Source organism: Bos grunniens, chromosome 24, assembly GCF_055505025.1.
Source record: "Bos grunniens cultivar Pamir isolate PY7600 chromosome 24, Bosgru_T2T1.0, whole genome shotgun sequence".
Classification (NCBI taxonomy): domain Eukaryota; kingdom Metazoa; phylum Chordata; class Mammalia; order Artiodactyla; family Bovidae; genus Bos; species Bos grunniens.
The window spans coordinates 14,246,225-14,318,313 of NC_141188.1; the positions used below are offsets into that span (position 1 = coordinate 14,246,225).

The window sequence follows — 72,089 nt, forward strand, 5'->3', positions numbered from 1 at the left end:
CGTTTTCCCAATTTTTCCCCCATCTGTTTGCCATGAAGTGGTGCCAGGCTCCTCTGTCCATTGGTATTCTCCAGGCAAGCATACTGGAGTGGCTTGCCATTTTCTTCTCTAGGGGTCTTCCCAACCCAGAAATCAAACTCAGGTCTCCGGCATTGCAGGTAGATTCTTTACCAACTGAGCTATGAGGGAAGCCCTGAAGTGATGAAACCAGATGCCATAATCTTAGTTTTTGAGTGCTGAGTTTTAAGACAGGTTTTTTCACTCTCCTCTTTCACCTTTATCAAGAGGATCTTACTCTTCTTTGCTTTCTGTGATTATTGTGATATTACCTGCATTTCTGAGGTTGTTGATATTTGTCCTGACAATCTTGATTCTAGCTTGTGATTCATCCAGCCTAGCATTTTGAATGATGTACTCTACATATAAGTTAAATAAACTTTTTTCAGAATTTTCCATAGTTTGTTGTCATCCACACAGGTAAATGCTCTTATGTAGTCAATGAAACAGAAGTAGATTTTTAAAAAAAGAATTCCCTTGATTTTTCTATGTTTAAACAAATATTGGTAATTTGATCTACAGCCCCTCTGCCTTTTCTAAATTCAGCTTGTATATCTGGAATTTCTCAGTTTATGTATTGTTGAAGCCTAGCTTGAAGCATATTGAGCATTACCTTGCTAACATGACCAGAATACTGGAGTGGGTAGCCTTTCCCTTCTCCAGGGGATCTTTTCAATCCAGGGATTGAACCCAGGTCTCCTGCATTGCAGGCGGATTCTTTACCAGCTGAGCCACAATAGCATAATCATATTTTAGGGTTTGAAATAGCTCAGCTGGAATTCCATCACCTCCATTTTCTTTGTTCATAATAATGCTTCCTAAGGCTCACTTAACTTCACACTCCAGAATGTCTTGCTTTAGGTAAGTGATCACACCATTGTGATTACCTGGGTCATTAAGACCTCTTTTTGTGTCATTAAGACCTTTTTTGTGTGTGTGTAGTTCTTCTGTGTGTTCTTGCCACCTCTTTTTAATTTATTCTGCTTCTGTTAGGTCCTTGCCATTTCTGTCCTTTATTGTGCCTATTTTTTCATGAAATGTTCCCTTGATATCTCCAATTTCTTAAAAATCTCTCTGCTGCTGCTGCTAAGTCGCTTCAGTGTTGTCCGACTCTGTGCGACCCCAAAGACGGCAGCCCATCAGGCTCCCCCGTCCCTGGGATTCTCCAGGCAAGAACACTGGAGTGGGTTGCCATTTCCTTCTCCAATGCATGAAAGTGAAAAGTGAAAGTGAAGTCGCTCAGTCGTGTGCGACTCTTAGCGATCCCATGGACTACAGCCCACCAGGCTCCTCCGTCCATGGGATTTTCCAGGCAAGAGTACTGGAGTGGGGTGCCATTGCATTCTCGCTAGTCTTTATCATTCTATTGCTTTCCTCTGTTCCTTTGCATTGTTCTTCACAAGGCTTTCTTATCTCTCCTTGCTGTTCTCTGGAATGCTGCATTCAGTTGGCTGTATCTTTCCTTTCCTCCTTTACCTTTTGCTTCCCTTGTTTACTTAGCTATTTGTAAGGTCTCCTCAGAAAACTGCTTTGCCTTCTTGCATTTTTTTTTTTTTTTTTTCCTTTTGGGATGGTTTTGGTCACTGCCTCCTGTACGATGTTATGAACCTCTGTCCATAGTTCTTTAGGCACTCTTTCTGAGATCTAATCCCTTGAGTCTATTCATCATCAGCACTGCATAATCATAAGGGATTTGATTTAGGCCATACCTGAAAGGTCTTGTGGTTTTCCCCACTTCAATATAAGTCTGAATTTTGTAGTAAGGAGCTCATGATCTGAGCCAGAGATTCAAGCTCATTACATGTTTTGTGCATTTTATTTCTATCATTATTACATTATTAGAACAGTTCCACCTGATTAGATTCCATAGCTGGGGGACCCATACTGTAAGGTTAAAAAAAATTGCAATAAGACAATAATGAGGATGTAAAGACATATTTCATCATTAATCTTTTATTTTGAACATTTGTATTGCTATACTTGACTTTTGAGAGTGGAAATGGTGCTTCATCTAGAATGGGTTCAGTAACATGGAGATTACAGCTATTTTTCCTGGGGTAGTGAATTGTTTCTTAGTATAGAAAAATTGGAAGGAAGTTTAAAGTTCACGAAGTGCTAAATTTCCCCAATTCTTACCTTTCCAATCAGATGCTAGGTAATGGTTCCAGCTCTGGAAATTTACCCTAAATGCATTATATATATAAAATAAAGCTTCAAAGTTACTATAAAATTCCTAGAATTGCCAGGTGAAATCCCTGACTTTTATCTGTTAATTTGTTTGGTAATACAATGGGAAAAACATTCAAAATTCATATTAATTTTATGTAGAAGTTCAAAATTTTTATATTTTCACATATATTTTCTTTTTATAATCTTTTTTCAGAGCCAATTCCTAGTACTGTCAGTTATCATACTAATCACCTATTTTTGTAATATCTGTACCTGGATAAGTAAATAGGTCAGAGTTGGTGTGTTACCATAAATCCAAAGTAACACTGCAAATCTTTCACTCTGAGATAGAACTAAACTGACTGGATAGTTGAAAAGTTAAAGTTTAAAAGAAAACTCAGTTTTTTGGAAAACAATTTAAATCATAGGTGCATAATAAGTTATACACAGTCTATCTCTAATTTATTTACTTTTCTCCTTTAAGTCCAATTGCCAGTTAGTTTCCTTCCTTATATGCATCTACTTGAATATCTACCCTAATTTGTTTGTGTATATATCCTTGAAAATACAATTGCCATGTAAAATATGCAGCAATGTTAAGTGCACAAACACACAGAGTTTTAGGTAAGCTTTTATTTATTGATTTATTTGACATAAAGCATATAAAGACTTAAACATAAGACATGACACCATAAAACTTCTAGAAGAGATCATAGGCAAAACATTCTCTGACACAAAATCTGTACCAATATTTTCTTAGGTCAGTCTCCATGGCAAATATATATATAAACAAAAATAAAGAATGAAACCTACAAACTTACAAGCTTTTACCCATCAAAGGACACCACAAATAAAATAAAAGGCAACATACAGAATGGAAGAAAATATTTGTAAATGATGTGACTGACAAGGGCTTAATTTACAAAACATACAAACAATTCATAGAACACAACAGCAGCAAACAACCCAATTGAAAAATCAGCATCAGAACAAGTAGATATTTCTCCAAAGGAAAAAATATAAATGGCAAGCAGGCACAGGAAAAGATGCTCAACATAACTAATTATTAGAAAAAAGCAAATCAAAACTATGGTGAAGTACAACCTCACAGAGGTCAGAATGGCCATCATTAAAATGTCAACAAATAACAAATGCTAGAGAGAAAGTGGAGAAAAGGAAACACTCTTACACTGTTTTTGGGAATGTAAGTTGGGTACAGTCAGTGTGGAAAAGAGTATGAAGTTTTCTCAGAAAACTAAAAGGATAATAGCATATGATTCAGCAACTTCACTGCTGGGCATATATCCAGACAAGGCTAATTCAAAAAGATACATGAACCCTCATTTTCATAGAATAACTATTCACAAGAGCCAAAATAGGGAAACAACCTAAATGTTCATCAATAGATAAATAGATAAAGAAAATATGGTACATATATTCAATGGGATACTACTCAGTCATAAAAAAGAACAAAATAATGTAAGTTGTAGCAACATGGATACAATTAATAATGATCATACTAATTGAAGTGAGTCAGAAAGAGAAAAACAAATACTATATGATATCACTTATATTTGGACTCTAAAACATGACACAAATAAACCAATGAAACAAAAATAGACACATGAATATAGAAAACAAACTTCTGTTGCAAGGCAGAAAGATAGCATGGGAGGGTGGTATTGGAAGATGCAATCTAGGATGTATAGAATGGATAAACAATAAGATCCTTTCTACTGTATAGCACAGAAAACTATATTCAATATCCCATGATAAGTCATAGTGAAAAATAATATATATATAACAAAATACGTGTGTATATATATATATATATATGTATAACTGAATCACCACAGCAGAAATTAACACATTATAAATCAACTGCATGGCAAATAGATGGGGAAACAGTGGAAACAGTGGCTGACTTTATTTTGGGGGGCTCCAAAATCACTGCAGATGGTGACTGCAGCCATGAAATTAAAAGACGCTTACTCCTTGGAAGGAAAGATATGACCAACCTAGACAGCATATTAAAAAGCAGAGACATAACTTTGTCAACAAAGGTCCATCTAGTTAAGGCTATGGTTTTTCCAGTAGTCATGTATGGATGTGAGAGTTGGACTATAAAGAAAGCTGAGTGCTGAAGAATTTATGCTTTTGAACTGTGGTGTTGAAGAAGACTCTTGAGAGTCCCTTAGACTGCAAGGAGATCCAACCAGTCCATCCTAAAGGAGATCAGCCCTGGGTGTTCATCACTAAGACTGATGCTGAAGCTGAAACTCCAATACTTTGGCCACCTGATGCAAAGAGCTGACTCATTTGAAAAGACCCTGGTGCTGGGAAAGATTGAAGGCAGGAAGAAAAGGGGACGACAGAGGATGAGATGGTTGAATGGCATCACTGACTCAATGGACATGGGTTTGGGTGTACTCCAGTTGTTGGTGATGGACAGGGAGGCCTGGCATGCTGCAGTTCATGGCATCGGAAAGAGTCAGACATGACTGAGTGACTGAACTGAACTGAAATCAACTACAATACAATAATAAAAAAAGAATACAGATCTGCTGTGTTCCAACTCTTTATTGCTTCCTACATAGATAATCACCATATGACTTTTGTTAACATCGGTTACCTTTTATCTTTTTAAATTGCATAGGTAGATGCTATAGAATTTACACTTTTGTATCTGGTTTCCTTCATTCAACATAAGGTTTACAAGATTTGTCTTTGCTACATGTAGCATGACTCTTGGTCACCTTCATTTCTATATAATATTCTAGTGTATGTGCCTGTACAAAGAAATAGAGACAACTAATAGAATAGGAAAGACTAGAGATCTATTTAAGAAAATTAGAGATACCAAGGGAACATTTCAATCGAAGATGGGCACAATGAAGGACAGAAATGGTATGGACCTAACAGAAACAGAGGTATTAGGAAGAGGTGGCAAGAATAAGCAGAACTATTAAAAAAAAAATGATCCAGATTACCACGATGGTGTGATCACTCACCTAGAGCCAGACAACCTGGTGTGCGAAGTCAAGTGGGCCTTAGCAAGCATCACTAAAAACAAAGATAGTAGAGGTGATAGAATTTCAGCTCATCTATTTCAAATCCTAAAAGATGATACTGTGAAAGTGCTGCACGCAATATGCCAGCAAATTTGGAAAACTCAGCGGTGGCCATAGGACTTGGAAAGGTCAGTTTTCATTCCAATCCCAAAGAAAGGCAATGCCAAGGAATGTTCAACCTACTGCACAATTGCACTCATCTCACATGCTCACAAAGTAATGCTCAAAATTCTCCAAGCTAAGCTTCAGCAGTATATGAACTGAGAAATTCCGGATGTTCAAACTGGATTTAGAAAAGGCAGAGGAACAAGAGATCAAATTGCCAACATCCGTTGGATCATCAAAAAAGCAAAAGAATTCCAGGAAACCATCCACTTCTGCTTCACTGACAATGGTAAAGCCTTTGACTGTGTGGATCACAACAAACTGGAAAATTCTTAAAGATATGGGAATACCAGACCACCATACCTGCCTCCTAAGAAATCTGTATGCAGATCAAGAAACAACAGTTAAACTGCACATGGAAATCGACTGGTTCCAAATAGGGAAAGGAGTATGTCAAGGCTGTATATTGTCACCCTGCTTATTTAATTTATATGCAGAGTACATCATGAAAAATGCCAGACTGGATGAAACATAAGCTGGAATCAAGTTTGCTGGGAGAAATATCAATAACCTCAGCTATGCAGATGACACCATCTTTATGGCAGAAAGTGAGGAGGAACTAAAGAGGCTCTTGATGAAAGTGAAAGAGGAAAGTGAAAAAGGTGGCTTAAAGCTCAACATTCAAAAGACTAAGATTGTGACATCCAGTCCCATCACTTCTTGGCAAATAAATGGGGAAACAATTGAAACAGTGAGAATCTTTGTTTTCTGTGCTCCAAAATCACTTCGGATGGTGACCACAGCCATGAAATTAAGACATTTGCTCCTTCAAAGGAAAGCTATGACCAACCTAGACAGCATACTAAAAAGCAGAGACATTGTCAGTAAAAGGGCTGTCTTGTCAAAGCTATGGTTTTTCCAGTAGTCATGTATGGAGAGTTGGACCAGAAAGAAGGTTGAGTGTTGAAGGATTGATGTTTTTGAATTGTATTGTTGGAGAAGACTCTTGAGAGTCCTTTGTACTGAAGTGACATCAAACCAATCAATCCTAAAAGTAATCAGTCCTGAATATTGGTTGGAAGGACTGATGCTGAAGCTGAAACTCCAATATTTTGGCCACCTGATGGGAGGAGCTGACTCATTAAAAAATACCCTGATGCTGGGAAAGATTGAAGGCAGGAGGAGCAGGGGATGACAGAGAATGAGATGGTTGGATGGCATTACTAAATCAGTGGATATGAGTTTGAGCAAACTCTGGGAGATGGTGAAGGACAAAGAAGCCTGTTGTGCTATAGTCCATGAGGTCACAATGAGTTGGACATGACTGAGGAAATAAACAACAACAAATGTGTTTGTCTGCTTAGTTACTCAGTCATGTCCAACTGTTAGAAACCCTACTGAACTGTAGCCCACTAGGCTCCTCTCTCCATGGGATTTCCCAGGCAAGAATACTGGAGTCAGTTGTCATTTCCTTCTCCAAGGATTCTTTCCAGTCCAGGGATTGAACCCATGGCTCCTGTGTCTCTTCCATTGCATGCAGACACTTTACCTGCTGAGTATTGAGGGAGCCCATTTATTCTAATTTATAAATTATTCAATTCAGTATTACAGGAAAAGAGAGTCATTTCCAGTTTTTGGCTACTGAAAATAATGTTGCTAATGAATATTCTGGGATTTGTGTGTAATAATTTCATTTTAGAATTTAACAAGGGGTGGAATAGCAGGGACATAGTACATTTCTATGTTCTGCTTTAATAAATATTGTCAAACAGTTTTCCAATATATTTGTAACAATATAAAAGCCAAGAAACAGTGAATACATTTCTTGCCCCACATCCTTATCAATATTTTGTATCAACTTCCCCTACCGTTTTAGGCCTTTTGGTGGGTATGTAGTACTATCCCTTCTTCTTGTTTTTCAGTTGCTAAGTTGTGTCTGACTCTTTGGGACCCCTGTACTGCAGCATATCAGGGTCCTCTGTTTTCTATCTCCCAGAGTTTTCTCAAATTCATGTCCACTGGGACGGTGATGTTATCTCATCATCTCATCCTCTGCCACTCTCTTCTCTTTTTGCCTTCAATCCTTCCCAGCATCAAGGTCTTTTCCAGTAAGTCAGCTCTTCCAATCAGGTGGCCAAAGTACTGGAGCTTCAAGTTCGGCAACAGTCCTTCTAGTTAATATTCAGGGTTGATTTCCTTTAGGATTGATTGGTTTGATCTCCTTGTAATCCAAGGGTCTCTCAAGAGTTTTTCCTCTATTCCTTGTGGGAGATTTTAATTTTTTACATATGGCAATCTTAGTCCCGTGGCCACTAATCAAACTAGTGTCCCCTGCAGTGGAAACATGGAGTCTTACCAGTGTATTGCCAGAGAATTTCTTTGTATTTCTTTTTTTCTTTTTCTCTGATGACTGCTGCTACAGCAAAACTCTTTCCGTTGATAATTAGCCATTAAGATGTATCTTTTTTAGTGACATGCTTATAAGTGGGCTGATGTCCATTTTCAATTGGAATGTTTGTTTTTTAAAAATTGATATTTCTTTACAAATTTCTGGATGTAATTCCTATATCAGAAATATATATTGCAAATATATTCTCTAAATCCTGGTCCATGGCTTGTCTTTTTTGCTCTGTTGTTTCATTTGTAATATTTATGTTTCTCTCCTTTATTTCCTGTCAATATTGCCAGAAATTATCAATAAGATTAATCTTAAATTATTTTTTGTTTGTTAATTCTCTTTATGTACTGTTTTAAAATGGTATTAATTTTCTATCATTTTCCTTCTCAACATTTCTTACATAGAATTTTTTTCTTTTCTGTTTTTCACAATGAATAGTTAAATTATTGTTTTCCAGAAGACTTTCTACTTTAGCACATGCCTTTAAGAACACATACTCCCTTAGCATATTTTAAGCAATTCCACAAACTTTATTATGACATGTTGTCATTATCACTCAATTCACTTTTTTTTTTTTTTTTTCCTAACTTCTACTGAGGTTTCTTCCATGACTCATGGGTTATTTACATGTGTGTTTTGCTTAGTCTTCAAATAACAGGAGGCTTTCTAGATAGTTTACTGTACTTTTTACTGCTTAATATCTCTGTGATTTAAGATTTAAGAACAAACTGAGTTATTTCAATCCTTTGAGGTGTTTTGAAATTTATTTAATGGCTACCTCATGATCAATTTTGCTAAATGTTCCATATTTTAAAAATTACTAGGTATTTTGAACTAGCTCAAATTTATTAATTTGTTTAGATATTGTGCATCTGTGCTGATTTTTATATTTCTTTCAGTTATGAAAAAGTTTTGAAAAAAATTTCCTCTGTATGTGGATTTGTCTATTTCTCACATTGTTTCACCAACTTTGGCTTTATAGATTTTTGAAACTGTACTAATGAGCATGTAGAAATGTAGAAGCTTCATATCTTCCTAGTATAGTTATAAATTTATAATTTTTAAATATCCTGTATTATCTTCCAAATACCTTTTTGTTGGACTTAAAAATCTACTTATCTGAAATAGATAAGTAGAAAAATAAATACCTACCATTTTTCTGTATATTGTCACCCTGCTTATTTAGCTCACATGCACAGTACATTATGTGAAATGCAGAGTTGAATGAAGCGCAAGCTGGAATCAAGATTACTGGGAGAAATAGCAATAACCTCAGATATGTAGATTACACCACCTTTAAGCAGAAAGTGAAGAGGAACTGAAGAGCCTCTTGATGAAAGAGAAAGAGGAGAGTAAAAAAAAAAAAAACTGGCTTAAAACTCAACATTCAAAAAACTAAGTTTGGGAGACTAAGATGGCAGAAGGATAGGTGGATATGGAATACATCTCTCTCCATGGATACATCAGGAATATACCTTCAGACACAGAAATTCATGCAGAACACCAGCTGAAAGCATACAGGAGTGCCTGGTCAGTGGAAAAGAATATACAGAGTCATGCAAAACCCCATAGGATGAAGGAACTAGGGGGCAAAACCAGAGTGTTACTAGGACTGGACCTGCCCTCACTGGGTGGAAAAACTGATGCAGCGGTCCTATCCCGACAGCGGGGCAATTGTCTGAGTCAGAGGAAAAACATTTAAGGCTGAGAGTGAAACAGCTGATCTGTGGCAACCTAAATGGAACCGAGAATCAGACAGTCCTTGCTGCAGCCATATGTACCCTGGACAGTGACACAAGTCCCCTAGAAGGCACAGTGGCTGGGAGCAGGAGTTTGGGATTGTGGAGCAATTTCAGGGCAAGGGCTGCTGTTGACTGTGGAGAGATGGACAGAGGGGATGTGAGGGAGGAGACTGTGGTGGGAAATGCCTGTGGAGGAAAGCTAGGCAGCCAAGGAAGCAAGGTGATGCTGCTGAGTCATGTGTAGGGGGTGGAGCCATCACCATTGCCTCTCTCTCCCCACATACCAGCATCAGCAGCTGAACAACAGAGAGGCTGGCCCATCAAGTGCCTGACACACTGAACCACATCACCCACCCAGGGTGACCCTTTAAATGACTGATGGACCAATCTACAGAGTAGGAACCTAGCCAGGGTGCCCCTTTAAGTGCCTGACACACCAGTCTACAGAGTAGGACCCCACCCAGGGTGACCCTTTAAGTGACTAACACGCCAATCTAGAGAGTAGGACCCCAGTCAGGGGGGCCCGTCTATGTGCCTGACATGCCAAACAACAGATAAGGACCCCAGGCAATGGAACCCTCTAAGTGCCTGTAACCAGCAGAGCTATGGAGAAAGACTAGCCAAAGGGGCCTTCTGATGGCCAGCTACCAGGGACTCAAAAAAATACTCTGATAGGGCCATAACTCCTATGGCTGAGGCAGTCCATATCCCTGCACACTTGGCACCACCAGAGTCCCTGAAACCCAAGCAGCTGCACCACCTTTATGCTCAATCCTCACTGGGGCAGAGCTGCCATAGCAAAAAAAAACACAAAAAAACAGTTTTGTATCTATGTGTGCGGGGTCGCTTCAGTCATATTCAACTCTTTGCTACCCTATGGATGGTGGCCTGCCAGGTTTCTCTGTCAGGGGGTTCTCTAGGCAAGAATACTGGAGTGTATTGGGCAATACTGGTTGCCATACCATTCTACAGCACTGTATTTCCTGCTTTCCTAGCCACCAACTCTCCTGAGTACCTAGTGGTGCCAGAACCCCTGCGACCCAAGCAGCTACACCACCTCCACACTTGGCCCTCCCTGAGGCAGACCCAAGTCCTCCCAGGCAGCCTCAGGAGCAAACCCGAGTGGATGACCCACATGCAGAGGTGGAAATAAAACCACAATTGAAGCCCAGAGGCACTATGGCCAAGGAAGAAGACCCAAAACTTTCCCACTAGCTATACAAGCTGCAGATTAAATCCACACAGTCAACTTGGCAGATTCTGTGTCTGCAAAATATATAAAAGAACATTGAAAGCTCCCACAAAAGAAAACACGATAGTTCTGATAGCTGTGGACATTGGAGGCAATAACACACAGGAGTAGGACCAGATTAGAATATGAGCTGCCGCCACAGCAAGTCCAGAGACCAGCACAGTGTTGGAGGGCATCCTAGGGAGGTGTGGTGGACTATGACTCCCAGTGAGGGAAAGGACCCTGACAGCATTGACTCAAGATAAACATTTATTATTCTTATGTTTTAATTTGTTCTGTATTTTCTTTTGGATTTTTTCATTTTTTAAAAATTTTCCTTCCTCCACCCTATTGTAGTTGTCACTTTTATTGGCACTATGAAATCTAATTAAGCTTTTGAGTTTCTTTTTTTAAATCACAATTTGTATTGTTATAAACCTGTGCCCTACATTGGGCTTTTGCAGTTCTGTGGTTTTCCTTTTTTTATTTTCTCATTTTTAATTTTTTAAACCTATTATTATTTTTTCTCCATTTATTCATTTATTTGATTTTCCTACTGTTCTTTTCCCTTGCAGTTAATTTTTAATGTATATAAATCTTCTTTATCTAACTCTGTTTAACTTTGCCTTTCTATTTTTGCTTTCTTTTCTTTCTTTCCTTTCCTGTCAACTTATTTGTTAGTTTTGTTTTCATTACTTTATTCCCCACTTGGCATCTTACTTTAGTTTTGCTTTCCAGTTTGTGCTTTAGTTAGTCTTGTTCTTAACTGGTAGATGTTATTTTTGGTTTCCTTTGCTCACCAGATCAATCCATTGTACTTTATTTTTGTTGGACTGTTTTGATTTTGCTTATGGATGTCTATGTATACGGATATATTTCATTATTTTAATTATTATTTGCCTAATTTTGTAACTGCCATTTGTCTGGAGTTCATCTTTGGTGTCTCGTTTTTGGGTATGTGTTTAATCTCACTTAGTGCCGTAACAAACCACCTGTGGAATCTTCATTCCTGACCAGAGATCAAGCCCTGAGCCTTTGGAGAGAGAGCACTGACTCAAAGAGCCCAGACTACCAGAGAACTAACCCTAGGGAGTATCAAACAGTGAGAGCTCCCAAAAGGAAACCACTTGAATACAAGACTCATCATCGCCCAACCACCAGTAGCACCCTGTGCAGGATGCTGCATCCAAACAACAAAAAAAAACAAAAATACAAACCCAATCATCAACAGACAGGATTACCACCTCACTCAGCCCTGCCCATCAGAGGAAAAATAAAACAAAACTCAGCAAAAATCTCACCCTATACGAAGCTTACATAAACCAGTGGACCAGACATAGGAGGGCAGAAAACAAAAGGAATAAAGAATTCAACCTTAAAGCCTGGGAAAAGGAGGTCTCAAACACAGTAAGTTAAAAAAAAAAATGGAAAGGCAGAGAAATACTACACAAATGAAGGAATAATCTAGAAACACAGAAGTCCACATAAATGAAGTGGAAATAGGCAAACTACCTGAAAAAGAATTCAGAATAATGATAGTAAAGATCAAAACCCTTGAAAACAAAATGTAAGAATCAATTACAAATAGAAGAATTAAAGAATAAACACACAGAGACAACATAATTACTGAATCTAAAAATAGTCTAGAATGAATCAATAGCAGAATATCTGAAGCAGAAGAATGAATTAGTGAGCTGGAAGATAACATGGTGGAAATAACTTCTGAAGAGCAGAATAAAGTAAAAAGAATGAAAAGAACTGAGGATAGTCTCAGAGACCTCTGGGACAGTATCAAACACATCAACTTTTGAAGTATAGGGGTCCCAGAAGAAAAAGAAAAAGAAAGCGTATGAGAAACATTTTGAAGAAATTATAGTTGAAAATTTCCCCAACATGGAAAAGGAAATAGTCAATCAAGTTCAAGAGGTGCAAAGAGTCCCATACAGGATAAACCCAAGGAGAAACACGCCAATACACATGCTAGTCAAAAATGACAAGGATTAAACTCAAAGAAAGGATATTAAAAGCAGCAGGGAAAAGCAACAAGTAACATACAAGGGAAACCCCATACATTTAACAACTGATCTTTCAGCAGAAATTCTTCAGGCCAGAAGGGAATGGCAGGATATATTTAAAGTACTGAAAGAGAAAAATCTACAACCAAGATTACTCTACCTGGCAAGGATCTCATTCAAAATTGATGGAGAAATCAAAAGCTTTTCAGACAAGCGAAAGTTAAGAGAATTTGGTACCACCAAACCAGCTTTACAACAAACGTTAAAGGGATTTATATAGTCAGGAAATACAAGAGAAGGAAAAAGGTCTACAAAATCAAACCCCAACCAATTAAGAAAATGGCAATATGAACATATATATCAATAATTACTTTAAAAGTAAACGGATTAAATGCTCAACCCAAAAGACACAGACTGGCTGAATGGATATAAAAACAAGACTCATATATATGCTATCTACAAGAAACCCACGTCAGACCTAAAAACACTTGGGCACTTTAGAAGATGGAAAAAAATATATTCCATACAAATTGAAAGCAAGTGAATCCTGGAGTAGCAATCCTCATATCAGACAAGATAGACCTTAAAATAAAGAATATAACAAGAGACAAGGAAGGACGCTACATAATGATCAAAGGATCAATCCAAGAGGAAGACATGACAATTGTAATCATCTATGCACCCAAGATAGCATCCAACCTCAATACATAAGACAAACACTAACAGACACAAAAGGAGAATTTGACAGTAACACAATAATAGTAGGAGACTTTAACACCCCACTCACACCAATGGACAGACCATTGAAGCAGAAAATTAATAAGGAAACACAAGTCTTAAGTGATACATTAGATGAGATGGATCTCATTGATATATTCAGGACATTCCATCCAATGCAGAAGAATACACCTTCTCAAGTGCCCATGGAACATTCTCCAGGATAGACTACATCTTGCATCACAAATCAAACCTCAGTAAGTTGAAGAAAATTGAAATTGTTATCAAGCATCTTTTCCGACTACAATGCTATGAGACTAGATATGAATTACAAGAAAAAAAAAAACTGTAAAAAATACAAACACAAGGAGGTTAAACAATACGTTTCTAAATAACCAACAGGTTACTGAAAAAATCAACAGGGAAATCAAAAAAAAATCTAGAAACAAATGACAATGAAAACATGGCAACTCAAAACCTATGGGATGCAGCAAAAGAAGTTCTAAGAGGGAAGTTTATAGCAATACAATATTACCTCAAGAAACAAGAAAAACAACAAATATACAACATAACTTTATACTTAAAACAACTGGAAAATGAAGAACAAAAAATTCAAAAATTAGCAGAAGGAAAGAAATCATGAAGACCAGAGCAGAAATAAATGAAAAAGAAAAAATTGTAAAGATTAATAAAACTTAAAGCTGGTTCTTTGAGAAGATAAACAAAATTGACAAAACTTTAGCCAGACTCATTAAGAAAATAAGAGAGAAGAATCAAATCTACAAAATTAGAAGTGAAAAAGGAGAGGTTACAAAAGACAATGCAGAAATACAAAGGATTATAAGAGACTATTATGAACAACTTCATGGCAATAAAACAGATAACCTGGAAGAAATGGGCAGATTCTTAGAATAGTTAAGTCTTCCAAGACTGAACCAGGAAGATCTAGAAATAATGAACAACTCAATTATAAGAATTGAAATTGAAGCTGTGATCAAAAATCTCCCCCAAAGCAGAAGTCCAGGCCCAGATGGCTTCGCAGGAGAATTCTATCAAACATTTAGAGAAGAGCTAATGCCTGTCCTTCTAAAACTCTTCCAAAAAACTGCAGATGAAGGAACACTTCCAAACACATTCTATGAGGCCACCATCACCGTGACACCAAAACCAGACAAACACAACAACCAAAAAAATAAAACTACAGGCCAATATAACTGAGGAACATAGATGCAAATATCCTCAACAAAAGTTTAGCAAACAGTATTCAACGACACTTTAAAAAGCTCATACACCATCAAGTTGGGCTTATTCCAAGGATGCAAGGATTCTTCAATATATTCAAATCAATCAATGTGATACACCATATTAACAAATTGAAAGATAAAAACCATATGAGAAACTCAATAGATGCAGAAAAAGCCTTTAAAAAATTCAGCCCCCATTTGTGGTTAAAACTCTTCAAAATATGGGCATAGAAGAAACCTACCTCAAATTGTAAAGCCCATATATGATGAGCCTACAGCAAACATTATTCTCAATGGTGGAGAAAATTAAAGCATTCCCCCCAAGATTAGGAGCAAGACAAGGGGGTCCACTTTCACCACCATTATTCAACATAATTTTCGAAGCCCTAGCTACAGCAATCATGGAAGAAAAATAAATAAAAGGAATCTAGATTGGAAAAGAAGTCAAACTCTCATTGTTTGCAGATGACATGATACTGTACATAGCAAACCATAAAGATAGTATAAGAAAATTACTAGAGCTAATCAGTGAATTTAGCAAAGTTGCAGAATACAAAATCAATACATAGAAATCACTTGCATTTCTACATATCAAAAATGAAAAATCAGAAAGGGAAATTAAGGAATCAATCACATTCACCAAGAAGAAGAATAAAATATCTAGGAATAAACTTATCTAAGGAGACAATAGAACTGTACATAGAAAATTATAAGACACTGATGAAAGAAATAAAAGAGAACATAAACAGATGGAGAGATATTTCATGTTCCTGGGTAGGAAGAATCAATAGTGTGAAAAATGACTATACTACCAAACACAATCTACAGATTCAACGTGATCCCTGTCAAATTACCAATGAAAAATTTCCACAGAACTAGAACAAAAAATTTCACAATTAATATGGAAATATAAAAGACCCTGAATAGCCAAAGCAGCCTTGAAAAAGAAGAATAGAGCTAGAGGAATCAACCTTCCTGACTTCAGATTATACTACAAATCTTCAGTCATCAAGACAGTATTCAGTTCAGTTCAGTTCAGTTCAGTTGCTCAGTCATGTCTGACTCTTTGCGACCCCATGAATCGCAGCACGCCAGGCCTCCCTGTCCATCACCAACTCGTGGAGTTCACTCAGACTCATGTCCATCAAGTCAGTGATGCCATCCAGCCATCTCATCCTCTGTCGTCCCCTTCTCCTCCTGCCCCCAATCCCTCCCAGCATCAGAGTCTTTTCTGATGAGTCAACTCTTCACATAAGGTGGCCAAAGTACTGGAGTTTCAGCTTTAGCATCAGTCCTTCCAAAGAAATCCCAGGGCTGATCTCCTTCAGAATGGACTGGTTGGGTCTCCTTGCAGTCCTAGGGACTCTCAAGAGTCTTCTCCAACACCACAGTTCAAAAGCATCAATTCTTCAGCGCTCTGCTTTCTTCACGGTCCAACTCTCACATCCATGCATGACCACTGGAAAAACCATAGCCTTGACTAGATGGACATTTGTTGGCAAAGTAATGTCTCTGCTTTTCAATATGCTATCTAGGTTGGTCATAACTTTTCTTCCAAGGAGTAAGCATCTTTAATTTCATGGCTGCAGTCACCATCTGCAGTGATTTTGGAGCCCCCCAAAATAAAGTCTGACACTGTTTCCACTGTTTCCCCATTTCCCATGAAGTGATGGGACCAGATGCAATGATCTTAGTTTTCAGAATGTTGAGTTTTAAGCCAACTTTTTAACTCTCCTCTTTCACTTTCATCAAGAGGCTTTTTAGTTCCTCTTCACTTTCTGCCATAAGGGAAAGACAGTATAATACTGCACAAAAACCGAAATACAGACCAACTGAACAAGATAGAAAGCCCAGAAATAAACCCATGCATCTATGGGTACCTTATTTTTGACAAAAGAGGCAAGAATAAAGAATGGAGCAAAGATAGCCTCTTCAATAAAATGCTGCTGGGAAAACTGGACAGCTACATGTAAAAGAATGAAATGAGAACACTTCCTAACACCATACACAAAGATAAACTCAAAATGGATTTAAGACCTACATATAAGATCAGAAACTATAAAACTCTTAGAGGAAAAAATAGGTAGAACACTCGATGACATAAATCAAAGTAAGGTCTCCTATGACCCACCTCCTAGAGTAATGGAAGTAAAAACAAAAGTAAAGAAGTAGGACCTGATTAAGCTTAAAAGCTTTTGCACAGCAAAGGAAACTATAAGCAAGGTGAGAATAGAACCATCAGAATGGGAGAAAATAATAGCAAATGAGACAACTGACAAAGGATCAGTTTCTTAAATATACACACAGCTCATACAAATAAATACCAGAAAGGAAAAAACCCAATCAAAAAGTGGGAAAAAGACCTAAACAGACATTTCTCCAAAGAAGACATAGAGATAACAAACACATGAAAGGATGCTCAACATCAGTCATTATTAGAGAAATGCAAATCAAAACCACAATGAGTTATCACCTCACAGCAGCCAGAATGGCCATCATCAAAAAGTCTACAAACAAATGCTGGAGAGGGTGTGGAAAAAAGGGAACGCTCTTGCACTGTTGGTGAGGACGTAAGTTGATACAGCCGCTATGGAAGACAGTATGGAGATTCCTTAAAAACTAGAAATAAAACCACCATATGACTCAGCAATCCCACTCCTAAGCATATACTCTGAGGAAACCAAAATTGAAAAAGACACATGTATCCCGTTGTTCATTGCAGCACTATTTACAATGGGTAGAACGTGGAACCAATCTAGATGTCCATCAACAGTTGAATGGATAAAGAAATTTTGGTACATATACACAATGGAATATTACTCAGTCATGAAAAAGAAACACACTTGAGTCAGTTCTAATGAGGTGGATGAACCTAGAGCCTATCATACAGAGTGAAGTAAGTCAGAAAGAGAAAGATAAATATCATATATTAACGCATGTATACTGAATCTAGAAAAATGGTACTGAAGAATTTATTTACAGGGCAGCAATGAAGAAACGGACATAGAGAATAGACTTATGGATTTGGGGAGAGAGGAGAGGGTGAGATGTATGGAGAGAGTAACATGGAAACTTATATTACCATATGTAAAATAGAGACCCAATAAGAATTTTCTGTATGTCTCAGGAACCTCAAACAGGGGTTCTGTATCAACCTAGAGGGGTGGGATGGGGAGGGAGATGGGAGGGAGGTTCAAAATGGAGGGGATATATGTATACCTACGGCTGATTCATGTTGAGGTTTGACAGAAAACAACAAAATTCTATAAAGCAATTATACTTCAATTAAAAAATAAATTAATTAAATAAAAAACAAACAAGATCATGGCATCCGGTCCCATCACTTCATGGCAAATAGATAGCGAAACAATGGAAACAGTGACAAACTTTATTTTCTTGAGCTCCCAAATCACTGCAGATGGTGACTGCCGCCATGAAATTGAAATAAGCTTGTTCCTTGGAAAAAAAGCTATGACCAATCTAGACAGCATATTAAAAGCAAAGACATTACTTTGCTGACAAAAATGAAGTCAAGGGAAATGAAAACATTGGTGCCAGGAAGATAATGAATAAACATAAAACTTGTGGAATATTTGGAGGGAGCATTAGTGGAAGGCTTTGGTTTATCTCTTTTGGGAATTGTTGGCATGTAACCAAGGATATGTCAACCTGACTTAAAGGATTTAATTAGAGATAGTGGTATAAAATTTTAAATTAATATGAATGCATGAGTGCTGTTGTCAGAAACTTCGTAGTTAAAAATGAAACTCTCTTAAACAGGAGAGAAGTTGTGGACAGCTCATAGGAGAAGGAAGAATGCAAATCTGAGTATATCATACTGAATCTGCAGTTATGAAGAAGAGGATAGATAAGATGGCATGAAAAGGATAGAGAGTGATGGCTATGGAATAGTGCTGACCAAGCTTGGTAGAAAATACCAAGGAAAATACATAAGATTGTAATTATGATTTTAAAAGTTTCTTCCCAGTTCTAAATGAAGGGCTGTCTATTTCTTCTATAGTCTGTAAGCATCATGAGAGCAAGCTCTTTTCTATCATCTTTACTAGCATAGATTCCCTACCTAGATAAAACTTAAAAGGTATGACATCTTTAAGAAGGATGCATTGAAAGAAAGAAAAGAAGAGAGTTTATAAGATTTTATTTTGGTTTAAGCTAAACAGTTAGAACTGGACATGGAACAACAAACTGGTTCCAAATAGGAAAAGGAGTATGTCAAGGCTGTATATTGTCACCCTGCTTATTTAACTTATATGCAGAGTACATCATGAGAAACGCTGGGCTGGAGGAAGCACAAGCTGGAATCAAATTGCCAGGAGAAATATCAATAACCTCAGATATGCAGATGACACCAGCCTTATGGCAGAAAGTGAAGAGGAACTAAAAAGCCTCTTGATGAAAGAGGAGAGTTAAAAAGTTGGCTTAAAGCTCAACATTCCGAAAACTAAGATCATGGCATCTGGTCCCATCACTTCATGGGAAATAGTTGGGGAAACAGTGGAAACAGTGTCAGACTTTATTTTTTTGGGCTCCAAAATCACTACAGATGGTGACTGCAGTCATGAAATTAAAAGACACTTACTCCTTGGAAGAAAAGTTATGACCAACCTAGATAGCATATTGAAAAGTAGAGACATTACTTTGCCAACAAATGTCCATCTAGTCAAGGCTATGGTTTTTCCTGTGGTCAAGTATGGATGTGAGAGTTGGACTGTGAAGAAGGCTGAGCGCAGAAGAATTGATGCTTTTGAACTGTTGGAGAAGACTCTTGAGAGTCCCTTAACTGCAAGAAGATACAACCAGTCTATCCTAAAGGAGATCAGTCCTGGGTGTTCATTGGAAGGACTGATGCTGAAGCTGAATCTCCAGTACTTTGGCCACCTCATGTGAAGAGTTGACTTATTGGAAAAGACCCTGATGCTGGGAGGGATTGAGGTCAGGAGGAGAAGGGGACGACAGAGGATGAGATGGCTGGATGGCATCACCTACTTGATGGACATGAGTTTGGGTAAACTGCGGGGGTTGGTGATGGACAAGGAGGCCTGGCGTGCTGCGATTCATGGGGTAGCAAAGAGTCGGACATGACTGAGCGACTGAAATGAACTGAACTGAATGAGCTTTTCAATCATGAGCTATCAGAGACCAGTTTAAGTTGGCACATAGTAAGTGCTGAAGAGTTTGAAGAAAAACACATATAGAAATGATTTATTTGAAGGAATTTCTGCAATACTAATTGGGAAAGCATTTGTCTTGTAGGATGCTTAACTTGGGTGTGCTTGGAATACAAACCTATCCTGTTAACATTAGAGCTAGTATTCTTAAGAGAATGATGTGAAACATTAAAATAATTATCCATTATCAATTACTTCATTTTACTCTACCTGCAGACTAGTAAAATGCCTTTGTATTATTAATCTGAGTACTATGAAAAATTACTGAATGCTGACAATCATTGAAACATTTTCACAACCTTTTGAAATTTTCTTTTGCTTAGCAGGAATTTCTAAACACATCTACCAATAATATTTTTAAGGAAAGGAATGGAAAAATATAGACTTATTTATATAATTAATAAACCATACAAAGTTTGTAAATTAATCTAAAATAAAAAAGTAGATAAAGTGAACTAAAAATCTTATAATCATTTAATTATTTATCTTTAAAATCAACTAGATTTCTTAAAACCAAATTGAATTCAAATGTTTTATTCACTGCTTATCAAAGTATATATACATGCATGCTAAATTGCTTTAGTCATGTCCAATTTTTTTTTGACCCTATGAACTGTAGCCTGCCAGGCTCCTCTGTCCATGAGATTTTCCAGGCAAGAACACTGGAGTGGGTTGCTATTTCCTTCTCCAGAGCATCTTCCTGACCCAGGGACCAAACCTGTGTCTCTTATGTCTCCTGCATTGGCAGGCAGATTCTTTACCACTAGAGCCACCTGGGAAGCCCCATATATACATATCCGTATACATATTCATAATCAGAAATAAGGTAGGGTAAACACTGAAGCACTTTATCAGTCAAAGAATCACTCTGAAGTAAACAATGCCACTTGTACAGATAGGTTTGCCTTACTCAGGACAGCGACTTACTTGAGACTGTGTGTTTTGGGTAGCAATTAGGTGGTTACCTAGCAACAGCCCCTCCTTTCAAATCAATGCTGCAAGAATGGTATTGTTTATGTCAGAGAATTGATTACTTGTTTGCTGGATATAAAGAGAACAATGTAATATGGTGGTAGGGTGTGAATCTTAATCATAAGAAACTTACAGGGTTTCCTCTAAATTGGTTCAGCTTCCACTCCTCATCCGATGCTACTGGAAATTTGTTTGAAGAGATTAGATAATGGTTAATATGCTGCTTATCAAATGAAAATGAAGAAAACATCTGATATTTAGTTAATAACATTGATTTTCAGTTTGCTTTTAAAGCAAACAATGAAAGAGTTACTACATTCACAATAGCATTAGCTCTGGGCAAGATGTAATTTTATCACATTGTGTCCTCAGAAATGAGACAACCCAGGGTAGGGTGGGGTTCTGTTTAAAGAGAGCTCTGGGGTCATTTAAGGAGAGTTTGAACAATCTAGACAGGTTTTAGATGGTAGCATTTTACCACCAGAAGGTAAAATTACAGAGATATTAACTTGCGGCCAACATATACATAAAGTACTCATGTTTACAAGTGAGTATAACCATTTGGTATTAATAACTTAGATAGAAAACATATTTTAATAAACCTCATACCATAAATGTATCACAAATAAATGCCACTCTTTCATCTATCTAATGGATATTTATTCATAGGGACAATCTCACCAGTTGCATGCAAAGTCAAGGAAGCAAGTAATCTAAATGAAATGGAACAATAAGGCCAGAAAACACAGACTTTGATAATGGAAAAATTGAATACAGTAAATTAGCTTGTATGTTTTCATAGGAAGAAGATATAAAGTAAAGAAAAAAATCTGTTAGGAGAATGTTAAAATGCCAAGTATGTGGGCGTGAGTAGAAAAGGAAAGAAGAGGGACTTAGGTTTATAAAATTTTCCATGATGCAAAAGTACTGAGCCAATTTCTCCCCAGACACAGTCCTGACGTTCAGAGCCAGCTGCTTGCCAGTACGCAGCAACCTGTCATGTTACAGTAGCTTTCTGAGACTCACCCGATACTCATTCCTCCCCCATCCCACAGCACACTGAATGTCATTTTCTCACTGAGTCCCAGAGCAGAGAAATTCCTTGTGGAGCAATAATTGACAGTTGAAGTTACAGCCTGAGTTCTCTTCTTTGGAAAATTGTTAACATTTGCTTTAAAAAGGCACAGTCTTCAGATTAAAATTAATCAGAATCTAACAACATATTTTCCCAGTTCCTCAACTCTGGGGATATCAGTAGTTTAGAAAAGTAATACGTTTTCCTTTGAAAATAACCGATAATTATTGTTGTCATTTTAGATTGTGATGTTATTCTTGTAGCTATTTTGAATAAACCTGTTAGAAGTCAGGGATTTTAACCAGAAATATCCTTTCCAAAACAATCTCAATACATGCAAAAGTCATAACAGAGTGAGTCTGAATGCAGAAGAGATTATTCCCATATGTTCCTAAGTAATTTAGCTGGTCAAAAGTCAAATATTAAAGGAAGAGAGCTGAGAGAAAGATTGAGCAACAGAATCATCAAAATGTTTAGACTAATAATTTATTAGAAAATAAGTGATAATGATAGGAAAATTTATTCCAAATGAATCAATATGCAGTAAATTTTCTAATACAGGTGTAATATATCAAAAAAAATTTAAATAGCAAGAAAGTATAGATTTTCATTTTATAAGGGATCATTTATGTAGAAATTTATCTCCTTACTCTTCCCTCAAATCGCTTCTGTAAATTATATTATTCTGATAACACAGACATATTTTTTCACTGATCTAGATGATCAGGAGATTTTTACGTTAGGAATTGACATTGATGAGTTTCAGGACTCATCTCTATGTGTCTCTGAGCCCCCACAGAACAGCAAACTAATCTCCAGTAGTCCAACAGTTAAAATAATTGATGAAGTGTGTGTTGAAATCCCGGGAGAGAAGGGAGGAAGAAAGAATGAAGGGGCAGAGGAGTGGCTTGGAGAGAGGAGGGGAGGTGCTGATTTCACCCTGTAGCGTCAGGATTGCGTCAATTCGTGTTTCAGCCACGTCTAGAGTCTCGGAGACAAGCTTCTCTAACGAGCCAAAACAGGAACAGGGCTGGAAAATCACTGTGTGAGGGCGAGTGGACCTCTCTCGCTGCCTCTTCCCCACTCCCGGCTTAGGTCCCCTGAGCTTTGCACTGTTGTTTCCAGCGCTAGGAAAAGCCCCCGTCCCCTCAGATCGAGGCAAGTGAACCAAGCCAGAGGGTTTCCGTTCAGCACCTCGGACAGAATACGCAACAAAAAATGGCTCCGATCTCTACCAGCCGGGAAGAATTTGGTAAGCAAGTTACTCAACTTACAACTGCGATTGTTCCTTAAATACGCTGGTGTGTGTGTGTGTGTGTGTGTATGTGTTTCCGTGGGATGTTGATAATAGATTCCCCAGGTAAACTGAAAGCAACATGAGAACTGTAAAACGGCAATAGTGGCTTACCTCTGTGGTTTCTCTCTTGATTATTTTTCTCCTTAAAATTGCTTTATGCTAGCGCGATTTTACATCCAAGAAGTTCCTAGTTATCCAGGTATCCCTGTAAATTGCAGCACGTGCTAAGTAAAGAAAAGAGATCTGTTTGCTTGCTGGTTTCATTAATTCTGTAGGTGATTTTTATTTGCATGAAAACCTGTATTTAACTAATTAGGGGAAGCCAAATGGTTCTGTGATTACAAAGGGTTTGATCTCAATATAAAATAACTTGACTAATAGGGCATTTAGAATGTATGTTTTATTGCAGAATGTACCATAAGGTATTTTTTCTCTGCTGTTTTTCTTGTATACTTGAAATATGCTGCTAGTGAAAGACAGAACCCTACGATGCTAGGGTTAAATAGAGTATTCAAAATTAATTAGCTGAGCCCATTCTATTTCACAGGTAACCAGAGGCCAGAGAAATAAGGGAAAATTTGCAGGTCTGTTAGCTAAAAACTACTGGGAACTATACTTAAGACTTATATTTTCCCATTCAGTTTCCCTTTTCCTATATCTGTGCTTAACACCCTTACTCTCCTTCTCTGTTTTAGTGAAAAAAGAAGAAAAGAAAATATCAGAGATATTTCTTCAAATAGAAAAGTGTTATTTTAGGTTTCATTATATTCCAAAGGCAATATTTTGCTTTACATATATTCAGAAATATCAGGAAATTTATAGAAGTTTGTTATGAGACTGAGTGAAATGACAGATCTTTGCTTTCAAAAGTTTAGGGTCTTATTATTAGAGAATACATGGGGAGTAGATGAATCTTTGTATATTAAATATTTTGCCTTTTGACATTAATATTAAATGAGACAATATGTGATATATTCAGGAAGGAATTTCTTTCACAGCTATCCATTTGACTGATTGAGTTTATATTGTTGTAATATGAGATGTATTCCCAGTTTCTGATTGAAAATTAGAAATATTTGAATACTGAGGAATTTTCAGATGCTGTGCTAGTTAAAAATATGTTCTGGTATGGGTCATAAGTCTATTTAGAAAAAAAAATTCTATTCCTTTTTAAAAATTTTTTCTTTCTTCATTGTTTAAAGAATAAAGAATAGTTTGCTTTTGCTCCTTAGACTTGGATGATTAGAAAGTCCAGAAGTGTTTTGTTTGTATGTTTGTTTTTTCTCCCCACAAAGACTTAAACAGAAGGTAAAACTGAAAAGCTGATAGTAAGTTTAGCTAATGATCTTTAGGTCTCACCTCATTTTCTTTCTGTAGCATCCACTGGTTTTTCTATCTCGTGAATTCAAAGTATATTTTTCATCTCTACACAATTCAGTTTATTGATATAATTAAACTACAGAGTATTTTTCATTAATGTGTTTCCTGTTTTATCTTCTTTGGTATCTTTGCTGTTGTCATTTCCTAATTATATATTATTTGAGTTCAGTTTTGTGATTATGAAATAGAAGTTTGAGGGATTGAGGAGCAGAAAAACAAAAGACTATTCTTTCAGGGATTAGTTAAGCAAGCCTTAACCTTTTCCTGACTGGGACTTTTAACTTTATTATTCACTACTTGGGATGAAAAAATAGAATGCAATGGAGCCAAAAGCAGATATTATTACATTAGTTATATTAATTTTGATCATATTAAACATTGACTCAATTCACTGTATCCGTATATAGTAACACTGCTTTTACTTACACAGTGATATTAATCATTTGTTGGAGAATACGCTTACATATGGAACATGATAGGCTTCATGAATAATCAATGTTACATAATGTCAGTAGTTAATGTGCCCTCATTCAAGGAATGAATGCCAATTTCAATTTGATCACCATTTGCCATGTGGAAATGTGCTAGGAAAAAAATCAGTTATGGATAAAATTGAACTCTAAATTATCTCTACCCACTCTTTTCATTACATTTTAAGGGATGATGATTCATCTATAACCATTCTTTGAGTTTTATCCTATCTAGATAATCAATTTGTAATTTGGATAATTCAGTATTTATTTGAAGAATTTGGGGTAAGTATACGAGTTTGTAGTCTTACAAGTTGTATAATATTAATATTCTGTTGTTCACCTTTTTGTTCTTTTCCCCCTAATATGTGTACATTTCTTTCACTGTAATTTGGATAGAAATTATTAATGTTTGTGATAATTGCAGATAATGTTCCATCATTTCTCTCAGCATTTGAAGAATGTGGCTTAGAATTACATAGTAAGAACTGATGCTTCTGGAAAGCCTCAAAATATCAATGAAAATATTATGAGTACTGATTCATGTATTTGACTCTATTTGTCTCATGTTAAATGTGAAAACAAAGGTAGGTCATGATCATTTAGTATTCCCCCATCCTTAGCCTCAACCAAGTTTCATCCTTTCATTTTATTTATGAAAATTACTACAAGGAAGGATTTTCTGTTTATTCTCTATGTGGCACATCTGAGTTTTTTCCTGAAAGTTATATGAAATAGGCACATAATTCACCCAGAACAGTTGGAAAGCAATTCAATCTGTGCAACATACAGCAATTGCCAGCTTTAGGATGCTTTTCAAATAGGGTGTTTCCAACTCTGCTCCTTTAATGCATGTTATCGGTCATTTGATTTTTCAGATGAAATTCCCACAGTGGTGGGGATCTTCAGTGCGTTTGGCCTGGTCTTCACAGTCTCTCTGTTTGCGTGGATATGCTGTCAGAGAAAGTCATCCAAGCCTAGCAAGACTCCTCCGTATAAGTTTGTGCATGTGCTAAAGGGAGTTGACATTTACCCTGAAAGCCTGGACAGCAAAAAGAAGTTTGGAGCCGATGAGAAAAATGAAGTAAAGAATAAATCAGCGGTGCCAAAGAATTCATTGCATCTTGATCTTGAGAAGAGAGATCTAAATGGCAATTTTCCCAAAACAAATTTCAAAGCTGGCAGTTCTTCTGACCTGGAGAGCGTGACCCCAAAACTCTCTTCAGAAGGGGGAAAAGAGGTAGTTTCCCCCGATAGCTTAAAGTCCAGCACTTCTCTTACTTCAGATGAGAAACAGGAGAAACTGGGAACCCTCTTCTTCTCCTTAGAGTACAACTTTGAGAAGAAAGCATTTGTGGTAAATATTAAGGAAGCCCGTGGCTTGCCAGCCATGGACGACCAGTCAATGACCTCTGACCCATACATCAAAATGATGATTCTTCCAGAGAAGAAGCATAAAGTAAAAACCAGAGTTCTGAGAAAGACCTTGGACCCGGCTTTCGATGAGACCTTCACATTCTATGGGATACCCTACACCCAGATCCAGGAGCTGGCCTTGCACTTCACAGTCTTGAGTTTTGACAGGTTTTCAAGAGATGATGTCATTGGAGAAGTCCTGATTCCTCTGGCAGGAATTGAATTAACTAATGGAGAAATGTTAATGAACAGAGAGATTACCAAGAGAAATGTTAGGGTAATTAATTTTTAGTCTTTAAACATATTTATAAATAATCTTTTCTGTATCAAAAGGATTTTTATTAAAATGATGTCTTGTACATATCATCTTTGCCAAGTTTAACTAGTATTGATCATAATCAAATGGGAGCAGGGAGACAGATAGATGAAAGAAAATTTAACCCACTACTGAAATGCTTAAAATATATCAATGATATAAAATAAATAGGGACACTTTATAGATTTATTTAATATTTATATAACTTTAATGAATTTCTATCACAAGTATTTTGACTAAGACTGCCACTAAAATGCAGACAAATATTTCTTACTCATTGCAAGTTAAAAAATATGTATCAATGTTAGCATAATTGAAATTGAAAATTAAATCAATTTATCCTGAGTATTTGAAGTTGTATTGACTTTTTCATAGAATTGCTTCTTGAGGAAGAGGTACATCATTATATTGAATTATATTCACCCTTGTGTTGTATAACAGGAGTTACTCTGCTTTTGTAGTTACACTACTTTTGTAGTTCTAGAATTATTAGAAAATGATAAGACATCAATTAATCAAATTTAGTTGTATTTTTCCCTTAAATATGGAACTGACTCGATTCCAGCTGTGGTATTCTATAGAATACCATAAAGTTTGTTTTGACCACATCCTCACCTTTGTCTGTTCAAGTTAATGACAGTCAATATATAGAATTATTAAGTAGTTTGATACACCAGGCTGCTTAGTAGCACAATGGGAATAAAGATTTGTTTCCTATTCTTTTTCTTGGAGTGCTCATTCACACAGTTACCCCATAGTAGCTTTTTTTAATAAATATGTATTGCAGTTTTAGGAGCTCTAGTCAGCCATCATTCTTAGCTATAATCAAACTCCAAGTTACTTTTTGTTACTTTCAGTTAGAAATTGTACTTTGAGTTCTTGGTCATCTTATCTAATGTTAAAGTAAAAACAAGATCTAAATCTTATGTAAAAAATAAATTCTATGATACTATTCAAAGACAAAGCATGAAAAATTCCGAGTCAATTCTCTCCAATATTTAGCTCATTCCTTGGATTAAAGAAGGATTTGGGGTAGGGTTGGGGAAGAGAGTTCTAACTCCATTAGCCCTCGGGGCCAAGAGAACTGTGGGTGTCAGATTAAATTTCAGGTTTTCTGAATTCAAATTTTAATAATGTCTGTTCTAAAGGATTTGAAATAAAATCAAACTGAACATGAATCAATTGCCCATATACAGATATATTAAAATAATTAGATAATATTCATTACCATTAACAACTTAATTAAAGTGGAGAGTTAATTAAAAAGCAAAAAATTAAAAATACCTCTCTGTAAGCTATATTCTAAATATCCCCCTTAAAAACGTTTCTAGTGATGAGTGTGGCTAACTCATGAATTTTGACATTCTGCAGTACCCCAAAAGTCCACAAGATGGCAGATAGTTGTTCTTAGGAGGCGATGGCACTGCGTACATATTTTAGTTACTCTGATTCTTTAGCACATTAAAGTAAACTAAGGAATTGTACATTTAAATAACAGTGCTATTATACCACTTCAAATGTTGACAAAAGTATATATTTCAAAACTAAAGAATACTAAAAACATTTTTATATCTTACCTCTTTTTGTTTAGAAATCTTCAGGACGGGGTGAGTTATTGATCTCTCTCTGCTATCAGTCCACCACAAATACTCTTACTGTGGTTGTTTTAAAAGCTCGGCACCTGCCTAAATCTGATGTGTCTGGACTTTCAGGTAAGAATACTTTGAAAAACATAGGCTCAATGAAAAATGAGCTATATATTGGGGAAAACAGTTAACAACACTGGCCTATGATTTTTATTTACCCTTTATTCACAATTACAAATGATGTGATCGTTCTTCTGTTTCTCATTTTATGGAATAAAAGTGTGAGTCAATGCCATTAACAAAAAGAAGAAAACTAAGTAGTTCTAAAATACAAGACTCAGTTTGTATGTGATAGATGTCTGATTGAATAAAGTTGAAACATAAGGCAAAAAAAAATAAGCTATTAAGGAAAAGTTCTTAATTTTAATATTTTAAATGAGCCTGCTTAACCTTACACTTCTATTATTTTTATCTTTCCTTCAATTCACTATGTATCTACTGTCTGTTTTAAGAATTAGCTTTTAGTTTTGTGACTAGCTTTCACACACACAAAAAACTTTGCTATATGAGAAAGAACATGTGACCTATGGGTTAAAATGATCTGAGTTCAAACCCTAACTCTTCTGTTTCTTAGCACAGTAATCTTGGTTATGTTTCTTAAACTCTATACAAATTGGACATAATAGTACTTACCTTGAAGGGGATTGTAAAGACTGGATATATACATATATGTGTATATATATATATATTTTATTTATATATATACATATTCATTCATATATATGTATTTATTCATATATATAATGAAATATATATATTTCATTCAATATCACCTAGAGCTATTATTAGTTATAACTTTATAATTAAGTAATGGAAGCTGAAAACATGATCTTAAAGATATAGGTTAGGAAGCTAAAATGAACTCATGCAACCAGAATAGGGCAAAATAATGTAATTAAATATTTGACAAAGTAGCATTATCTTAAAATCCACAGGATACATGTGACACAAGGAATATAAATACAGGGTAACAGGAAACAAACACAGCAGGTGATTAAAGGACCACAGAAAAATTAAAATTGAAAAGGCATTGCCATTGTGAACTCTAAACGCCCATTGCCCCATCCAAAGGAGAAAGCAGAGAGGTAGAGAGACTTAACCAAAGTCAGACAACTGAGTAAGGTTCAGTTCAGTTCAGTTCAGTCGCTCAGTCATGTCCGATTCTTTACAACCACATGAATTGCAGCATGCCAGGCCTCCCTGTCCATCATCAGTAAGGTTAGATGCTGTGTAATGTTTTTTCCTTCTATTCCGTTCTTGCAAATGAGTTATTAGTAATCAGAATGTGTTAGAACATTCTCTTTCCTTCCCCTTTATGTCATCTCTTCATCCGGCCATTACAGTTCTTTCCTATCCTCTGTTATCTCTCATGTTTTGCATTCTTATTTTCAACTTGTTGACAAAAGAGAAGCCAAGCTTCATCCATATTTTCACTTCATTCTGACTCATTTTCATTATAATCACATTTTGCCAGTATGCAGTAATATCTAAGGGCACTATTATCTTGAGATCAGAGTTCCTGCCATGTTCTGCCAGTACATTATCTATTGTGTATCATTGCAGATCCCTATGTCAAAGTGAACCTGTACCATGCCAAAAAGAGAATCTCTAAAAAGAAGACGCATGTGAAGAAATGCACCCCCAATGCAGTGTTCAATGAACTCTTTGTCTTTGACATTCCTTGTGAGGGTCTAGAAGAGATAAGTGTTGAATTTCTGGTTTTGGATTCTGAAAGAGGATCCCGAAATGAGGTGATTGGGCGGTTGGTCCTGGGAGCAGCAGCAGAAGGAGCTGGTGGAGAGCACTGGAAGGAGATCTGTGACTATCCCAGGAGGCAAATCGCCAAGTGGCACGCACTCTGTGATGGTTAGCACCCTAGCTGTGATGAATTGGAACTTAACGATTTTTACTAGGCAAGGAGAAATTTTCCTTTTTTTCCCCTGACACGTGAGTGCAAACTTTTTGTTGTTGTTGTTAGAAATGGATTGAATTAGCAGAAAGTAACTGTAAATGTGTATCATGATCATTTCCTCTTTATTAGAGAATCTGGATAAATTTTCATAAGATATTCAATTTCCCCTGCAGGTTACCAGTGATATAAATAAAAAAGTACTTGAGCATTTTAGGAATACTGCTCTGTAGTCTCAAATTATGGATGTGGTGATGATCTCATTGAACCACATCACTAAAAATCAATGTGATTATCAGGATTTAGAAATGAAAAGCATGCCTTCTCTTATGAAAATTCACCCATTGTTTATCAAGTGGAGAAATAAATTTTTCTTTAAACCCAAAGATATTAAAGAAATGTTCTAGATTGCTTTATTAATTATTGATATGTAATTTACAAATAGCTTTCCTGATTATAAAAGTATATGATTATTGTTCTTTGGTCTGTAATAATTTGACACAACTTTATCATAAGAGAGGTAACTTGGGTTTGTTGAGGGAAAAAAAAAAAAAAGCAGTGAACAAAATGAGAAATCATTTTATTAAAGGGCTGAGTTGAGGACACTGTAGCCAAAATAGGATTTCCTCCCTCTGTGATTACATGTGAGTCAGATGTAAAATATAATCTCACATAACACTCATGGCCTTGCATTATTCTCTTCTTGTGACAAGACTCAATGTGGCCTAAGAAAGCCCTATATATTTTTGTGAAGTTGTTGAGTTGGCTAATGAGTAAAGAAATACACTTCAGCTACAAATCCAGTTAGAAATGCAGTTTTCTTAGAGGAAATACGTATAGTTTCTAAGGGTACATTCAAGTGTATCCCTTGAACACAGAGAGGTCATGGGTGACCGAGTCTTCATTTGCTTGCTCTCTCCCAGAGAGGACTAAGTTACTATTTCAAAAGAAATGAAGACAAAAAGTCAAAAAGTTTCAGTCATTGCTAGTTAGAAAATTTTACTTTAACCAACAAATTATAGAAAATTGTCATACGGCAAGCCTAATATACTTAACATATGTTCATACATAACAAATGTATGCTGCCAAATTAACACAGCAAAGTACGTTTCACTATCTTTTCTAGGCTAATTTGTCTTGAGCTCTTGTCTGTGGACCAGTTTATAAACTTGTATCTTGTACTGCTTTCCAGTACCAGGGCTCTGTGATTACTTGGAAAGAATTTACTTGAGGTAATGTCACTGTATTTGAGTGTTTAGAAAAGTAAGAGTGAAACTCAGGTACAGTTGAATTTTAAATATGCAAGTTAGAAATGAAGTCTACTGAAAAATTTACATTTTGAGTCAGGTTTTGTGTCAGTGCTCTAGCAGTTTTTGAGAATGTGTTTGATATCGCAGTGTTTGTAAAATCTATGACAGTACATTTTCCAAACAACATATACATACCTTTAATGATTATGCTGAAAGTAGGAAATGTTTTTTACACTCTGTATACAAAAATTGAAATCAACCCCTCTTTTGTGCTTTAAGATGATTTTGGAATTAAACGAGATTATTCTCCAATCATTGTTTTCATGCCATCACAAAGTCATGTCACAGCATCTTGGTCCACTCAGCATTTCTGTGAAATGAATTGTAGTCAGTATATGGTTTGAGTAAATCCTATGGCCTTTTTATGTTTGTATATTTGGTATCATGGGCCAAGAAATATAATATATTTTGAAGCCCTGAAACATTAAAAAATGTAAATCCTAAGTATCCTTCACAGTTGCCAGAGGTTAATGGTGGTACCAAGCAAAGTATGGTCATTGGAGGAGGGACAATAAAGCCAATGGAAAATAATTACAAAATGACAATAACTAACTTGTAAATAGTTTTTAGTTTTTTTTTTTAATTTAAAGTGTTTTTCACTGTGAAAAGTCAAGTAAAACTATTTGCAGTTACTGTTAAGTAAAGAGAAGAAAAACTAGAACAGAATTGAAGCAGGCAGAGGCACAGTGATCGCATTATCTTCTGAAAATTCTGTTTTATATGGTATTACAATATCAGTGTGATCTTGAATTCTGTTACAAATTCTGCACTGTATTAAACATATAAATTAATTGTTTGTCTTATTAGCCAATCTAACCACTCTAGTGGGGAGATGTCCATGTTTGAAGAACTGTGTAACTTAGTAACTGATTTGTTCTGATGCTGTAACTTAATCGAAGTGGTTTGGAAGGAAGCATGGTGTATGAGATGGTGTCTGTGCTTTTGTGCCAGCTCTGTATGATGTTTGTAAGATCATGTTTATAAAACATGAATAAATGGCTGCTTTTGCCCAACACATTTCAACTCAAACTTTTCTGTCAGTGGATTCTCTTCTTTCTTTCTAAGTTCTCAAGTTTCCCTAACAGGTCATCTGGCACAGATTAAGGAACATAATGACTTGGCACCAGGATCTCCACATATCTTGCTGTATTTTGGTTAATCTTCATAAAACTCATTCAGAACAGATACCATTATCTATCTACAGGAGAAAACCTTGAAGCTAAAGGAGCTTTGGCAGTTGACTCAAGTTCAAATGGATGGTATGTGAAAAGATTTCCTCATATCCTTCACTCTTCTCGCTATGGCAGGCCAATCTCCTCCAGGAATCCTCATAAACTGGCTCTGTTATATCCTTAAAATGGTTCATGCCCACATTCTTTAACTATTTCTTTATGTATTTTGTTCCCTTCATCATTTTCTATCACAATTTTTAAATTTAATCTTCCTTTTACTGTCTTTTATGATTTTATTTCTCACTTTAGTCTCTTTCATTACCTGTTTTGTTTTGGGGCTTCCCAAGTGGTACTCTTTACCACTTCCCAGGTGGTAAAGAATCTGCTTGCTAATGCAGGAGACATAAGTGACTTGGATTTGATCCCTGGGTCTGGAAGTTCCCCTGCAAGAGGGCATAGCAACCCACTCCAGTATTCTTGCCTGGAAAGTCCTGGGTGGCTATAGTCCATATGGTTGCATAGAGTAGGACATGACCGAAGTGACTTAGCACACATTTTATATTACTATCTTTTACTTGCTTTTTAATTTTTCCTACATCTTTTCATTGGATAGATTTATTTAGTAAAATGGTATTGAAATGGAAGTCTTTATCTCTTCCAAAGAAAGGTAAGAAAAAACCTGAGGACATATGCAGCGCTTCCTTTAGACACCAGCTAAAGTAAATGGAGCTATGGGATTAATCACAAGGAGGATCAGCCTTTTTTTTTTTTTTTAAACAGCACTAGTCTATATGGAGGTGTTCTGTATTATCATACTTGGATAAACAGCTTTGTAAATGTAATACAACCAAAATATGCTTCCATTATATTTTTGTTCTAAAGCACATTAATTGTATTGTGTGCCCATATATGTCAAAAGACTTAGTTGATAATTACATTTAAGTGCTCAAATATATTTTAGGCCTACTTAGCAAAAGCAACCAGGGACACTGAGGAGATTTTCTGTGAAATTAGTCATTAGAAAAATGCTGATTAAAACCACAATGAGATATCAACCACACCTTACTAGAGTGTCTAAAATCAAAGAGTTTGAACATGCCGAGTGTTGGTGAGAATTTTTTTGAAATTATAGCAGGTTTTTAATAGAAATTGATAATCTGATTCTAAAATTGATACAAATATACAAGTACCTAGAATACATGAAACAACTTTGAAATAAAGAACAAATGGTACAGGGCGATGGTGGCCTCATAGAACAAGTTGGGGAGCTTTCCTTCCTCTGCTACTTTCTGAAAGAGTTTGAACAGGATAGGTTTTAGCTCTTCTCTAAACTTTAGGTAGAATTTGCCTGTGAAGCCATCTGGCCCTGGGCTTTTGTTTGTTGGAAGATATTTTATCGTACTTAAGATTTTTGTGCTTGTGATTTATCTGTTCATATTTTCTCTTTTTTCATGGTTTACTTTTGGAAGGTTACACTTTTCTAAGGATTTGTCCATTAATTCCAAGTTGTCAATGTTATTGGCATATAGTTGCTCATAATAGTCTCTTATGATTCTTTGTATTTCTGTGTTGTCCATTGTATCTTCTCCTTTTTCATTGCTAATTTTATTGATTTGAGTCTCTTCCTTTTATTTCTTGATGAGTCTAGCTAATGGTTTGTCAGTGTTATCTATTCAGAGAAACAGCTTTTAATTTTATTGATCTTTGTTATCAGTTCAGTTCAGCCACTCAGTTGTGTCTGACACTTTGTAACCCCATGGACTGCAGCACACCAAGCTTCCCTGTCTATCATCAACTCCCAGAGCTTGCTCAAACTCCTGTCCATTGAGTCAGTGATGCCATCCAACCATCTCATCCTCTGTCATCCCTTTCTCCTCCTGTCTTCAAATTTTCCAGGATCAGGGTCTTTTCCAATGAGTCAGTACTTCGCATCAGGTGACCAAAGTATTCGAGCTTCAGCTTCAGCATCAGTCCTTCCAATGAATATTCAGGACTGATTTCCTTTAGGATGGACTGGTTGGATCTCCTTGCTGTCCAAGGGACTCTCAAGAATCTTCTCCAACAACACAATTCAAAAGAATCAATTCTTCAGCGCTCACTCTCACATCCATACATGACTACTGGAAAATCTATAGCTTTGACTAGATGAACCATTGTTGGCAAGGGAATATCTCTGCTTTTTAATATGCTATCTAGGTTTGTCTTAACTTTTCTTCCAGGGATCAAGTGTCTTTTAATTTCATGGCTGCAGTCACCATCCACTGTAATTTTGGAGCCCAAGAAATTAAAGTCTGTCACTGTTTCCCTTATTTCCCCACCTGTTTTCCCATGAAGTGATGGGACCGGATGCCATAATCTTAGTTATTTGAATGTTGAGTTTTAAGCCAGTCTTTTCACTCTTCTTTTTCACTTTTATCAAGAGGCTCTTTAGTTCCTCTTCACTTTCTGCCTTAAGGATGGTGTCATTTGCTTATCTGAGGTTATTGATATTTCTCCCAGCAATCTTGATTCTAGCTTGTGCTTCATTCAGCCTGGCATTTCACATGATGTATTCTGCATAGAAATTTAATAAGCAGGGTGACAATATACACCTTGATGTACTCATTTCCCAGTTTGGAACCAGTATGTTTTGCCACATCCAGCTCCAACTGTTGCTTCTTGACCTGCATACAGATTTCTCTGGAGGCAGGTAAGGTGCTCTGGTATTCCCATTTCTTTCAGAGTTTTCCAGAGTTTGTTGTGATCCACACAGTCAAATGTTTTGGTATAGTCAATAAAGCAGAAGTACATGTTTGTCTGAAATTCTCTTGCTTTTTTCTATGACCTTCGCTATAGTCTACCTCATTTATTTTCATATTTTTGCTCTGATCTTTATTATTATTATTATTATTATTACTTTTACGAACTTTGAGGGTTTTTTTTTATTGTTTGTCTTCTTTTTTTCTAGTTGCTTTAGATGTAAATTTTATTTGATGTTTCTCTTGCTTCTTGTAGTAGGTGTGTATTGCTGTTAACTTCCCTCTTAACACTGCTTTTACTGCATTCTATAGGTTTTGAATTGTCATATTTTCATTATCAATTTTTCTAGGTATATTTTGCTTTCTTTTTTGGTTTTTTCAGTGGTCTGTTCATTATTCAGAAGTATGTTTTTAGGCTTCATGTTTTTGTGTTTTTTATAGTTTTTTTTCCCATGTAGTTGATATATAATCTAATAACATTGTGATCAGAAAAGATGGTTGAAATGATATCAGTTTTTAAAAATTTACCAAGGCTTGATTAATGGCCCAAGATGGGATCTATCCTGGAGAATGTTCCATGTGCATTTGAAAAAAAAAAGTAAAATCTATTGTTTTTGGATGAAATACCATGAAGATATCTGTTAGGTCCAACTGGTCCAATGTACTGTTTTAAGCTTGTATTTCCTTGTTAATTTTCTGTCTACATGATCTGTCCATTGGTGTGATTAGGGTATTAAAATCCCTCAGTATTATTATGTTATTATTGATTTCCCTTTATTAGTTGTTAGCATTTGTCTTATGTATTGATGTGCTCCTATATTGGATATATATATTTATAATTGTCATGTCTTCTTCTTGGATTGATCCCTTGATCATTATGTAGTGCCCTTTGTCTTTTATAATGGTCTTTATTTTGAAGTCTATTTTTTCTGATATAAATATTGCTACTCCTGCTTTCTTTGGTCTCTGTTTGCATGGAACATCTTTTTCCAGTCCCTCTGTGTGTGTGTCTTATGTTTGAAGTGAATCTCTTGTTCACAGCATTATAGCAGTCCTATTTTGCATCCATTCAGCCAATATATGTCTGACAAAGTAGAAAGATGTATGTTTATCTTCTCCTACGAGAACCCCAAAATTACAACTAGCTGGTGCACAATCATTGACAGGAGAATGTTGGAACCCACCAAAAGAAGATAAGCTTCTTAGTCTCATCCATCAGAGGGCAGACAGAATGAAAAGCACAATCACAGAAAACTAATCAAAATGATCACATGGATCACAGCTTTGTGTAACAATGTAACAATGAGCCATACATGTAGAGCCACCCAGGATGGACAGATCATGGTGGAGAGTTAGGACAAAATTCTGTCCATGGGAGAAGGAATGGCAAACCACTTCAGCGTTCTTGCCTTAAGAACCCCATGAACAGCATGAAAAGGCAAAATTATATAAAATTGAAAGATGAACCCCCCAGGTCTGTAGGTGGCCAAAACGCCACCACAGAAGACAAGAGAAATAGCTCTAGCAGGAATGAAGAGGCCAAGCCAAAATGGAAATGATGTCCAACTGTGGATGTGTCTGGTGGTGAAAGTAAAACCCAATGCTGTAAAGAACAATACTGCATAGGAACCAGGAATATTAGGCTCATGAATCAAGGTAAATTAGACATGGCCAAATAGGAGATGGCAACAGTGAACATCAATATTTTAGGAATCAGTGAACTAAAATGGATGGGAAAGGATGAATTTAATTCAGATGATCATTATATCTACAACTGTCAGAAAAAATCCCTTAGAAGAAATGGAGTAGGCCTTGCAATACAATACAAAATGCAGTACTTGGGTGCAATCTCAAAAATGACAGAATGATCTTGATATGTTTCCAAGGCAAACCACTCAGTGTGACAGTAATCCAAGTCTATGCCCCAACACTGAGGCTGAAGAAGTTGAAGTTGAATCATTCTATGAAGCACTATAAGACCTGCTAGAACTAACACCAAAAAAAAAAAAAAAAGAAAAGAAAAAAATGTCCATTGCACCATATGGGACTGGAAGGCAAAAGTAGGAAGTAAAGAGAGACCTGGAGTAACAGGCAAGTTTGGCTTTGGAGTACAAAGGCTAACAGAGGGGCAAAGTCTAACGGAGTTTTACCAAGAGAACAAACTGGTCATAGCAGACATTTTCTTCCAATAACATAAGAGATGACTCTACACATGGATATCACCAAATGGTCAATATTGAAATTAGTTTGATTATATTCTTTGCAGACAAAAATCAAGATGCTGTATACAGGCAGCAAAAACAACATGTGGAGCTGACTGTGGCTCAGATCATGAGCTCTTTGTTGGAAAATTCAGACTTATATTTAGAAAGTAGGGAAAACCACTAGGCCATTCAGGTATGACCTAAATCAAATCCCTTATGATTACACAGTGGAAGTAACAAATAGATTCAAGGGATTAGATCTGATAGACAGATGCCTGAAGAACTATGGACAGAGGTTCATAACTTTGTATAGCAGGGGGTGATAAAAACCATCTCCCTAAAAAATAAATGCACAAATGCAAAATGGTTGTCTGAAGAAGGCTTACAAATAACAGAGAAAAGAAGAGAAGAGAAAGACAAAGGACAAAAGGAAAGATATATTTATCTGAATGCAGAGTTGCAAAGAATACCAAGGAGAGATGAGAAAGCCTTCTTAAGTAAACAGTGAAAATGAGAGAGAGAGAAACAATAGAATGGGAAAGACTAGTGATCTCTTCAAGAAAATTAGAGATACCAATGGAACATTTCATGCAAAAATGGGCACAATAAAGGACAGAAACAATATGAATCTAACAGAAGCAGAAGATAGTAAGAAGTGGGAAGGATATACAGAAAAACTGTACAAAAAAAAAGTCTTAATGACCCAGATAACTGTGATGGTGTGATCACTTACCTAGAGCACTCATCAGGAAGTGTGAAGTCAAGTGGGCCTTACGAAGCATTACTATAAACAAACCTAGTGAAGGAGATGGAATTCCAGCTGAGATACTTCAAATACTAAACGATGATGCTATTAAAGTGTTGCACTCAATATGCCAGGAAATTTGGAAAACTCAACAGAGTCTACAGGACTGGAAAATATCAGTTATCAATCCAATCCCAAAGAAGAGCAATGCCAAAGAATATTCAAACTCCTACACAATTACCCTCTTTTCACATGCTAGCACAGAAATGCTCAAAATTGTTCAAGCTAGGCTTCAACAATACATGCATTGAGAATTTCCAGATGTACAAGTTGGATTTAGAAAAGACGGAGGATCCAGAGATAAAGATGCCAACATATGTTGGGTCATAGAAAAAGCAAGGGAATTCCAGAAAAAAACAACTTCTGTTTCATCGACTACACTAAAGCCTTTGACTGTGCAGATAAAAGCAAAGTGTGGAAAATTCTGAAAGAGATGGTGATACAAGGCCACCTTCCTTGCCTCCTGAGAAAACTATATGCAGGTCAAGAAGCAACAGTTACAACCAGACACGGAAGAATGAACTGGTTTAAAATTGAGAAAGGAGTACATCAAAACTGTATATTGTCTCCCTGCTTATTTAATTTATCATATAAAATGCTGGGCTAGATGAAGCTCAATCTGGAATCAAAATTGCCAAGAGAAATATCAATAACTTCAGACATGCAGATGACACCACCTTAATGGCAGAAAGCAGAGAGGAACTGATGAGCCTCTTGGTGAAGATGAAAGAAGAGAGTGAAAAAGCTGACCAGAAACTCAATATTCAAAAAGCTAAGGTCATGACATCCAGTTCCATCACTTCATGGCAAACAGATGGGCGAAAAAATGGAAACAACAACAGACTATTTCCTTCAGCTCCAAAATCACTGTGGATGATGACTTCAGCCATGAAATTAAAAGACACCTGCTCTTCGGAAGAAAAACTGTGACAAACCTAGACAGTGTATTAAAAAGCAGAGATATCACTTGCCGACAAAAGTCTGTCTACTCAAAGCTATGGTTTTTCCAGTAGTCATGTATGGATGTGAGAGCTGGACCATAAAGAAGACTGAGCACCAAAGAATTGATGCTTTTGAACTGTAATATTGGAAAATACTCTTGAAAGTCCCTGGACAGCAAACATATCAAACCAGTCAATCCTAAAGGAAATCAAGCATGAATATTCATTAGAAAGACTGATGCTAGAGCTGAAGTTTCTATACTTTGGCCACCTGAAGCAAAGAGCAGACCCATTGGAAAAGACCTTGATGTTTGGAAAGATTGAAGGCAGGAGAAGGGGACAATAGAGGATGAGATGGCTGGATGGCATCATTGACTCAATGCATATGAGTTTGAGCAAACTCTGGGAAATAATGGACAGTGAAGCCTGGCATGCTGCAGTTCATGCAGTCCCAAATAGTTGGACATGGCTGAGTGACAAAACAACAAATGTCTTTCATTGGAGCATTTAGCCTATTTATGTTTACAGTAATTTTTATATGATCCCATTACCATTTACTTTATTGTTCTGGGTTTGTTTTTATAGGCCTTTGCTGTGTTTCCTGTGTAGAGAAACTTCTTTAGCATTTGTTCAAGAGCTGATTTGGCTGTGGTGAATTCTCTTAATTTTTGCTTGTCAGTAACACTTTTGATTTCTCCTCAAATCTGAAAATGGTCCTATGTGGATAGAGTATTCTTAGTTATAGGTTTTTCCTTTTCCTCACTTTATAAATATTCCTGACATTTCCTTTTGGTTGAAATGTTTCTGTTGAAATATCAGGTGTTAGCCTTATGGGCATCCGTTGCATATGTTGCTTTTCCTCTGCTGCTTTTATCATTTGTTCCTTGTATTTAATTTTTTTTAGTTTGATTAATATGTGTCTTGATGAGTTTCTCTTTGTATTTATCCTGTATTAGACTCTCGGCTTCCTGGACTTTGGTGGCTATTTCCTTCCCCATTTTAGGGAAGTTTTTGGTTATCTCCTCAAATACCTTTTCTTGCCCTTTCCTTTTGTCTTCTTCTGGGACTCCTATAATTTGAATGTTGGGGTGTTTTATGTTGTTCTAGAGGTCTCTGAGACTGTCCTCATTTTTTACCCTTTTTCCTTTATTCTTCTCTGCTTCAGTTACTTCCAGCATTCTATCTCTCAGCTCATTTATCCATTCTTCTGCCTCAGTTACTCTACTGTTGGTTTCCTCTAGAACATTTTTATTCTCAGTTATTATGCTGTTCATTATTGACCATTTATTCTTTAATTCTTCCAAGTCCTTGTCAAATTTTTACTGTACACCTCTATTCATGCCTCCAGTTTATTTATCCATGACTTTATTTTGTTTGCAAGATTTTGGAGCATCTTTTCTATCTTTGGCATCACAAAGAGTTGCATACAACTGAGTGACTAACACTTTCACACTTCCTACTGTCATTATTCTGAATTATTTTTCAGGTAGACTCCTTATCTCTTCTTCATTTGTCTGGTCTGGTGGGTTTTACCATGTTCCTTCACCTGCTGCATATTTCTATATCTTTTCATTTTGTTTATTTTATTGTGCTTGGATCTCCCTTCTGCAGGCTGGATGGTTGTAGTTTCTCTTAGTTGTGGAGTCTGCCCTCCATGGGTTGGGTTTGACCAGGGCCTTGTGAAAATTTCTTGGTTGGTGGGATGTGTTCCTGTGTCCTGGTGGATGGAGCTGGATCTCATCTCTCTGAAGGGCAGTGCTGTGTCCAATAGTATGTCTTGGGGGTGTCTATGGGTTTGGTATGGCTTTATGCTGCCTGTCTGCTGCTGTGCAGAGTTGTGTTCCTGTTTTGCTGAAGGACTGGTGTGAGGGATATTGTACTGGGGCTTCCTGACTCTTTCATGAGCTTGGTCTAAGTGTAGAAATGGAGGCCTTTGTGCAGGCTCCCCTCTATTAATGTTCCATTGAGTTTGGAGTTATCTGATGGTCCAGAGTCCTGGAGTTGAGTCTCCTGCCTCTGGAGTTCAGTCCTTACCTCTTACAGTAGCATTAAGATTTCTCAGGCCACACAGCACATAAGACCAAACCACTAGATTAATAGTGAAACAATTCTCACCATCCAGGAAAACCCAAAGATATTCACAGAATTATATGAGAACAGAAGAGGAAGAAAGGAGAAATAGGAAAAAAAGGAGAATTGAAAGAGAAGAAAGTAATCAAGTCAACTGTCAAATCCCTAAGTGAATATGGGTACTAAAATTAGATTCTCAAAGATACAAAATTAATAACAAAATATCAGAAAGCAAAAATTAAAAACCAAGAATAAAAATTAAACTCTTAAAAGTACAATGTCAAAACAAAATATTGAACACAAAAATACGGAATTTATTTAAAAATAAGGTGTCTTTTTTTAAAAAGACAAAAGTAGGTGATAAAACATAAAAATGAAAGGAGTAATAATGGACCATATTGGGGCAATATGAAAAAAAGGGAAGGGGAGGTTAAAAAATAAAATTAAAAAATAACAAAAATTAAAATAGGGGGCGGGAACTATTTATAGGTGGGTAGTGAGAGGAATGTCCATATGGTTCCTCCACTTTCCTGTTTCAGTCAATTTGCCTACTTAGAAGGTCCTCAAATATATCTCAGAACATCTCTGGACATGTTGTGGGCAGTGTGGGGTCAGTTCAAACTCAAATCTTTTCTTGCTCCAGCTTGTACTTACTCTCAAAATCTACAGTATCCCCTAAAGAACATAGTGTCATATTAATTACAGGATTTTGATCTACCACAGCTGTCATTTTTGGGGTGATTCTCCCTTCTTTCCTTTGCTTAAGATTTCACTTGGATTTTTGACCCAACTCTGCTTAGATTTTTGACCAGTCTGCTTAGACTGGTGGCTCAGATGGTAAAGAATCTGCCAGCAAAGTGGGAGACCTGGGTTTGATCCCTGGGTTTGGAAGATGCCCTGGGGGAGGGCATGGCAACCCAGTCCAATATTCTTGCCTGGAGAATCCCATGGACAGAGGAGCCTGGTGGGCTACAGTCTGTGAGGTCACAAAGAGTTGGACACAACTGAGCAACTAACACTTTCACTTTCTGGTTTTAAGTCTCTCTCCAGTGTTTGATCACCTCCATGACATGAGAGGGTGAGAGTGGCTGCTTATTAGGGCTCATTTGCTCAGTTATGCTGTGGAGAGGGAGGGAATACTACAAAAGCCACTGGCATGTGTGGGAAGCACTCTCCGTCTGGACCATACAGCGTGGTCACCACAGCCCAAACAGGGCCATGCGCCTCCCAAGGGAGTTGGTTCCAGTTTGTGGGGCCCTTGGCAGAGACAAGCCTCTTGGGCTCCAAGCTGCAACATGTGGGGGGTGCCAGTCTTAGGCAGGTTGTGCACTTCCCTAGTGGAGCTGTCTTGGGCTGTGACACACTTATCAGATTTTAGTTGCTCAGAATCCCAGGAAGATGTGGGTGGTAACACACAGCCCCTCATGGCTTCATGGTAGATGCATCCTTGCCTTCCACCTCCACCAGGCGCATGCCTGCTTCTCTGCCTCTTGGCCCATAGACCAGAGCCAGCTTGCCCCATTTCATTATTCACCAGGGCATGGTCCTTTGTTCTGTGAATTCACCAGAAGTGAGCATTAGAGCCTTGTCATGGGAGTGCTCCTTTGTTTCTCTGGTTGTTCCAGGATTTTCCCTGTTCTACCTGTGTGGTGTCACATTAGCCCTGTATCTTCACAGTATTCAACACTCATCCTTTCCCTGAGGACTGACACCTGCAACTCAAGTCTCCTCACTGAACCCCCACTCACTGTGGGCTGATGTGAGCATGTGAGTTGCTTCTCGGCTGAAAATTGCCGTTATGCACAATGTCTCTGGTGAATTTCCCCCATTTTGTCTCATTTTACTTCCTTCTGATGTTCCTAAGCTTCCCCCGACCTTACCTGTGAAGGGGTTTCCTATTGTGCAGAAGCTTCTCCTACTTCAGGGACCCCTCCCCAGGACAGGGCTCCACATTTTGAAATCCTTTGTCTCTGTTTTTGTCTATATCTTTTGTCCTACCTTATTCCAGGGAGTTTGATTTACCTTTCTGGACATCTGGGTTCCTCTGCCAGCCTTCAAAAGTTGTTCTGTGGGAATTGTTCCACATGCAGATGATCTTTTGATGTATTTGTGGGGGAGAAGGTGGTCTCCCTCTCCTATTCCTCCGCCATCTTGAAGCCACCACCGTTGGTGAGAATTTGAAGGAATTAGTTGGTTCCTACACTGCTCATTGAAATATAAAATGCATATTTTCTTTGAGAAGCAGTTTCTTAAGTCATCAGTTTCTTAGAAAGTTAAAAATACAACTGCCAAATGACCCAGTCATTCCACTTCCAGGTATTTACCTAAGAGAGAAGAAATCATGTGTTTGCACAGAGACTCACATATTAATTTTTGTAGAAGCTTTTTCTGTAATAGCCCCAAATTGGATGCAATCTAATTGTTCAGCAACAAGTGAATGAATAGTGTTGTATCCACACAATAGAATGTTACTGCACAATGAAAATGAATGAACAATTGATACATGCAATACCATATATGAATCCTAAGAAACTAGTTATTTCCCCATGGAGTCCTCAACAAGGTAGAGTGTATAATGTATGATTTAATTAATAGGAAATATTTGAAAATACAAACTTATTTGTAGTGATAAAAGGCAGATAAGTGTTTGCTTGGGATTTTAAGAGGTAATCTGGACTTGTGAGAATGAAAGAGATTAAAAGAGAATAGGAAGACATTTGAGGGATGATGAATGTGTTCATTTTCTTCATTGTGATAATGTTTCCATGAGTATATACATATATAAAAATTTTACAGTTTACTATATGTCTCAATTATACTTCAATAAAGCTGTTAAAAATGTGTAAGATAGAACCCATTAATAACTTTAAGAAAAATAAATAGCAATATTATTGTTATTACCAGCAATAGGTTTCTGAAAATTCGTATTTAACATGGTTTGAGATAATTTTTTTTCCATAATGTGCATTTCCCCAGAAATATGTAATTAGAGAACTGCTTTTTAAGTCTTTTGTGATGTTTTCTGTCTAGTCATACTGCCTATTCAGTAATTTAAACAGATTTTAAAATTTTCTTCTACTTTTAGGAAATTTATTTTTGAGTTTAATTTTGCTTATAGTTATATAAAATATTATATTTTATGAAGATATATTTACAAATAAAACAATTAACAAAAACCTATCTATTCCTACAATCCCTTCTCTCCCATACATAATGAATTTTAAACTTTGGGTTAATTCTTCCAGTTTTTAATATATACAAATATGTACATGCATTCACATTTTTCTGTTTATCAGATGAACAAAAGCATGCTAACAATCAGTAGCCAGAGTAAAAAAAAAAAAAAAAAGAGATAATTACAATTGAAAGCTATAATGAGAACATGATTAACTTAACAATATAAAATTATCACATATAATTGGGGGGGGGTGGTCAAGCAGAGTGATGTGGTAAGTGGAAGTGCATACAGGCACATATTTTCATCCACCCAGCCAAGAAACATCTTTTACTATTGTGATTATGTAACTATTACTCACATAAATACATTGTATCATGATTGTTCAACAGAAAAATAGTAGAACTCTATATCATCAAAACTAGGATTTAATGGAAAAACCTGTAATCACTTTTTAAAATCCAGATGCCTATCAGAATTATCTTGAAAATTCTTGAAAAATATAAATGCCCAATTTAAAACATAAATTGCCTATTTCTGAAATTTTCCATTTAATATTTTTGAACTGTGCTTGACAGAGGGTAATTGAAATCGAAGAAAGTGAAATGGAAGGTAAAGAGATCCACTGTAATGCATTAGAAGCTATATGCATATAGTAGACATCCCAAACATTTTCAAATTAATTTTGTGGTGAATTGTGTTTTACCATTTGTTTCTTAGCATTGGATTTACACTCCCAACTTCTAGTATTAAGCTAGTACTAAAGTGATTCTATATTCCTTTATAAGACATTATCTGAGGTCAAGGAACATAATTTTAAAAAGCGTCTGCCTGCAATGCAGGAGACCTGGGTTCGATCCCTGGGTCAGGAAGATCCCCTGGAGAAGGAAATAGCAACCCACTCCAGTACTCTTGCCTGGAAAATCCCATAGACAGAGAAGCCTAGTAGACTACAGTCCATGGGATCGCAAAGAGTTGGACACCGCTGAGTGACTTCACAAGAGAAATGTATAGTTAAGTCTTCCACTCATTTTTTGATTGGGTTGTTTGTTTTGATGATATTAAGTTGCATGAGCTGTTTGTAAATTTTGGAAAATAATCTTTTGTTTTTCATTCTTTGAGAACATTTTCTCCCACTCTGTGGGTTGACTTTCATTTTGTTTATGGTTTCCTCTGATATGCAAAAACTTTTAAGAGTAAGTAGATCTCATTCATTTATTTTTCTTTTTTATTTCCATTACTCTGGGAGATGAAACAGATCATGCTGTGATTTATGTCAGAGAGTATTCTGCCTATGCTTTCCTCTAGGAATTTTATAATATCTGGTCTTACATTTAGGTGTTTAATCCATTTTGAGTTTATTTTTGAAGCCAGTTTTAAAAATGTTCTAATTTAATTTTTTGCATGTAGCTGTCCTGTTTTCCAAGCACTGCATTTTGAGGAGACTGTCTTGCCACCATTTTGTAATTCTACCTGCTTTGTTGTATATTACTGACATAGTCCTCCTCTCCCAGGTTTTCTAACATGTTCCATTGATTCATATGTCTGTTTTTGTGCAAGTACCATACTGTTTTGGTGAATATAGCTTTGTAGTATAGTCTTTAGTCAGGGAGCCTTATTGCTCCAGCTCTGTTTTTCTTTCTCAGGATTGCTTTGCCTATTCAGGTTCCTTTGGGTCTTCATGAAAATTTTAAGATTTTTTTGTTTTAGTTCTGTGAAAAATGCCATTAGCAATTTGATAGGAATTGTATTTAATCTGTAGATTGCCTTGAACAGTATAGTCATTTTGACAATACTGATTCTTCCAATTCAAGAACATGGCATATCATTCCATCTGTTTGTGTCATCTTCAATTTCTTTCATTAGTATCTTATAGTTTTTGAAGTACAGGTGTTTTGTCTCTTTAGGTAGGTTTATTCCTAGGTAGGAGAAGGCAATGGAACCCCACTCCAGTACTCTTGCCTGGAAAATCCCATGGGCGGAGGAGCCTGGAAGGCTGCAGTCCATGGGGTCACTGAGGGTTGGACACGACTGAGCAACTTCACTTTCACTTTTCACTTTCATGCATTGGAGAAGGAAATGGCAACCCACTCCAGTGATCTTGCCTGGAGAATCCCAGGGATGGGGGAGCCTGGTGGGCTGCCATCTATGAGGTCGCACAGAGTCGGACACAACTGAAGTGACTTAGCAGCAGCAGCAGCTGCAGCAGCATTCCTAAGTAGTTTATTCTGTTTGATGCAATAGCAAATGGAATTGTTTCCTGAATTTCTCTTTCTGATCTTTTGTTGTTGATATATAGAAATGCAACAGATTTCTGTTTATTGATAAAGAGAAATATTGTATGATATCACCTATATGTAAAATCTAAACACAAATGACACAAATGTATTATTTATAAAACAAAAACAGACTCACAGAATTGGAGAACAAACTATGTTTACTGGGGGCAAGAGTAGGGAGAAGGGATAGTTATGGAGCTTGGGATTGATATGTATATCATAGCAATGTGTATATGTATATCATATCGAAACTGCTATATTTAAAATGGATAACTGAAAGCGACCTACTACATAGCAAAAGGAACTCTGCTCTATATTCTGTAACAACCTGAATAGGAAAATAATTTGAAAAAGAATAGATACATGGATATGTGAAACCGAATCACTTTGCTGTACACCTGAAACTAATACAACATTGTTAATCAACTGTACTGCAATAAAAAATAAAAAGTTAAAAGGATAAAAATAAAAGCAACTAAGACATGAATTTGGCTTGAAAATTTACTGTGGATGGTTTGAAATTCTAATATTGAGATCATACAGCACACATGAAATATGACCCACTGAAGTGCTAAGGTTCATCTAAGCAAAACATTTTAAGAGCATGGAATTACCAAAGTACCTACTTAGGTGGCCTGTACAAAGTCATTTAGAGAGCGACTCAGAAATCAAAGCAAGCAAGTAGATCCCCAGGCCTCAAATGTCAGCATGGCTCAGGCAAAGGCCAAAGAACACTTAAAGTATTGCTTCAGTCTCTGCTACATTCGTAGGTCACTTATAATTCAACAGAACATCCATGAAAGCTAATGATTTTTATGAAGTACATTTAGTTCTCAACCCAAAATTGCTCCCCTGATCTAGGTTGCAGATAATACTGACAATGTGAGTGATGCTACTGTTCTATTACCTCTAGTACTAAAAAGTAGCACCTTGGAATTACTTGTCTAAAGTTTATATTCCCTCTTCATGGGGAGTCTTTCTGTAATAGGCATTGCTGTATAATATTGAAAGGTTGTTGCTGAATCATGCAAAGACACCGGGATCCTTCACCTCCGGAGGAGAAGAATTCAATCCGGGGCCAGAGATGATGCCTGATTGCTCAGAGCTTTTGTGTAATAAAGTTTTATTAAAGTATAAAGGAGATAGAGAAAGCTTCTGACATAGAAATCAGAAGGGGGTAGAAAGAGTATCCGCTAGCTAGTGTTAGCAATGGAATTATATTCTCTCCAATGAATCCAAAGCATGTCTGGAGGTTGTAAAGATCTCACCAGACCTACTCCCATAATTTGCATTTTAAGATAACATGATTAGCCAGGTTTAATCCAGAGACTGTCCTCAGGCAGGATACATAATCCTAAGGAATGTAGAGGAAAAAAAATTGTCTTTTCTTCCTCCTTGAGAATTCCAGACCCTTCTCTTCTTGGGGACCCCTAGACTTCTTATCAACCTGCCTAGGAAATGACTCTCTCAATATCTGTGCATGGCAGAAGGTAACTCATACATTTATTAGGTTGAAATTGAAAATTTAATAATATAATGTGTTTTCTAGCTTACCGTATCTCACTTAATGTGCAGCACAACCCAAAATGTGTGTAATATTCCTCTAGTTCAGTTGATGATAAAGATAAATTTCAGATTTTGATCTCATTTAAAAGCATACAGTTGAAATGGGATGGAATTTAGCACCTCTTAAATACAAAGTCCCTACTGTGTGTATAGCATCACGTTGACCTTTTTTTAAACTGGCACAGAATCATATATTTTTTTCTTTCACTCAGTCTTTATGATAATGTCAGACCTATGGCAAATACTGAAAATACTAGGAAATATGGACTAACCCCTCAAGTTTGTTCTTTTTTTTTTTTTCCAATACAGATCATAAAACAAGTAAATAGTAACAAAAGTTTCTTCCTTGACCAAACTTTAGTCAGGCTTCTATGAACCCTCTTTTTCTAGGCCTCAACTTTAGCCTTCCAAGGCTAAATTGACTTATCAAGAATCTTCCCTCACTCTTGATATCTGATTAAGTTTCTTATCCCCCAACCCGCCCCTAATATCTAACTTCTTGGTCTGCTTTTAGTAAAAATCCATTAAGCCAGTTAATCAAGAATCTCTCTACCCGTGATATCTAATGAATTTCCTCTTGAAAATATTTGATCCACTGACCCCCTCACTCATCTGATTGGTTATAAATCCCCAGTTATCTTTGCCATTTTCTGAGTTGTGTTCTCTATGTCTCTCCCCTATTGCAAAACGTTTTAATAAAATCTTTCTTGCTATATTTAATGTGTCAGAATAATTTTTATTTAATAGTGGTAGCACTTGGAACTGAATATGTATAAATTTTCCACTAAAAGTTTTTAAGAAATACAGCTTACTTCTCTGAACATTCAGGTTTAAAAGAGTTTGGTACAGAAATGACAATTTGATGTCATCTTGAATACCAATCCAATGGTACTAACTATGTGGAAAATCATGCTGAAGTGGGTTATGAAGCCAAATTATGGCTTAACAGGAAACTGAAGAATTTGATTAATCTATGTACTGGGGAGTGATTTCCCTAGCTTAAAGGAAATGTTTCCATTTAGTCTCTGATAAGTAAAATCTCATGGTTCTTGATTTTGGGTTGCTAAAATGTGAACTGATTAAATTACCTTACGTCAACTTCTTTCTTACATAAAATGATATTTTCATTGTCCCTCTGTCTTACTGAGCTTCCCTGGTGGCTCATATAGGAAAGAATCCACCTGCAATGTGGGAGACCTGGGTTTGATCCCTGGGTTGGGAGGATCCCCTGGTGAAGGGATTGGCTACCCACTCCAGTATTCTGGCCTGGAGAATTTCATGGAATTCCATGGCAGGCTACAATCCATGGGTCACAAAGAGTCAGGCATGACAAAGCAACTTTCACTTTTCTGTCTTACTGGATTAAAAAAATGAAATATGAGTTTTATTTTATTATTTCTTATTATTACATTATTTTTATTTTTTGAAAAAGAAAGTTTGCTTTATTCTGGATGTCAGCAACAAGGTTGGGGGAGGGCAGATGCCTGTCCAAAGGCTGACTCACACTGCCACCCTTGACAGTCAGAGACAAAGGAGGGGGCTACCTGCAGAACAACACAGTCATCTCTGACATTCATCTTCAGATTGGTCATCCGTGGTCTGATCAACATCATCTTGATTATTTTAAGTACAGCTAATCTTTATTTCCAGGGTCGGTTTTTATTTAGTCACCCTGGTTTGAATTTTTACTTCATCTCTTGTTAGCCTTGTGAGGATTTTTTGTTATTAAATATTTGTCTCAATTTCTTCTCCTAAAGAAATCATGGATAACAATTCCTCCATTAAAAAAAAAAAAAAGTCAAGATTGCATGGAAGGGTAGTGGGAAGAGTGAATAATTTTGTATGGTGATGTTTTATCAGAAAATGTGCCTTGTAAGATTTTCAAAATAGATATTAGTATTTTAACTGCTTCTAGAAATCTAGTTATATTTTACAGTGTGTTGCTATATTTATTTTAAAATTTAATCCTTACAACAAATTCATGACAATGATAAGAAAAATATAACTTTTTTTTTCCATTGTGAATTTGGCAGTTTATTAGGGGTGAAATTTTGTATATTACCAATAGAAGCAATTAGGAATGGAAAAAGAAATAACAGGACGAAAGAAAGACAGCATTTCAGAGTTTGTGTTTAAGACAGGGCAGAGCCAAAACACAGAGAAAACAGTAAAAATGTATTTTGAGTTAGGAAAATTCCAAATGATTCATGATGGGAATGTACTATGAATGATGAAAAGATTAGATGGAACACAGGGACAAGTAGACAATGTCAGATGTATGAAAAATGCTTTGTTAAAAAATAATATTAGAAAAATGTTTTCTTTAGGAGTAATTGAAACCACATTTGGGGAGGGGTTAACTTATTTATTGCTTTCTGCAATAAGAGTGGTGTCATCCGCGTATCTGAGGTTATTGATATTTCTCCCAGCAGTCTTGATTCCAGCTTGCACTTCATCCAGCCCCGCGTTTAGCATAATGTACTCTGCATATAAGCTAAATAAGCAGTCACAATATATATACTTGACATACTCCTTTCCCAATTCAGAACCCATTGCTCCATGTCCAGTTCTAAGTGCTGCTTCTTGACTTTCATACAGATTTCTCAGGAGGCAGGTAAGGTAGTCTGGCATTCCTATCTCTTGAAGAATTTTCCACAGTTTGCTGTGATCCACACAGTCAAAGGCTTTTGCATAAATAAATAAATAAAACAGAATAAAATAAATAAATAAAGTAAGCAGAAGTAGATGTTTTTCTGGAACTCTTTCACTTTTTCAATGATCCGATGGCTGTTGGCAATTTGATCTCTGGTTCCTCTGCCTTTTCTAAAACCAGCTTGAAGATCTGAAAGTTCTCGGTTCACGTACTGTTGAAGCCTCACTTGGAGAATTTTGAACATTACTTCGCTAGTGCATGAGATGAGTGCAATTGTGCAGTAGTTTGAACATTCTTTGGCATTGCCTTTCTTTGGTATTGGAATGAAAACTGACCTTTTCCAGTCCTGTGGCCACTGCTGCATTTTCCAAGTTTGTTGGCATATCAATATTGTTGGCATATCATTTAGAGCATATAATTTCATTTTAACAATTATGATGAAAGCAACAATGCAACTTAAAAGTTATTCAGTGACAAAATATAATTTTCACTCAGAAATATTTTTAAAAAGATGGATGTTACAGAATATTACTTTTCTAAGGCTGCTGTAATAAATGCCACAACTTGAATGTCTTAATTATTATTATTATTTTTTTTTTTTGTCTCATAACTTTGAAGGCTTGCTGTTGTTATTGCTATTCAGTCACACAGTCATTTCTGACTCTTTGAGACCCCATGGACTGCAGGATGCCAGGCTTCCCTGCCTTTCATCATCTCCAAGAGCTTGCTCAAACTCATGTCCATTGAATCAGTGATGTCATCCAAACATATTGTCCTCTGTTGCCCCCTTCTCCTCCTGACTTCTGTCTTTCCTAGCATCGGGATCTTTTCCAATGAGTCGACTTTTTACAGTAGGTGGTCAAAGTGTTGGAGCTTCAGTTTTGGCATCAATTCTTCCAATGAGTATTCAGAGTTGATTTCCTTTAGTACTCCATTGATATCCATTTGATTTCCTTGCTTTTTATCTCCTTGCTGTCCAAGGTTTGATCTCCTTGCTGTGCAAGGGACTCTCAAATTTAATTACGTCCCATTTGTTTATTTTTGTTCTTACTTCCATTACTGTAGGAGGTGGGTCATAGGGGATCTTGCTTTGATTCCTGTCATTGCAAGTCATTTTTCTCATTCTAGTTCTGTGACAAATGTCACTGGTAATTTGATAGGGATAGCAATGAATCTGTAAACTGCATTTGGTGTGTGTGTGTTAGTCACTGAGTTGCGTGAGATTCTTTGTGACTCCATGGACTATAGCCCACCAGGCTCCTCTGTCCATGGAATTCTCCAGGCAAAAATATTGAAGTGGGTTGCCATTCCCTTCTCCAGGGGTTCTTACCCATCCAGGAATTGAACTGAGGTCTCCTGTATTGCAGGCAGATTCTTTACCATCTGAGCCACAAGGGAAGACATTCGGTAGTATAGTAATTTTGGTAATATTGATTCTTCCAACCAGGAACACGGAATATCTCCCCATTTTTTTTTTATTGTAGTCTTTAATTTCTTTCATCAGTGTCTTATACTTTTCTGTATACAGTTTTTTTTTTTTTTTAATGTCTCATTAGGTAGGTTTATCCCTAGATATTTTATTCTTGTTGTTGTAGTGGTGAATGGGATTTATTTCTTATTTGTCTTTCTGATTTTTCATTGTTAGTATATAAGAGTGAAAGTGATTTCTGTGTATTGATTTTGTATCATGTGACTTTGCTAAATTCACTGATTAGCTCCAGTAATTTTCAGATGGTATCTGTAGGGTTTTCTACCTATAGTATGTCATCTGCAAATAATGAGAGTTTATACTTCTTTTCCAATATGGATTCCTTTTATTTAGTTTTCTTATTTAATTGCTGTAGCTAAAACTTCCAAAACTATGCTGAATAAAGTGGTGAAAGTGGACACCCTTGTCTTGTTCCTGTTCTTAGAGGGAATGTTTTCCATTTTTTCACCATTGAGAATAATGTTTGCTGAAGGCTTGTCATATATGGCCTTTATTATGTTGAGGTAGGTTCCTTCTATGCCCATTTTCTGGGGTGTTTTTTTTTTTATCATAAATGGGTGCTGAATCAAAGACTTTTTCTGCATCTATTGAGATTATTATATGGCTTTTATCTATCAATTTGTTAATGTGATGTATCACATTGATTGATTTGTGTATATTGAATACTTGTATCCCTGGAGTAAACCCAACTTGACCATGGTGTATGTGATTTTAAATGTGTTTTTAATTCTGTTTGCAGGAATTTTGCTGAAGATTTTGCATTTATGTTCATGAGTGATATTGACCTGCAATTTTCTGTGTGTGTGTGTGTGTGTGTTGTCTTTGCCTGGTTTTGGCATCAGGGTGATGGTGATCTCATAGAATGAGTTTGGAAATGTTCCTTGCTCTGAAATTTTTTGAAAAAGTTTTATTAATCTTAACTGTTGCTTCTTTGATTCTTTTTCATTTTTTTCTGCTCTAGTTTTCATGATTTCTTTCCTTCTTATGACTTTGAGGGGGCTTTGTACTCCTTTTCCCAGCTGTTTTAGGTTTAAAGACAGGTTGTCTATTCGATGTTGTTCTTGTTTCTTGGGACAATAGACCAGTTCCAAAATGGGAAAGGAGTACATCAAGGCTGCATATTGTCACCCTGTTTATTTAACTTGTATGTAGAGTGCATCATGCAAAATGCCAGGCTGGATGAAGCACAAACTGGAATCAAGATTGCCAGGAGAAATATCAATAACCTTAATATGCAGATGACACCAACCTTACGGCAGAAAGCAAAGAAGAACTAAAGAGCCTCTTGATGAAAGTGAAAGAGGAGAGTGAAAAAATTGGCTTAAAACTCAACATTCAGAAAACTAAGATTGTGGCATGTGGTCCCACTACTTCATGTCAAATAGATAGGGAAATGATGGAAACAGTGAGAACTTTAATTTTGGGGGCTCCCAAATTACTGCAGATGGTGACTGCAGCCATGAAATTAAAAGATGCTTGCTCCTTGGAAGAAAAGCTATGACCAATGTAGACAGCATATTAAAAAGCAGAAACATTACTTTGCCAACAAAGGTCCATCTAGTCAAAGCTATGGTTTTTTTCAGTAGTCATGTATGGATGTGAGATTTGGACTATAAAGAAAGCTGACTGCCAAAGAATTAATGCTTTTGAACTGTGTGGTATTGGATAAGACTTTTGAGAGTTCCTTAGACTACAAGGAGATACAGTCAATCCTGAAGGAAATCAGTCCTGAATATTCATTGAAAAGACTGATGCTGAAGCTGAAACTCCAATACTTTGGCCACCTTTTGTGAAGAACTGAGTCATTTGAAAAGACCCTGATGCTGGGAAAGATTGAAGGCAGGAGGATAAGTGGGCAACAGAGGATAAGATGATTGGATGGCATCACTGATTCAATGGATATGTGTTTGAGCAGTCTCCAGGAATTGGTGATGGACAGGGAAGCCTGATGTGCTGAAGTCCATGGGCTCACAAAGAGTTGTGCATGACTGAAGGACTGAACTGAACTGAACTTGTATCTTGAGGTAGGATTGGATTGCTATAAACTTTGCTCTTGAAACTGATTTTGTTGCATCCCATTGGTTTTGAGTTGTTTTGTTTTCATTGACATCTCTTTCTGGTAATCTTTTTATTTCATTTTGATTTCTTCAGTAACCTGTTCTTTATTTAAAAACATATTGTTTAATCTCCACGTGTGTGTGTGTGTTTTACAGATTTTTTCCCCTTGTAATTGATATCTAGTCTCATAGCATTATAGTCAGAAAAGATGCTTATATGATTTCAATTTTCCTAAATTTACCAAGATTTGATTTGTGACCCAAAGTTTGGTCTATTTAAAAGAAGGTTCCATGTGCACTTGAGAAGAAAGTGTATTCTTCTGCATTTGGATAGAAAGTCCTTAGTATATCAATGAGATCCATCTGTTCTAATATGTCATTTAAGTCTTGTGTTTTCTTATTAATTTTCTATTTTGATGATCTGTCCATTGCTGTAAGTGGGGTGTTAAAGTCTACTATTACTGTGTTATTGTCAGTTTCTCCTTTTATGTCTGCTAGTGTTTGCCTTATGTATTGAGGTGCTCCTATGGTCAAGGCTGTATATTGTCACCCTGTTTATTTAACTTATATGCAGAATACATCATGAGAAATGCTGGACTGGAAGAAACACAAACTGGAATCAAGATTGCTAGGAGAAATATCAATAACCTAGATATACAGATGACACCACCCTTATGGTGGTGAAGAGGAACTCAAAAGCCTCTTGATGAAAGTGAAAGTGGAGAGTGGAAAAGTTGGCTTAAGGCTCAACATTCAGAAAACAAAGATCATGGCATCCGGTCCCACCACTTCATGGGAAATAGATGGGGATACAGTGGAAACAGTGTCAGACTTTATTTTTCTGGGCTCCAAAATCACTACAGATGGTGACTGCAGCCATGAAATTAAAAGACGCTTATTCCTTGGAAGGAAAGTTATGACCAACCTAGATAGCATGTTCAAAAGCAGAGACATTACTTTGCCAACAAAGGTCCGTCTAGTCAAGGCTCTGGTTTTTCCTGTGGTCATGCATGGATGTGACAGTTGGACTGTGAAGAAGGCTGAGTGCCAAAGAATTGATGCTTTTGAACTGTGGTGTTGGAGAAGACTCTTGAGAGTCCCTTGGACTGCAAGGAGATCCAACCAGTCCATTCTGAAGGAGATCAGCCCTGGGATTTCTTTGGAAGGAATGATGCTAAAGCTGAAACTCCAATACTTTGGCCACCTCATGCAAAGAATTGACTCATTGGAAAAGACTCATGCTGGGAGGGATTGGGGGCAGGAGGAGAAGGGGACGACAGAGGATGAGATGGCTGGATGGCATCACTGACTCGATGGACGTGAGTCTCAGTGAACTCTGGGAGTTTGTGATGGACAGGGAGGCCTGGTGTGCTGCGATTCATGGGGTCGCAAAGAGTCCGACACGACTGAGCCACTGATCTGATCTGATCTGATGTTGGATACCTAGATATCTACAGTGGTCATATCTTCCTCTTGGATTGATGCCTTTATCATTATGCAGTGTCCTTTCTTATCTCTTGTAATATTCTTTGAGATCTATTTTGTCTGATATGAGGATTGATACCCCAGCTTTCTTTTGATTTTCATTTGCATGGAATACATTTTTTTCATCCTCTCACTTTCTGTGTATATGTGTCTTTAAGTCTGAAGTGGGTTTCTTGTAGACAGCATGTATATGGGTTTTGTTTTTGTATCCATTCAGTCAGTCTGTGTCTTTTGTTTGGAGCATTTAATCCATTTACATGAACTAATTATTGATATACATGTTCCTATTGCCATTTTCTTAATTGTTTGGGTTTGTTTCTGTAGATCTTTTTCTTCTCTTGTATTTTCTGACTTATAAGTCCCTTTAACATTTGTTGTAAAGCTGGTTTGGTGGTACTGAATTCTCATAACTTTTGCTTCTCTGTAAATTTTTTGATTTGTCCATCAATTTTTTTTAATTTTTATTTATTTTTAAAATTTATTTATTTTAATTAGAGGCTAATCACTTTACAATATTGTATTGGTTTTGCCATACATCAACATGAATCCACCACGGGTGTACACGTGTTCCCAATCCTGAACCCCCCTCCCACCTTCCTCCCCATACCATCCCTCTGGGTTATCCCAGTGCACCAGCCCCAAGCATCCTGTATCCTGCATCGAACCTGGGCTGGCGATTCATTTCTTATATATTATATATGTTTCAATGCCATTCTACCAAATCATCCCCCCCTCCCTCTCCCACAGAGTCCAAAAGACTGTTCTATACATCTGTGTCTCTTTTGCTGTCTTGCATACAGGGCTATCATTACCATCTTTCTAAATTCCATATATATGTGTTAGTATACTGTATTGGTGTTTTTATTTCTGGCTTACTTCACTCTGTATAATAGGCTCCAGTTTCATCCACCTCATTAGAACTGATTCAAATGTATTCTTTTTAATGGCTGTGTCCATCAATTTTGAATGAGATCTTTCCTGGGTGGAATAATCTTGGTTGTATATCTTTCTCTTTCAGTACTTTAAATATATTCTGTCATTCCCTTCTGGTCTGCAAAGTTTCTGCTGAAAGATGAGCTATTAAGTGTATGGAGTTTCCCTTGTATGTTACTTGTTGCTTTTCCCTTGTTGTTTTTAATATTCTTTCTTTGTGTTTTTAATCTTTTTTAGTTTGATTAGTATGTGTCTTGGCATGTTTCTCCTTGGGTTTATCCTGTATGGGACTCTGCTTCTTGGACTTGATTGACTATTTCCTTTCCCTTGTTGGGGAAAATTTCAACTATTATCTCTCTTCCAAAATGTTTCTTATACCTTTTCTTTTTCTCTTCTTCTTGGACCCCTATATTTGAGTGTTGGTGCATTTGATGTTGTCCCAGAGGTCTCTGAGACTGTCTGCAGTTATTTTCATTCTTTTTACTTTATTCTGCTCTTCAGCAGTTATTTATACCATTCTATCTTCCAGCTTACCTATCCATTCTTCTCCCTCAGATATCCTTCTATTGATTCCTTCTGGAATACTTTTAATTTCAGTAATTGTGCTTTTTGTCTCTAATATGTTTATTCTTTATTTCTTGTAGGTTTTTGTTAGTTGATTCCTGCATTTTCTCAGTTCTATTTTAGAGGTTTTTGATCATTTTTGCTATCATTTTTCTGAATTCTTTTTCAGATAGTTTGCCTATTCCCTCTTCATTTATTTGGACTTGTGTGTTTCTAGGTTGTTCCTTCATTTGCACAGTATTTCTCTGTCTTTTCATAATTTTTTTTTTTTTTTAATTTACTGTGTTTGGGGTCTCATTTTCTCAGGCTTCAAGGTTGAATTCTTTCTTCCTTTTGGTTGATCCAGTGGTTTGTGTAAACTTCATATAGGGTGTGACTTGTGTTTGTGTCCTGATAGGAGGAGATGAGTTGTGAGGTGTTAGGTGGTAATCTTATCTGCTGATAATTGGGCTTATATTTTGGTCTCCTTTGTTATTTGAATAAGAAATCCTACACAGGATGCTACTTGCAGTTTGGTCATGCTGGGTCTTGTATACAGTGCTTGCCTTTGTGGGAGTTCTATTTGATATTTGATAGTCTCTAGGATTAGCAGTTCTCCTGTAGTCTAGGCTTTTGATCTCTGGCTGGGGAATGGAGATTGCACCATTGGTTTTTTTATGGCATTAAGTGGGATTAAAACAAATATAGAAAAATGAGAAAAGATGCATCCCAGACAAATTGCAATTACAAAGTCAGGCAATTAATAAATAAAATAATGGAATATACACAAATATATGTACATCCATAAACAAAACCAAAACACACCTCCCCCCAAATAAAAGTACAATAGATTGACCTGACGAACAAGGGAAACCAAAAATGATATCTACCAGTTAAGACAAAACTAACTAAAGCACAAACTGGAATTCGAAACTAAAGCAAGGTGCCAACTGGGGAATAAAGCAACAAAAACAAAAGAAACTAACAAATATTATTAGAAAAAGAAAGAATAGAAATGCATAGTAAATAGAGGTAGATAAAGAAGATTTATAAATATTTAAGACTAATTGCAACAGGAAAAAACAGTAGGAAAATCAAACGAAAGAATAAATGTAGAAAAAATTATAATAAATTGGAAAACATTTTTAATTAAAATTGAAAAAAGAAAGGAAAAAAATGAAAACAAAAACAAGAAAACCCCACAGACTGCAAAATGCCAACTTAGATGCAGAAGGAAATAGCAAATAAAAAGTGTGATTAAAAACAAATTCTTAAAAGTTTAAATAAATTTAATAGTACTAATAAAATTGACACCTACAACAGAAGAAAAAAAAAAGAGGGGGAGGGGAAGGGAAGACAAAGAAATAAAAAAGAATCCAGAAGCATCTATAGAGCAAGTCAAAATATAGGAATAAGAAATGTTTTTCTTGAGTCTCTGCTATCAGTGTACTTTCCCTTGCTGGGAGTCACAGTCCTCCTTGCCTCCCTAGGATGCCCTCCAACACTGTGCTGGTCTCTGGACCTTCTGTAGGGGCAGCTCAGACTCTAACCTGGTCCTACTCCTGTGTTTTCTTGTTTCCAGTGTCCATAGCTGTCAGAATTAGTTCATTTTCTGTTGTGGGAGCTTTCAATGTCCTTTTATATATTCTATAGACACAGAGTCTGCCTAGTAGATCATGTGAATTTACTCTGCAGCTTGTATAGCTGGTGGGAAGGTTTTAGGTCCTGTTCATTAGCCACCCTGCCCCTGTGTTTCAATTGTGTCTTTATCTTCACAATTTACCTCTACATGTGAGTCATCCACAGGGGTTTGCCCTGAGACTGCCCTGGAGGACTTGGGCCTGCCCCAGTGAGAGCCTGTTATATAAGCTGCAGTGTAAATCCACATGAGGATATTGAGTGCAGCACTTAAACAGCATCATCTTTTAGGACTTGAAATAGCTCAACTGGAATTCCATCACCTCCACTACCTTTGTTCATAGTGATGCTGCCTAAGACCTGCTTGACTTTGCATTCCGGGATGTCTGGCTCTAAGTGAGTGATCACACCATTGTGGTTATCCGGGTCATTAATACCTTTTTTTGTACAGTTCTTCTGTGTTTTCTTTCCACCTCTTCTTAATCTCTTCTGCTACTTTTAGTTCCTTACCACTTCTGTCCTTTATTGCAGCCATCTTTGCATGAAATGCTCCCTTAGTATTTATAATTTTCTTCAAGAGATCCTTAGTCTTCCCCATTCTATTGTTTTCCTTTTTCCCCCCCATCATTGTTCATGTAAGAAGGCTTTCCTATCTCTCCTTGCTATTCTCTGGAACTCTGCATTCAGATGCCACATTCACATCAAAGGCTTTTCTTATTCTATGTATTCCTCCCTTTGAAGTATGTGGACAACACAATTTATTTAATTATTCCCAATAGCCAGCCACAGGGACAGTCATGTTTGTTTAGAGAGAGATAGTTGTAAACATTATAATTCTGAAGATATATTTTGTGGGAAATACTAGTAAAAAGCATTTCACTATTATTAGTATAAATAATAAAACTTTTAGTAAAACAAAAATTCAAATATCATGTTAGTTGGCCTTTTCACTACTGAAATTAAAAAAAACTAGTCATTCCAAGAAATGTAGACCAGATTTTTGCTTGAAAGTGATAGTGAATTTGCTATAAAATATGGAAAAATCATGTTCATAATTTTATCACATTAATTATCATAAAATATGTGTACTGAAAAAATTATAGACAGGCAGTGTGAAAACTGTGCTGCATGAGGTAGGACTGGCAGCATATCAAGACTCCAACCTAGCTTTACTCTTATCATAGGTAATCAATTTTTTAATAATATCTTTAAGTTTATATAATTCAGTACAACCCAAGATATCTTACTTCTATTGCAATATCATTCAGTCATTTAACAACTCTGGTCATTTTCATTTATCCACATATCTCAGAAAAGGCAGTTTGCATTAAAAAAAAAAAAAAAAAAACAAGAGAAATTTCAAGCAACAATGTTAAAATCAAGACATAATTTGGTCAATATGGATCTTTTTTCCTCTTTCAGTACTTGTTCTTCCCCAGGTGCTTAATTCATTACCCTCATGCATAACAGATGAGAAGTAGAAAAATCAGTTGACTTATTCAGAGACTAACTTGGGACTTCTGCTACTATTATCTTCCCTCAGTAGTTTCTTGTAGACTGGTTGAGATCTATTTTCCCAACAGGCAGAAGAGACATTTTCTAAACACATTGGCATAACAAGTTCCAGAGAAATAGTGCCTTTCATTAAATAGACATTCAGCTATAAATGTTTATGCTTGTACTATTCATTCTTTAAGCTTCAATATTACCTCTTTGAAATGTCCACTTTGGAATATGCTGACATATTACTCAACATTATTTAAGGTATTTAAGAGGCATACTACATTAATATACTACAAACTGAGGTGAATGAGTGCAAATACAATGAAATTTGCGCAGCTCTGGCTCCTATGTGAGTGTAAATGTAATTAAAAAGGAAGGATGCTCAAGAGGATAGTAAATTCTAAAGATAAGCTTGATATTTTTCAAAATTACCCTGTAGATTTGGTGTTAGAGTTGCTATTGTTGTTGTTCAGTTGTTAAGTTGTATCTGACTCTTTGAGACCCCATTGCCTGTAGCCTGCCAGGCTCCTTTGTCCTCCAACATCTCCCAAAGTTTGCTCAGATTCATGTCCATTGACTCAGTGATGCTATCTAGCCGTCTCGTCCTCTGTTGCCCCTTTCTCCTTTTGCCTTCAGTCTTTCCCAGCCTTAGGGTCTTTCCCAATGAGTCAGTTCTTTGCATCAGGTGGCCAAAGTATTGGAGCTTCATCTTCAGCAAAAGTCCTTCCAGTGTATATTCAGGGTTGATTTCCTTTAGAATTGACTGGTTTGATCTCTTTGCTGTCCAAGGGACTCTCAAGAATCCTCTCCAGTACAATTCAAAAGCATCAGTTCTTTGGTGCTCAGCCTTCTATATAGTCCAGCTCTTACATGTATGCATGACTACTGGAAAAATCAGAGCTTTGACTATACCTACCATTGTCAGCCAAGTGATGTCTCTATTTTTTAATATGCTGTCTAAGCTTGTTATACATCTCCTTTCAAGGAGAAAGCTCTTTTACTTTCATGGCTACAGTCACAGTCCACAGTGTTTTTGAGCCCAAGAAAGCCAAATATGTCACTGCTTCCACTTTTTATCTTCTATTTGCCTTGAATTGATGGGACCAGATGCCATGATCTTTTTTTTTTTTTTTAATGTTGAGTTTCAAGCTATCTTTTTCACTCTCCTCTTTCACCCTCATCAAGGAGTTCTTTAGTTTCTCCTAATTTTCTGCATTATAGTGGTATCATCTGCATATTTGAGATTGTTCCTATTTCTCTCATCAATCTTGATTCCAGTTTGTGATTCATCCAGACCAGCATTTCACATGACATGCTTTGCATAAAAGTTAAATAAGCAGAATTGTTATAAAGTTGTGTTATTTCATTGTTTTGCACAAGTCTTAGCCTATGCATAACAAATGTGGTTGGACTAGTTCTGGGGTATTAATGGAAACAGTCTACTATGTATAAAATAGACAAGCAATGAGAATATGTTATATAGCACAGAGAATTATAGCCTATATCATGTAATGACTTTTAATGAAACACAATCTGTAAAAATACAGAATTACCATTCTATATATCTGAAACTAATGTTATAATGTAAATCAACCATGTTCAATTAATATTCAAACAACAAAAGAGTGGATATTTAAAGTTCAGGAAGAGAAAAAACAAGTTGCCCAAATGGTCAGTTATCATGAATGGAGGGTGTAGTTGTGGGCAGCCTAACTCTTTATCAAGGCTTATGCTACACTAATAGAACTACCAATTAGAAACCTTTAACTAAATAGTTTTATGTGTCAAATTCTATTTGATACTGTCTTGAATCCATGGAACTGTTTGCATAAGGGAATATAATTTTTAAAATAAACAATACTTATTTGATAGAGTTGGAGCAAAGAGTCTTAAGATAGAACATCTCAAAGTGGAAAGCTGGAGAACTTGAGTTTTTAGAAAGATTAACAAGCCCTACTCTTGAAATTTCTGTCTCAGTAGCGTTCTGATAGGACCATACTATGTTTTAAGAACAAACAACAACAAACCAAAACCAAAATGAAACTTCAGCAGGCAGTTCTTACTATCAGCATCTTTTTTAGCAGCACTGATTTAGAGTTTATAAAGTAGTTTGATACACTTTAAATTCATCAAATATTCAAAAACCCAAGTGAATTATTTAAGATTTTTTAGTCCATTTTATGGAGAAGGCAATGGCACCCCACTCCAGTGCTCTTGCCTGGAAAATCCCATGAACCGAGGAGCCTGGTAGGCTGCAGTCCATGGGGTCGAGAAGAGTCGGACATGACTGAGTGACTTCACTTTCACTTTTCACTGTCATGCATTGGAGAAGGAAATGGCAACCCACTCCAGTGTTCTTGCCTGGAGAATCCCAGGGACGGGGGAGCCTGCTGGGCTGCCGTCTATGGGGTCGCACAGAGTCGGACACGACCGAAACGACTTAGCAGCAGCAGCAGCAGCAGCAGCAGCAACAGTCCATTTTATGGATGAGGGCACGGAGACATTAAATAATTTGTCCAAAGAGTGGAGCCTAAATCTTTTATATTTAAATATCATTTTCATTCCTCAGTAGCATGCTATAGTGCAGAAGGCAATGACAACCCACTCCAGTACTCTTGCCTGGAAAATCCCATGGACGGAGGAGCCTGGTAGGCTGCAGTCCATGGGGTCGCGAAGAGTCAGATACGACTAAAGCGACTTAGTAGCAGCAGCAGCAGCATGCTACAGAAAATATATTTTAAGGTATATTCTTTTCAGATGTGAAGAATAACCTCATTTTCCAAAGAATCAAGGTCTTTTTCACTTGGCATTTCTTTCTGAATGTGTTGTAAAGAAATTCCACTTTTGTGTTTAACATCTTGCATGTTTAATTTAGCACACTCAAAAAACAGTAGCCACAGTGAATCAGCTCCTTGTCAGCTGAAAACCTCCTACCAAAGTCTTCCACTTCCTACTATAAGTACACTCCAGTCTTCTATCTGTTTACTCCCCAAATCTTGTAGTCTTCTAAATGTCTTTCAATCTCTCACACACAAACGTCCATTCCCAGGTCCTTGCACAATGTCATACATTCTGAGTATTCAATCAACATGTGTTAAATAGCAGAAATCAGGTCCTCTAATGTTAAAAGCAAACTTTCTGAAATTGTGCTCAATATTTATGAGTTCTGCCTCTTTTAATCAAAATTCCTTAACTTCTATGGAAGTTCTGGATTCTATGAAGTGAAGGAAAACAGACCTAGAGTGTAGGATTTTATTACATCATCTATCTATCTATCTGTATATATATATATATTCTCCCATGCTAAGTCACTTCAGTCGTGTCCGACTCTGTGCGACCCCATAGACGGCAGCCCATCAGGCTCCCCCGTCCCTGGGATTCTCCAGGCAAGAACACTGGAGTGGGTTGCCATTTCCTTCTCCAATGCATGACAGTGAAAAGTGAAAGTGAAGTCGCTCAGTCGTGTCTGACTCTTCTCGACCCCGTGGACTGCAGCCTACTAGGCTCCTCCCATGGGATTTTCCAGGCAAGAGTACTGGAGTGGGGTGCTATCGCCTTCTCCCATAGTAGATGACAGAAGCTAGTCATATCATTGTTTCCTCAATATGCTAGCTTGTTTCCAACTTCCTTCTGGAATGTCTTTTGTAATATATTTAACAATGTAATTTTTGGGCATTTACAGAGCCTAAGTCCTTAACATCATCAGGAAGATTGATTGGTAAAGGAATGTGTAAAAGTAGATGAAAATTTTTGGACTGATTTTCCCTTTTATCTATTTTTTAAAAAATCCAGGAATCCCCAACTGGAAAGGGAAAAAAAGCACCAGCTAGGGAAAAGAAGAAAAGAAAGAAAGAAACAAAAACTTTCTTTCCTGAATCTTAAGCATAACATACTCTCAGAAATTGTGCCAGATCTTTGGAACATGACTGCCATCTACTCTAAATTGACAATTTCCCCTTTGCGATGAAAGTGAAAAGGTGACATCTGACCTGGGTACACTAGAAGCAAAGTGGGATAACAAAGAAATGCTATGCAGGAAACAGAAGAAAATTCCTTTTTTTGTTGTGTGATTTGAAATAATTTTGAAGAAATAAAAATGTTATCAAGAGCATGGAATGTTCCATATAGATTTACAAATCAACAGAGAAAGTTTAGGTCTGTGAGCTTAATGGTGGCTAATGCAGAGATCTCCCCTTTACTGTGAAGAATGGCCACTTCCTACTGTGGTATCCTGCAGTCCTGAAAGTTGCAAGAGTAGCACAAACCTGCAAGGCTATTTAACATAATCTCATGCTTTAAACAACATATGAATGATAAAGCTTTAAGACTTTGCAGATATCATATAAATTTAGTTAATGTAATATCCTCACTTAACAGATAATAAGACTGATGAGGTGTCTGGCAAATAACTGTCAGCAGTGCAACCTACAGACAAATCAGAATAGTATATATCACTTCACAGAGGTGGTTTTAGCACACAGGCAATGCACAGAAAACAAGTAGTTTTCTTGTACTTCGTGTTCAGACTGTCTGAAAAAAAACTTATATATTGCCATTTGCATTTCGCAAGAAAAAACTATCACAAAGAAAGAAATTGGCCTTGTGGATAGTTTAGTTTAAGGTAGAGTCAGAGGCTTAGAAAAGGATGCATTTTTAAGAATCTGAATTCAGATTTCCTGGCCAGTTGAAGATCAGATGAGTTTTTGACACTTTATGAAAGTGAGTATTGAAGAGTTCTAGAAAATAATGCAGAAAAACTAAGAAAGAAAGTATCATATTTCATTGGCTAGTTTTGTAAAATTTCATTTTGCTTCACCTCATCTCTAATGGGCTATTATCTTTCTGGCCACACAAATTAAGGATGACAACTGTTATTACTCTAGGTCATAATTGGTAGTCATTGCCCTCAAATGCTTCTGGTTCCAGCATTTTCAGTTCTCCCATATCTCCATTTCCAACCAAGAGGTTCCAAAGAACATTACTCACATGCGCACAAGTGCACTGTTTTCAACACTGGCAATTTCTCCCACTCAGTAGACAACTTTGCTTCTTGTGGTGATGCTCTGGACTCCAGTAATGCTTCAGTAAAGTTACAATGAGCTTCCTGCTGCAAATTCCCTAGCACTGCAGACAATACTCACATTGCAACCAATAAATTTTCTTTCTGTCTGAAGCTGCTACCCTGGTCCAGACCACCAGCATTTCCACTTAGCATTGTGCTGTTCTCCAGGGCCTGAAGGTCATCCTGAAAACCTCTCCTCCATAGAATTTGGGAGATTTCCCCATCAATTACATTTGTGTCAAATTATTAGAGTCCTAGAGATTTTCCCTCTCACGCTGCCAAATAGAGATAATTATTTTCAGAATACTTCCACTTTTCACTGTGCTATTTGGCTTTGGCAATGGATTACATGTGACATAATTCAGGGATAAGCTCAAAGCTACTGCAGTGGAAAGTAAATTGAATAAATTCTGCTCTGTGGTATTAACAATCTTCCATATACCTGACACGTTACCCTTGGATTAACCTAATAAGATAGATTTATCTCTTTTTGGGTGAATGGTCTCCTGTATGATTCTATGATATTATGTAGAAAGGACACTAGCAGGACCCTTGTAAGACACCTATCTGAATCCATGCATCCCTAAATCCCAGGGTAAGTAGCCCCAGTTTTGGGCTAGGTAGTTTCCTGTTGGCTGTAATATTGGGAGAGTGGGTCAGATGACCTCCATGGCTCTCCCATCATTAAAGCACTGGCTACAAATTAAATATTTGCCATAAGTAGCATGGTGACATCATGAGCCATCAAAATGCCTATCTCTGAGAAACTAAAGTAGCACTCTGTGATTTTGAAATTGCTCAGATACATAGATCAACATAATCTGGTCATAAAGAGATCCAGGATATTTTGAAAGTAGCAAATATAACTGTGTACTGGTAAAATGCTTTGGAGGCTAGTGGTGTGCCAAAAAAGAAATGAAAATTTATTTCAAATAAAACAAATTATTAGAAAGAGATTATATAATGTAACTGATAGGATAGAGATAAAACATGTTTATAGCCCTCCAAAAAAAAAAAAAAAAAGAAAGAAAAAAAGTCATACGTAAAAGAACTAAGATGCAGGGTAGAATGTGTTGCATGTTATAAAATTGATATAATGTAAGATAGGACAATAGAAAATGGGGAGAGAAATTATAATTTAAAAAAGCATGAATTTAGGACAACTGAAAAGTGCAAGATAGCATTGAAAAGAAAACCTGGGAATAATGAGTTGAAAGTACAACTGGCAACAGACGTCAGGTAGTTTTATTTTTATTTTCAGATCAGATGGCATGCTATTCAAATTATGCATATTTATTGAAATTTATTCCATAAAATTAAAAATATGCATAATACTCTAAGAATACTAAAGAACTTTGAAAAAAATGAATTAGCCAACATTTAATTACTGTGGGGGAAGAAATTCATGTTGCGTTTTTTGAAGTATCTGTGAACATATTTCTGTTATATTTATTGAAAAGATGCTGTTTCTAGGTATTTTAAAGCAAAACTTTCATATTATTAATACTGTCACATTTCATCATCAGAATTATAGCTTTCTGAAACTTTTGTTCTCTATTATTATTATCTTTGAGCAGGTAATCTTGCTGTATTGGTGACACCATTATTACATATAAGCATCTTTCCTGTTGTAGAAGTTTTTCATTCCATTACCCCCAGTTCTCGTCAACTTCAGAAAATCACCTCTAATCACTTAGATAGGATTCTTAATGACTTAGAGGCAGCTTGGCATAGCTGGAAAATGTGTAGATTTTGCCAGCTGACAGCTCATGTTTGGAACTTTCTTTCTCAATTATTGAGCAAGTTGTTCTGAAACTTGCTTTCCTCCTCTATAAAATAGTGTGATAAATAGCTACTGTGCCAGTCTTCATGAGAAAATCATGAAAAATCTTAGATACTCATTAATTGGAAGAAATTAAGGTTTTAGCTCAAGATTTGAGTCTGCCTTCTCCTATACTGTAATCATCAGGCCTGTCAGATACTAGCTGCCACTGGAGAATTTTCACAGCTGTCAGTTACCCTTTCATTTTTCTCATAGAACATGTATGCTTAAAACCAAGATCAAGAATAGATAGCACATAACTAAGGCCATTTGCCTTGCTTTGGTTCATGCTTTTATTTGGGCCTATACATATGAATGGGTCTTCCCTGGTAGCTCAGATAGTAAAGAATCTGCCTGCAATATGGGAGATCTGGGTTTGATCCCTGGGTCAGGAAGATGCCCTGGAGAAGGGAATGGCAACCCACTCCAGTATTCTGGCCTGGAAAACCCCATAGACAGAGGAGCCTGTTTATTTACAGTCCATGAGATCACAAAGAGTCGGCCACGACTGAGTGACTTAAACACATACACACACACACACACACATACCCATACATGAAAATAACCTGGGACCATCAGTACTGTAACTAGTCTCCCTATCTGTCTTATCTCCTTTGACTATAGTATATTTTTCCTTTTCATATTTCAGATAAAAACGTCTAAAATTCATAGATTATGTCCTTAGCATATCTTTATTATGTTTTATTTTTCTTGACTCAACATCAGCACACTTGCTCATATCCTGTATTTTATGGTTTCTTCTACTATGGCCCTTCTCAGATACTAATGTAGGATGTCTAGAGTCTTATAAGTTAAATCACAAACTTGTACATTTAGAGTCTGTTTAGACCATTCAACATAATTTAGTCCTGTTTCCATCTGGGAATGGATCTAATGGAGATGCAGAATACTGAAAACTGAGCATTCCTACTACCTTTTCCATCTGAGAACAGCCTAAAAAACCCAAGAAATATTCACAGAGGTTGATTTGTGTCTCACTCAGCAGCCTCAGGATTGCAGATCATTTGAATAAGAAATTTTTCCAAGATTGAGATCCTGATCCTAGGGGGCTCATCAATATCCATAATGTCAAAATGAAACTACGACTGTGATATGTCTACCATACAGACATTGGATCTAGTTTTTACTGAGACCTCAATGAAAATAACTCTGACTTTATGTTGATTCTTTGCAGTATGGATTGTAGCTTGACAGGCTCTTCTGTCCATGGGGATTCTCCAGGCAAGAATGTTGGAGTGGGCTGCCATCCCTCCTCCAGGATATCTTCCCTACTCAGGGATTAAACCTGTGTCTCTTATGTTTCCTGTATTGGCAGGTGGGTTTTCACCACTAGCACTACCTGGGAAGCCCTTGATGCCATATAATTGCTCATAAGAGCTTCTATGACCTTCTGTGTTACTGTAGTACCAATTGTAGATTCTCCTCTTTATTACTAACTTTATTTGGGCTATCTCTGTCTCTCGCTTTTTTTTTTTTTCCTATTTCTTTAGCTTTTTGATTGTTTTATTTCTGTTTTCATCTTTATCCAGGCAGTTTTTGATCATCTCTTTGATTTTTTATGTGATCCTTTATTAACATGACTCCATATGTTTGTGTTTTTTGCATTTTTTTTTCTTTTAGTCGATTGCTAGTCTCATACTATTGTGGTCAGAAAAGATGCTTGATATTATTTCAATCTTAAACTTACTGAGACTAGTTTTCTGAACAGCCATGTGATCTATTCTAGAGAATATTTCATGGTCTCTTGAATAGAATGTGTTCTCTGATGCTGTTAGATTGAATATTCTATAGGTATGTATTAATTTTGTCTATGATAATACATCGATTAAGACCATTGTTTCCTTATTGATTTCCTGCATGGATGATTTGTCCATTGAGGTAGTGGGGATTTACAGTCCCCTGTGCTATTCTGTTACTGTCATCTCCCCCATTTTTTTTTTTTTTTTAGCATTCGCTTTTTGAATTTAGATATTCCTACATTGGTTGCATATATACTTAAAAATGTTACATCTTCTTGTTGAATGATCTATTTATCAATATGGAATGATCTTTGTCTCTTGGTGCATTTTCTCTTTTAAAGTTTGTTTTGTCTGATTTAAGTATTGCTACCTCAGCCTTCTTTTTGTTTTTATTTGCATGAAGTCTCTTTTTATCAGCTGCACACTTTCAAACTCTGTTTCCTTAGATGTAAAATGAGTTTCTTTTTTTTTTTTTAATTTTATTTTATTTTTAAACTTTACAATATTGTATTAGTTTTGCCAAATATCAAAATGAATAGGATGCATATATATATGTCTTTAAAAAAAAATATATTCAGGTACTCTATGTGTTTCAATTGGAGCATTTGTTCATTAATATTTAAAGTAATTAGTGATAGGTATGTACTTACTTACATTTTGTTCATTAATTTTTTCTTTGCAGTTCTTTTTTGTTCCTTTCTTCTCCTTTGCTCTATTTTAGTTCTATGTTTGGATTCCTTTTCCTTTCTTTATCTGGATCTATAATAGGTTTTTGCTTTGTGGCTTACCATGAAGATATTAAGAAGAGATGGCAAGAATACACAAAGAACTGTACAAAAAAGATCTTCACGACCCAGATAATCACAATGGTTTGATCACTGACCTAGAGCCAGACATCCTGGAATGTGAAGTCAAGTGGGCCTTAGAAAGCATCACTACAAACAAAGCTAGTGGAGGTGATGGAATTCCAGTTGAACTATTCCAAATCCTGAAAGATGATGCTGTGAAAGTGCTGCACTCAATATGCCAGCAAATTTGGAAAACTCAGCAGTGGCCACAGGACTGGAAAAGGTCAGTTTTCATTCCAATCCCAAAGAAAGGCAATTCCAAAGAATGCTCAAACTGCCGCACAATTGCACTCATCTCCCACGCTAGTAAAGTAATGCTCAAAATTCTCCAAGCCAGGCTTCAGCAATATGTGAACCGTGAACTTCCTGATGTTCAAGCTGGTTTTAGAAAAGGCGGAAGAACCAAAGATCAAATTGCCAACATCCGCTGGATCATAGAAAAAGCAAGAGAGTTCCAGAAAAACATCTATTTCTGCTTTATTGACTATGCCAAAGCCTTTGACTGTGTGGATCACAATAAACTGTGGAAAATTCTGAAAGAGATGGGAATATCAGACCACCTGATCTGCCTCTTGAGAAATTTGTATGCAGGTCAGGAAGCAACAGTTAGAAGTGGACATGGAACAACAGACTGGTTCCAAATAGGAAAAGGAGTCTGTCAAGGCTGTGTATTGTCATCCTGTTTATTTAACTTCTATGCAGAGTACATCATGAGAAACACTGGACTGGAAGAAACACAAGCTGGAATCAAGATTGCCGGGAGAAATATCAATAACCTCAGATATGCAGATGACACCACCCTTATGGCAGAAAGTGAAGAGGAACTCAAAAGCCTCTTGATGAAAGTGAAAGTGGAGAGTGAAAAAGTTGGCTTAAAGCTCAACATTCAGAAAATGAAGATCATGGCATCTGGTCCCATCACTTCATGGGAAATAGATAGGGAAACAGTGGAAACAGTGTCAGACTTTATTTTTCTGGGCTCCAAAATCACTGCAGATGGAGACCGCAGCCATGAAATTAAAAGACGCTTACTCCATGGAAGGAAAGTTATGTCCAGCCTAGATAGCATATTCAAAAGCAGAGATGTTACTTTGCCAACAAAGGTCCATCTAGTCAAGGCTATGGTTTTTCCTGTGGTCATGTATGGATGTGAGAGTTGGACTGTGAAGAAGACTGAGGGCCAAAGAATTGATGCTTTTGAACTGTGGTGTTGGAGAAGACTCTTGAGAGTCCCTTGGACTGCAAGGAGGTCCAACCAGTCCATTTTGAAGGAGATCAGCCCTGGGATTTCTTTGGAAGGAATGATGCTAAAGCTGAAACTCCAGGACTTTGGCCACCTCATGCGAAGAGTTGACTCATTGGAAAAGACTCTGATGCTGGGAGGGATTGGGGGCAGGAGGAGAAGGGGACGACAGAGGATGAGATTGCTGGATTGCATCACTGACTCAATGGATGAGTCTCAGTGAACTCCGGGAGTTGGTGATGGACAGGGAGGCCTGGCGTGCTGCGATTCATGGGCTCGCAAAGAGTCAGACATATCAGTGACTGATCTGATCTGATCTGATCATGATACATATAGTTTTAGCTCGAAGAATCCTCAAGTTCAAACAAAGTTTA

The 72,089-nt window shown here is 36.7% G+C and overlaps 1 protein-coding gene across 1 annotated transcript; it reads left to right on the top strand.

Moving 5' to 3' along the window:
• Nucleotides 1-22,953: 22,953 nt before the first annotated feature.
• SYT4 (synaptotagmin 4) lies at nucleotides 22,954-32,758 on the top strand. The gene is made up of 4 exons (XM_086372253.1): nucleotides 22,954-23,237; nucleotides 26,011-26,825; nucleotides 28,456-28,576; nucleotides 30,074-32,758. Exons 1-4 carry the CDS (start codon nucleotides 23,204-23,206, stop codon nucleotides 30,379-30,381), a joined length of 1,278 nt encoding a protein of 425 aa, XP_086228379.1. The 5' UTR covers nucleotides 22,954-23,203; the 3' UTR covers nucleotides 30,382-32,758.
• The last annotated feature ends 39,331 nt before the right edge of the window (nucleotides 32,759-72,089 follow it).

Excerpts from the sequence above, each read along its gene's own strand:
- SYT4 (XM_086372253.1), top strand. The coding sequence starts at position 23,204 with ATGGCTCCGATCTCTACCAGCCGGGAAGAATTTG. Across the intron at positions 23,238-26,010 it reads TACCAGCCGGGAAGAATTTG|ATGAAATTCCCACAGTGGTG; the intron begins GTAAGCAAGTTA and ends TTGATTTTTCAG. Across the intron at positions 26,826-28,455 it reads TTACCAAGAGAAATGTTAGG|AAATCTTCAGGACGGGGTGA; the intron begins GTAATTAATTTT and ends CTTTTTGTTTAG.